Source organism: Camellia sinensis, chromosome 3 (assembly GCF_055761805.1).
Source record: "Camellia sinensis isolate YWXY chromosome 3, ASM5576180v1, whole genome shotgun sequence".
NCBI classification, from domain to species: domain Eukaryota; kingdom Viridiplantae; phylum Streptophyta; class Magnoliopsida; order Ericales; family Theaceae; genus Camellia; species Camellia sinensis.
The window spans coordinates 51,216,392-51,288,480 of NC_138963.1; the positions used below are offsets into that span (position 1 = coordinate 51,216,392).

Genomic DNA, 72,089 nt, shown 5'->3' on the forward strand with positions numbered 1-72,089 from the left:
GGTTGGCTGATAAGCATAGTTAGTTTAACCATTAAAACCGGAATGGCAGTTGGAACAATAGAAGACATTACAAGTGCAAGCACACATCAAAACCGGAATAAGAGCCAAACAAAATTTTCATTCATTAAAAAGCAAGTACAGAGGGGCATAGCCCGGTTACAAAGAAAAGGTAACAACAAAGAGAAAAAATCAAGAAAAAAGATCTTCAATTTCGGCGTCAAAGGCAGCATCGGCATCAACTTGAAGACCTGTTTCTGGCGGAAGCTCGTTTTCGGTCGCAAGAGTGGTTTCGGTCGGAACCACGGTTTCACTTGGTTGTTCAATAGATAGATCTTCCACCATGGGCTCCGACCGAACTACCTGATCTACATTAACAATCGGAGTATCCTCAGAGGCTGAGTCTTCATCGGTGTCTGAGCCTTCAAGAAACTCCTGTTGCATGGCATTAGCATACTCCATAAGGGAGTTCGGTATGAAGTAGGCTGGAGGGTTGAAAACCTCGGTCTGTGGATCATGACCGAGCTTCTCAACGGCTCCCCTCCAGCCGCACTTGAAGAATAGCTCCTTGGTAGCTTCGCACTGCTTGACATAGGCGTCCTCTGCCTTCTTGTAGCCTCGTTTTTCAGCTCCTTTGGTGCTCTCTTTCAGCTGGTTTATCTCAGTGTCTTTCTTCTTTTCAAGCGTTACCAGCTCACGCAAGTATTTGTCCTTCAGAGCAATGGCAGCCTTCTGCTTTTCGGCTTCGGCCGAACTAACCAGCCCGGTCAGTCTGCCGATCTCACCTCGTAGCTCGGCCATTTGCTTTCTGGCCTCCTCCAACTCGGTCGCTTTTGCCTCAGCTTCTACCGCGGCTTGCCTTGTTATTTTCCTAAGCTCCAGCACTTTCCTATGAGTGACTTGGTTTTTCTGAATGGCCTGACAAAGCAAAGATTTCACTTAGCCGAAGTAGAAGTTGAAAAAAGAAAGTAGCTAACGGCCGAAGTTGCTTACCAGAATCATGGATTTAGTCGTAGACCGGATAGCCTTCAGTTCGGTGTTTAACTGTTTTTGGTGGTGCTCCATGTCTTTGGGGAGACACACACTCTTGGCCAGATTGAAGGCCAACTGGTGGTCTTTCTCAGCAACAACCGAGTCTGTATCTTGGATATCTCGGTCATTGAAAGTAAGTTTTGGGGCCCAGCTACCGGTAGTTCGGTCAGAAGGTTCCGGTTGGGGGCTCGGTGGCAAGCTCGGTGGAAGAGCAGGTTCTTCATCAACCAAAATTTGTTCGGTTTCGGCAGTCCGGGTGCTCTTGGTTCGGCGGGAAGAGAACGGCTGTTGAGAAGGGAGGGCCACAACAGCAGGCTGCGATTGGCTGGGTGGCGTTACTTCGGGCCTGGTTGTCTCGGTTAAAAGAACCCTGACTCTGTTCTTTTTTGCCATCTCTTCTTCAGCTGTCAGTGGGATCAGTCTAATCTCGGGCAAGGATGGGTCCGGTTCTGGGGCGTCTTCAAGAAGAAAGTCAGTTACTCTGGCTTTCCGGCGACCACTGTATCGATAGGTCGGCTCGAATTGCAGCAATTTGGCCCAACTACGTTCAGGATATCGTAGTGCGGCTCGCAAAGTTGCAAGGTTTGGATAACTGTATAAAGAGTGAAGGTCGGCAAAATCTGCGAGAAAAGACAACTGTTAGTCCGGCTGAAACATAAAAAAGCCGAAGTAAAAAAAATGCAAGGAAGAAAACCGAAGTTAAAATTACCAGGCTCTCATTTTTTCCAATTTATAGGTCGGCCAGGAATTTGGGCTTGAAAATCCTCAAAGTTCCCAGAGACCCAGAAAAAATCGTCGTCATTTAGGTCTTTGTCCGGTGTATATTTTATTATCTTCTCTCGGCGGCGACGTATTCTAAGGTAATAAACCCATCCATCCTCTTTTGAGCCAATGGAATATTGATGGAAGATTTTGGCCAGGCCAAGGTTTAGTCCGGCTTGACGGTTCAGTTCGGCTATACCCACAATGATGCGGTAGGAGTTAGTAGATAGTTGGGTTGGGCATAGTCTGGTTTGCCTAAGGAATTCGCAAATCAATGGCTGAACTGGAAACCGTAGTCCGGTTTCTATGATGGATAAAAGGGTGAAGGGAACGAAGCCTTCATTGTCCCAGGGAATGACGTCTTTTTCGGCCAAAACCAGCTGGACGTCGTCAGGTATTTGGTAGTCTTTCCTGAATTCGGCTAGGCCGCCCAGAGTATTTACTAGGTATTTATACTTCCCCATCTATCGTATAATTTAAGAATAAGTTATATCGGTGCAAAAATTGTGCTTAGTAGTTCGGTTGAGCGCACGGAGTGACTGGGCAACCTAAGTCTGCAAAGTAGAAAACAAAGGGGTTAAGCACAGATCATTGGACCGTGCTACAAATTAAAAGCATGGTAAAAGAGCCCTACTTCGGCTTTATAGACAGGTTCTATCTCGGTTCAGCAAAAATGATTGGAAGCTCGATTTGAGCAAAGTTCTTATTGATCAAATCTTGGAAGGCATCTCGGCATACTGGTTTTGGAAACAATTTTGTTAGACCGGTTCATCGTCTGGGGGCAGCTTTCTGAGTTCGGTCTAAAAAAACTAAGAAAGCCGGTTCAGCCCCAAGGGCCTAAATCGGTTGAGCTAGGAGTTTTGTTATTTCGGTTGAGCCTCTAGGGGCAGCTTTCTGAGTTTGGTTCAGAAACTAGGAAAGCTGGCTTAGCCCCAAAGGCTTAGCTCGGTTTAAAACCGAGGTTCCTCAATCAATAAAGTCAAACCTCGTTCGGTGGGCTTATCTCGGCTAGAGTTGTTCAGGAGTTGATAACCTACTGGAACTACTGATTTCTGGAGTTCTAGTTCGGTTATTGTCCAAAGTGATCTGCCTATGTAGGACAAACAGTGTCCTAGTTCGGTTGCTACATGATTATGGATCTAAGACTAGTTTTCTACAGAATAATCCATACACATGCGTTCTACTGTTAAAGTTCTTTTCATGAAAGAACAGAAGCGAAGCAGAAATTGAGGAAAATGTTTTGCGAAAATACAGTAAACAAGATGCATAAAGCAAATATGAAAGCAAAAACATGAAGGGAAAGTAGATTTGCTTACCAGATTAAAGAAAAGGGGACTGGAGATGAAAACTGTTGCAGCAAAAGAAGAACACGAACTCAGGATTAGAAGAGCAGAAGCACGAAGAAAGGAAAGGGTAAAATGTGTGGGTGAATGATTCAAGACTGGAGGAGTTATTTTGTGAAAAGGGAGAGAGAAAAAGCGGGAAACTGTTCAAAATTTTTGTAGTACGAGGGCGGCGTGACAGCTGCCCACCACCTATCAGAGCTTGCCACGTGTCATTGGAAAGTGAAGTGTTACAGTCACAATGATTAAAGAGACATTTTGACCGAACGTGTAGAGCCGGAGTAAAATAAGCTCGGCTGGAGAGGCTAAAACGATTTTTTAGTTCGGCTGGAAAAGCTTAAAAACGTTAGCTCGGCTGGTCACTTGGTAATCCCAATCATGCTGTGCAGATGGAATTAATGGGCAATTGAGAGGGTAATTTTTTGTGAAAATTGGGCCGAGCTATGAGATGGACTTTATGGCCCAAAGTATGACGGACTGGGTAAAAAGGGCCGAGAAGTTACTCCGGCCCGAGAGAGATAAATTACTTCGGTCAAAAGATATGAAGTTACTTCGGCTCAGGAATTGTAAAGCTACTTCGGTTTGGACAACTTGGAGTTAGTCCGGTCTCCGAGTTAGTCCGGTCATGGCGTATTATGGATAGATCGGTCAAGACCTTGCTACTCTGTAGCTCGGTGGCAACATATCATGGTTCATACATGGAAGAACCGAGATAAGGAGTAAAAGGAAGGGCCGAACTAAGGATAGTTCGGCCTACCTTGTGGCTCATCTTAGCCAGTTTACTTCGGTCAAATGGTAGTTCAGCCATGGTGAAAACCATCCCACTTGGTTTTAAGCAGTAGGGGGGGTGTAAAAGGATAAGCATTATCCTTTAGGAGTATGAATCCTAGGAGGACTCTGCATGGAGAAATAAAAGTCCTACTAGGATTGTGCCACTCGAAACCTATAAAAGCTCACAAGCATCACCTCGGAGGAGGTAACATAACTCAACATACAATTTTGCTTCCTGAATACATTGAGCTTTGTCTATTTGTCAAGTTTTCTGACTTAGGCATCGGAGAGGTTTCCGGCACACACCCGCCGGCTAGCTCACGTTTGTGTTTTCAGGTGACAAAGCGACGTCGTACGGAGGAGCGTGGACTTAGTCAACAAGATTATATGAGGAAAATTATTTCTTCCCCGTACAGGTGGTATCAGAACAATGGTTAGAAATAATAAATAAAATAAACTAAGAAATAAATATTTATCTGCGACGTTAGTCCTTTGTTGTAAAATCTCACGTTCATTCTGGTGATGTAGGAATGTCCAAAATTAACCTTGATGAGGCATTTTGTGAGGAGCTCAAGGCTATTAATTTGGAGGATATTTTAGCAGAGCACCCTACCCCCGCCTCATCGGAAGGATAGGAAGACTTAGAGGATATAGTTACAAGACTACATCCAGGCCTTGCCTAATTGATGGATCAACTAATATATATACAGACCAATCCTATTGACATACCATACTTATTGTGGAGACAAAGTCGTGCCTACACGCACGGACGCTTTCTCGGACCCACCCGTGTCTTCGGCCTTGCCCCAAGATATGACCGCCCGTACTACATCATTGGCCCTTTGCTCCCAGATTTTATTGCCAGAAGAGGAAATGTGTACCCCGAGGACTACATCTTCACCAATGTCCCTAACTCGTTGGAAATTATTAATATTCAAATTGTTAATTTTAATAATGACCTATCGTACATTGAGCAATCGGGATGGATCGTCGATCGAGAATTTTGGGGCTACATACAGTTCGTCCCCGTTTACACCGTCCAGGCCACATGGGTTTGTTTTGGTGTGGTACAGTTAGAATGAGAATTTGAGCTTTTTATGAAACACTACTTCCCGTTGTTGTTTGACCCACCACTCTAGATTTTGGAGACAAAAATTCTTTTGTATGCTAACCATGATACATTCTGATCCCCTTTTGTTGTTTTTGTTGTACCACAAGGAAGAGACACTAACATATTTTGACTTTTGGACAGGGATGCAATATTAATTGTAAAAATAGTAAAGTTGGTATTTTATATATATTGCGTTGTATATGCTTATATATTTGTTGCGTTGTGGATATAATGCCTCGTTTATTACTTTGTAGAATGGCCAATAATGATAACAGAAGTGAATCATCAGTTAGTGGCACTGAATCGATGGAAAGAATCATGGAAAGAGTGGTTACTAGCTTTTTGCAAGCCTTGCAGACCAACATAAACAATGAGATGCCAAAACGGCGAGAAGAGCCGGTTACCATAAAATAATTCCAAGATCTGAAACCCACTACATTTACCAGCGGTCCAGACCCAATGGTAGCAGATGCTTAGGTTAAAGAAAAGATTTTTCACGCCCTGCCCTATATCGAAAGACAGAAGGTTACGTTTGCCATTTTTACTTTCAAAGATAATGCGCAAGAATGATGGCTTCTTACCTTGGGAAAAGAAGAAATCGTGACTTTGGCAAGATTCACTACGGGAACAAAAAGCGTTGGAATTCATGCATCTAAAGCAAGAAACCATGACGGTGGCCGAATACGAGAGCAAGTTCACACAACTCGCTCAATTTGCGTCATATGTCATCCCCACCGAAACTTAAAAAGAAAAAAATTCGAAGCAGGATTGGATGCTGAAATCAAAGATAGGCTTGAGGTTTTGAAACTACCAACCTATGCCGAAGTGGTAGACCGAGCATACATTACAGAAAAAGGAATTAAACCCTCCCGTTCCGGAGAACCAAACCAAAAAAAGTGATTCTGGAAAAGAGACAATAGAAGATCCAATGTTGCGCTTCCCAAGAGGGTGAATACGAGCACAACCAGCTCAGGCAATCAAGGTCCTACTATCCCCGAGGTGGCACTATTCCAACTTGTCCTACTTGTGGGAAAGATCATTGGAGACAATGCCATCGGGACATAGGAGCATCCTTTAAATGTGGTCAAGTTGGCCATTTACTGCGGGATTGTCTAAAGCTTACCACTCCTATAGCCGACCTCTCTGAACCAATCAGAAAACCCGCAGGACCTGGAGGAGTGAGGAAAGACCAAAAAGGTCAAGGAAAGGCATTTGTTTTGGTACCTAGAAAATCATAAGTTACCGAAAATATTGTGTCAGGTACAGTTTCTATCTGTGGTCATTTAGCTCATGTTCTCATTGACTCCGGTTTGACTCATTCTTTTGTTGCACCACACTTTGCTGCCAAGTTGGCATTAACACCCAAACCCTTAGGATATATATTGTCTGTGTCTTTTCCTTTTGGTAAATTCCGCCCTTAATATTGATGTGTACAAATCTTGTGCTATATCCCTAAAAAGTCTTGTGCCATATCCCTAAAAAGGCAAAACCTTATACGTAGACTTGATTCCCCTCCGCATTGGTCACTTTGATATCATCCTCGAAATGGATTGGTTGATTGCTAACCATGCCTCTATTGATTGCAAAGCCAAAAAGGTCTCCCACCGGTTACCAAACTAACCCGAACTTGTCTTTGATAAGATTGGAATTTCTAACCCTCCCTGTCTTATATCCTCCATGATAGCCCAACGACTTCTAAGAAAGGGTTGTTATAGTTATATTTGTTATGTGATCGATACACAAAAAGAGATCCCCATCGTTGATGCAATTCCCGTGGTTCAAGAATTCTCGGATGTCTTTCCTGAAGATCTACCCGATACCCCGGTTGACCAGGAAATCAAATTCACTATTGAAACTCAACCTGGTACCCAACCAATGACAGAATTGAAAGAATTAAAAGAACTGAAGACTCAACTCCAAGAACTATTGGACAAAGGCTTCATTCAACCTAGTACCTCACCTTGGGAAGCTCCAGTATTGTTCGTGAAGAAAAAGGATGCCACGATGAGGTTATGCATCGATTACTGGGAGTTGAACAAGGTCACTATCAAGAATCGGTTCCCTTTGCCACCAATCGATGACTTATTCGATCAACTTCAAGGCGCCCAAGTGTTCTAAAAAATTGACTTGTGTTATGGCTACCATCAACTAAAAGTCAAAACAAAAAGCAACGAAAAAGTTGCCTTCAGAACCTGGTATGGGCATTATGAGTTTCTCGTCATGCCATTTGGCGTCACTAATGCTCCAGCGGCCTTCATGGATCTCATGAACCGAGTGTCCAAATCCTATCTTGATGAGTTCGTTATTGTCTTCATTGATGACATTTTCATATACTCCAAGTCACCGAAAGACCGTGAGCAGCACTTGTGAATGGTTTTACAAACACTACACGATCACAAACTTTATGCTAAGTTAAAGAAATGCTTATTTTGGATCACTAGTATACACTTCCTCGGTCACGTCATTAATAAGGATGGCATCTCGGTTGACCCCCAAAAAATTACAGCAATTGTGGATTGGCCACGACCTACTAATGTGTCAGAAATACGAAGTTTTGTAGGTCTAGCTGGCTATTATCGACGCTTTGTGCAAGATTTCTCAAAGATAGCATCACCCTTGACCTAGCTAATTTAGAAAAACACACTTTGAATGGACTGACAAGCAAAAACATTGCTTTCAAGAGTTAAAAAGCAGACTTGTGTCACGCGAGAACAGATGGGTTCATCATTTATAGTGATGCCTCATATAATGGTTTGGGTTGCGTTCTTATGCAAAACGGAAAAGTCATTGCTTATGCTTCGCGACAACTAAAGATTCACGAGAAGAACTACCCAACTTATAATCTAGAGTTGGTTGCGGTGATTTTTGCCCTCAAGATCTGGCGCCATTATCTTTAAAGTGCAACCTGTGAGATTTATACTGATCACAAAAGTCTTAAATATCTGTTTACACAGAAGGAATTGAATATGAGGCAATGGCGGTGGCTAGAATTTATGAAAGACTATAATGTAGAGATCCATCACCATCCAGGCAAAGCTAACGTGGTGGCAGACACACTAAGTCAAAAGATGACCAGAAGTTTGGCATGTACTCTCGTTTCCCGCAAGATCAATGGATTGTTTGCCAATATAACCGTGGAACCACTTTGAAGAAATTAAAGCACACCAATATATAGATAAACTTTTAAAAAAAAGTACGATGAGCAAATGAGTACGCCTAATCCTGACTTCACTATAAGCAATGGGTTACTAAAATTTCAGAATCGAATCTGCGTACCCAACATTCCAGAACTCAAGAAGAACATATTGGTAGAAGCTTATAGCTCGAGGTTTACGGTCCACCCTGGTAATACAAAGATGTACCATGATCTGAAAGAATACTACTGGTGGACAGGAATGAAAATAGACATAGCATGCCACATCACCAAATGCTTACATTGTCAGCGTGTTAAAGTAGAACATCAGAAACCTGCAAGATTGCTGTAACCTATACCTGAGTGGAAATGGGAACACATCACTATGGACTTCGTGGTCGAGCTGCCACAGTCAATCTCAAAAAATGATGCAATATGGGTCATAGTAAACCGATTGACGAAGTCGGCGCATTTTCTGCCAATCAAAATCACATACGCCCTTAATAAGTTTGCCACTTTATACATCAAGGAAATCATTCAGTTGCATGGTACCCGAGTTTCAATTGTGTCTGACCGAGACCCCCGCTTCGTGTCTCACTTCTAGAACACATTACAAGAAGCCTTGGGAACCACACTAAAATTTAGCATTGTTTATCACTCGCAAACTGATGGCAATCAAAAAGGACAATCAGACTTGGGAGGATATGTTACGTATGTGTGTGTTGGACCTCAAAGGTAATTGGGATGAGCATCTACCTTTAGTGGAATTCGCCTATAACAACTGTTACCAAGCAAGCATTGGAATGGCCCTGTACAAAACACTGTATGGAAAGAAGTGCCGATCACTTCTGTGTTGGGAAGAAGTCAGAGATAGGAGGTTATTAGGCCCTCAAATCGTACAAATAATGAGTGATAAAATCCAATTCATCCAACAGTGAATCCGCACTGCCTAACCCCGCCAAAAAAACTATGCAGATACACGGAGACGAGACTTGGAATTTCAAGTAAGAGATCATGTTTTCCTAAAGATCTCACTAACAAAAGCGGTTATTTGATTTGGAAAGCAAGGAAAGTTAAAACCACGTTACATCGGGCCATTCAAAATACTAGAAAGGATTGGTCCTGTTGGATATCGCTTTGCACTACCACTTGAATTGTCCAATGTCCACAATGTGTTTCACGTTTCGATGCTTCAGCAATACCTTCAAGATACAGAACATGTTATCGATTATGGGAACTTGAAAGTTCAGGAGGATTTCTCTTATGAAGAACAACCAGTGCAGATTCTCGATCGTCGTGATCAAGTTCTTCAAAACAAGACTATACCTCTTGTAAAAGTTTTATGGAGAAATCATTGAATTGAAGAAGCAACGTGAGAAACTAAAAGTCAAATACGAGTCAAATACCCACACCTCTTCGAAAATCAAGGTACGTGAAGTTTGAAGACAAACTTCTACTTAGGAGAGGAGAATTATGACACCCCAAATGTTTAATTACATATTCCGCAAAAGTAAAATAAAGTGTTGAATGTTATGATTGTATGTGATAAAATGAAATTTAATTAGGAATTATATATATTATCAAAAAAAAAGGTATATAATTAGTTTAAGAATTGAGCCAAATTAGAATTAAATCAAAGTTTAATTAAAAAATAAATTAAATAAATAAATAAAATAAAAATAATAATAATAATAATAATAATAATAATAATAATAATAATAATAATAATAATAATAATTACAATGGTCTGTCACCACCCTAGCATATAGGGTGGTGACAATGCACATATAGCATAGGTGAGTCATGGGGGAATAGGAAAATAGGGCCATTTGTGAGGACAGGCGGCCAAATTATAAATTGCCCCATATCAATAAGAAAGAAGCCATGCGTCCTTCTCCTCTGTAAATAGTTCGCACCTGTGGCTGACCTCGGATAAGAAGAAAATATACTTGCGGGTAACAACGAGGCCGTTATAAAAAAGTAAAGACTAAGGGTCAATATTAAGGTGAGTTGTATTATACCTTGAGTCGCCATAATATATTTTATGTATGTTTTGAGTTACCATAAATTATTTTACGCAATCTATGTTTTATAAATTATATTAATATTTGGATTACGTTATTATTTTTTGAACTCTATTTGCTTAAATTGAAACCCATGGATATGTTTGTTTAACTTTTAGAAATTATTTGACAATGGTTTTATAAATAATTATGTTTTGTAAGTACCACCACGAGAGTCCTATGTCTTGAGGGACTTAAATAACCATTGATCTCTGTTTGACCACTTTATGGTTCTCTATTTGTCATAGATCCATTGACCTCTGTTCTGACTGTCATTTATGTGACCTCTATTCTGTTCTGTACCGTGGTTATGGTTATTTATTTACATAATTCATGTATTTCAGTTTTTGCCACTTTAAATAATTTGTTTATTCAAATTAAGTTATGTAAATATTTTAGCTTAACTAACTATCCATGGTTATTTTGTGTTCCCTATACTCTTAGCATAATATTTCTCACTCTGCTGTGTGCTTGTGACGCCCTCAAAATAACAACATTAAACCCATCAATATAGACATGAATTGATATATAAAAGTTCCACATTCTTCCACTTATCAGAGTTTCATTACAAAAAGTATTACATGTTAACGACAAAAGCAAATGCCCTAAAGGCTTACAGCTTTCCAAGTTAACACTTGGTTATAACAAAAGAGTACTAACTCAGTTACACATTAAGCCCTTGGCTTGAATTTACATGTAATACATCAAAAATAAAATGACAAAAGTGTGTCCGCCTCTAGCCTCCCAAGCTATGACCTTGGAGGTGGCATGCTACCTGTACCTGAAAATGATGTTCCCATATAGGGTGAGCCACAGCCCAGTAGAAATATACTAAACCAACTATGAACAATGACTAAAAGATTAGCAGTTGATAGATGGTTAACACTGATACTTTTCCTTATCACACTTTACAGTTTCATGACATACGAGTCCATATTACAATTCATTTTCTAATTCCTTTCAAATTCTCAATTTATAACCATGGCTCAGAACCTGGCCAAACAACCCATATGAGGCAGTAACTCATATCAAGCACTTTCCTTTTTCATAATAGATAAGCATACTAGCTATATCACACATCAACAGATAAGCATACAAGCTGTATCATCACTTCCACAGATATACATATGAGCACTATCACACTTCCACAGATATGCATATGAGCACTATCACACTTCCAATGACAAGCATATGAGCTCTGCCAACACATTAATAGATAAGCATATGAGCTCTATCTATGGAGTCCATCCCCTATCTCCTCCCAACACATCCGGTTTAAAGGTCCATCCCCTATCTTCCCCTAAACCGTGGAGTACATCCCCTATCTCCTCCAACACAACACAATGCATATAAACAATAATTATACACATCATCACACAATACATAAATTTAATGTATTCATTCAACCGTCATACTCAATGATACATTCCAGCGATTAGTTTCAGTTTGCCTAATCATCATGCATTGTCTACAACAATCACGACTATCCTCCACCGATAGCCCAAAGCAGTTATTTCTAAACAGAAAATAAATTCACAAATGGATATTCAATCAACATTTCATTCCGGTGAGTGATAAATAATTCAACTACACCCTTTAACCCCATACATTCCCAATCTCAACATTCCTATTTCATAATCTCGTTTCTCACGATTAATTAACCCAATTAATCAAACAATGTAATTAGGGCATTTTCCATAATTAACATTACAACCTTTAGGGTCCCATTTTCATCAATGATTCAACATTTATTCCATTTCTCTATGCCAAACATGCATCTAGGTTTATTATAAATAAAACCCCAACTTTTGTAAAATTTACACAAAAGCCCCAAACTCTCACAAAATTACCAAACCAACCCCAACATCTCAAAATACTAAAATTTAAAGACAAAATCCATAGAGAGGAGTAGGATATCCCTACCTCAAATCCGGAGCCCCAAGGGAGAAGATGACAAAACCCAACGTGCACCAAATCCGGAAATTTTCAGATTAAAACGTAACCCTCGACGATCAACAACTTTTTTGTAAAGGCCCAAGATGAGCAAATCACTCCTACTAGATCAAAACCTAGAGAGAAGGTAGAGTTCTAGAGTGAGAGGCTCAACAATGGTGTTTTTAGAAAAGTAGGAGAGAGAAGAGAAAGTGAAAAAGTGATTTGAAAAGTCAAAACTCGGAACTTAAACCCAGTCGCCCCGCTCGAGTGTCAAATGCCCCGCTCGAGCATCAGTCACAGACTCCCGCTCGAGTGTCAACCATCCCGCTCGAGCGGCGGATGCACACTCCTAGAACTTTTTACAGAACTAGGTCTCCGTTCGAACGTCAACTCTCCCACTCGAGCGTCACACACAGAACCCCGCTCAAGCGGCCAATCCCACGCTCGAGCTTCCAACACTGCACAGGAAGTACTGGATGGGTGCAATTCCCGCTCGAGCGCCAAAACCCCCGCTCAAGCGGACAGGTCAAAATCTGGGCAACTAGTTTTGGTTTCTAAACTCAACCAACCTGTAACAAACCTGCCCAACCCATCCTGTAACTCAAATACGAAGTAAAAAGGATGTAAACAAGATAATAATCAACTACCAATATCCACGGACACATGTCCGGATCACTGTGCGACAAGGGTAAAATCCGGGATCGCTATAACTTATAGCTGTTAGCCTTTCAGGTGATGAGATGTAAGGAAGACCCGTAACCTCGTGTAGTGGAACCCGTACAAGAATTTGATGCTGATCCATTTTTTTTTTCCTTTTCTTCCTTTTGTTTTGTTTTTACTGAGGGTCGGTCACTAAATAAAATAAATAAATACAAGCCCTATAGATATACTTTATTTTATCAAAATAGTCGAATGAAGTAAATTTTTTATTTCATTATTTTCTTACTTCCATTTTGCCTCTGCCTGCGTCATTTAAATTGTTACGAATATAATTATTTAGTAAGTTGTGATTCCAGCCCTAAGCCCCTGGGGTTGGGTCGTGACAGACATCACTCCGACGTCACTATCGCTGGCTCAACACTGCGAAGCACGATCGTATCATCGACTTGGCAGTCCTCCGCCGCCGACGATGATTCAGAGTTTGTTCTTGATGTTGATCTGGCACTCAATGTGTTGCCAGGGACGGTGTCCGATGCCCATCGCCACTCACGGTGGTAGCGACAGTCACGGAGAGTGAGAGAAGAGTAGAGAGAGAAAATGAAACCCGAGAGAGTGAGAGAGAGAGAGAGAGATAGATCTGTGACAGGGTAGAGAGTCGATCCAAAAAAAACCTTAGTGCTTGTTTGGCTTGTGTTAAAATAACACATGCTATTTTAGCACATCATCCTATTTTGGTCACAATCATCTTATTTGGGTCGCATCACTTCTCTGCTATATCACTTCAAGCCTAACCCATATTTTACGTTTTTTCGTAAAAAGTCAAAAAGTATACTAATCTAGCACTTTCCAAACAATCCCTTAGAGAGGAGAAAAGAGAGGTGTACACGTGTATATAAATATGGGTAGTTTGGTCATTTCAACGAAGCTTGTCCTTAGGACATGGTAAATTAGTCCGTAGACTTTTAGACTTAAGAAACTCAAAATTGGATTTATGGACCCAAAGCCCATTTAAAAATAAAAAATAAAATGTAAAATATGAATAAAATATAGTTATAATTTATTTAGGAAGTGAAAGAGATATGTAAATTTGTGTAAGTTGTCACAAGAATACGTAAATTATCTTATAAAATCATGTAACTTAAACACAAATTCGTGTAAATTAACTTATAAAAATTTGAGAAATCACAAATTAACGTAAGTTTTCACAAACATAGTTAAGTCATCTCACAAAATTATGCAACTTAAATATAAATTCATATAAGTTAACCCATAAAAATTTAAGAAATCATAATTTGGCATATTTTTCACAAATTTACGTAAATCACCCTATAAAATTGCATAACTTAACACAAATTTGTGTAAGTTAACCCATAAAGTGTGTCATAAGTTCTCACAAAAATGTGTAACGTAAGTCACAAAAATACATAAGTAAATGGCATACTATATGCTTTGCACACTCAAGAGTTATCCTATTTATATATATATATATATATATAATTTTAGGGGAATTACTTGATAGTGATACAAACAAAAAAATTACAAAAACATAGGAGTGCAAGTGAATCTGTAGTTGGGTGCAAGTGAAATATTTGTGTATTTTCTTTTTCTCTATCTAACTATTGAGTAATTTTCTCTATTTTTTTTTTAAAAAATCTTTATTCAAATTCATGATCCAAACACAATATTAATTTACAATTATTCATTTTTTACCAAAAAATAATGAGGTTTAGATCGTAAATTTGGATAGAGTTTTAAAAACAAGAGAAAAATAAAAATAATTTATATTTCATTCATTTTTTTTTTCCTTTTTCTTTTTAAATTTTCTTTTAAATTCATGATTTAAATATAACTTAAACAAATTGATTAGTTGTGTAGTTTTATAATACTGAAATTATCTATTAAAATACAAAAAAGGTAAAAGAATTTTCACTCATATGTTAATATCAAGTACTTTTTTTTATCCAAATATAATTGTGACAAAGCATATTTTAAAAAAATTTCACCTAAATAAAATATTATAATCATTTTTATTTTAATTTTCTTATCCTGTATCCGGCAATCCAAACAAGGTGTAAGTGTGTCTCACTGTTTTGTTTCACTTGTTGATATCTGAAGTCTTCAATTGTAAAATGTATTAGGGTTGTGTCTGGTTTGGGAGATTTGGGAATGATTAGAAAAGAAAAAAAAAATGTGTGAAATTAGATGAAATGTAAATAAATTTTATTCACATTTTATCTATTGTTTTCTTTTTCTTTTTAAATTTCTTCTAAAATCTTTCAACCAAACACAACTTAGATGATATCCTTTGTGATAACTTGGAATATTTGTGACTTCGTTGTTATAACTTATGTTTAGATCTTAATTATCTTTTTTAATAGCTTTTTTTATTTTTTATTTTTTTTATAAGTAATGTTATATAAATAAAATTTTGAGACATTTACACATAAGTCCAAATTTATGAACTTATACTCTATTAAGTCATAATTAAGATTTTTTAGACTTTCAAGTCCCATTAAATTTGTAATAGTCGGAATTGGCTGTCAAACAATGATTGTTCATCATTTATGATTATTTATAAAAGAACATGATAATTTGACATTTATTTTGATTTTTAAAACTTAAAATATTAACTTTCAAATTGAAAAAACTAAAAAAAAATTATGTGAAAAAAAAAAAACTAATTTTTTTAAAAAAATTTGAAAAAACAGAATTAATTTTTTGTGTGAAACCGAAAATTTTGTATCTATAAAGGAGCATGATGATGGAACATTGATGTGAAAAAAAAATTAAAAATGAAAAAACTAGTAATGTTCTCAGTTTTGAAAGTGGAAAAAACTGATCATGTTCTCGGTTTTATTGGATAGTTAAATCCAACCAATAAGTACAAGGGCAAAAACGTTTAACCTTATGCTCTGTTTTTTTTTCATTAATTAGTCAAAAAATTATCTGAAACATTATTATGCAAAATTGATAATATTTTTAGTTTTAAAAATTGAGAAAAACTAATAATATTTTCAGTTTTACTAAATAGGATTTATTTGTTCAAAAAATCTTAAATAGAACTTGGGTTATTATAACACTTATAAATAGGACTTTTAAGTAATTAATTCTAAAATTTTTGTTTAAATTTTTTTATAAGAAATGGATTCTTCCTCGTGCAAATCTAATTTCTATAAGAAATGAATTCTCTCCATTACAAATAAAGACGGTACGTATGGGTAATTCTATTTCCACACACCAAAATATCTCACTCCACATTCTCTCTCAATACACACTAATTAATTTTGAATTTTGTAATTTTACTCAATGCATAACTCTTTTTACCAAAAATATCCCTCTTGAAACCCTAGTGGATGTGGGCGGTTAGTAACAATCCTTTTGTAGGAAGTAGGTTCATGAAGTTCTTTTCGATTAGTTTTATGTGGGGTCTCTTCCAGTGGTTCTTTTCTGGTGGTGAACAATGTGGATTCTCCAACTTCCCCACATTTGGATTGAAAGCTTGGAAACAATCGTGCGTACTTGATGTTTGTTCTTGTGCACTTTCTAGTTTTATTTTTGATCTAAGATTATTCAACAGTTGTTAATACATGCAACTAAATTTTTTGTAGATTTTACTTTGATTTTAGCATGACTTACATTGGAGCAGAAATGATTTTACCAGGACTTAAAGAAATTAGAGTTTTGATGGAGAAGATAAGGACACTTTAGTAATTTTATTTTAGGAAAAAACTGTAATAAAAAAATAAATCATTAAATATGTACACAGATGTAAGTATGTGTGTAGAAATTGAATTTCCCGAGAGGTATTGTCCAATTTAGTGGGGGGCATCATTATGAGCGCTACTTTGACCATCTAATCTATTTGTTTCGTAGGCCCTTACATATATTACTTGAAAGAAGAAAAAAGACAATCTAGTTTTAAATTATTTTATTGTTCATTTTTTTTAAAAAAAAATCAAATAAATAAAATCATAAAGGTCGTTGAAATAATTTGATCTATCTAATTTATTTTTTTTTATTTTCTTAAGAATGATCTATTCGTATAGATTAAAAAAAATGATTTGAATTATCAAAATATGATTCGTAATAAATTCTACGAGCTTTAGGAAGCACCTTCTAATCTCATCCCATTTCTATACATAATGAAGTGACTTTTTATGTTCTATTCATTTTTAATCAAAAAAATTATCATCATAATTTAAAAAATGCCATTGAAATATCATTTTAAATCTTTTCTTTGTATAATTTTTTTAAGACTATTATTAATCACATTTCTTTTCCACCATACATATATGATAAGATATTATTAACAACAAGATTAGATACACAAAATTTACATAGAAAAATAAATATGTGATTCAAATTTATTATTTTTAAGCATAAACTCCATTGTATAAGAGTAAACCTCAACCACTTAATCTAATTATGTTTAAATTTTTGTGTTCACATCTTGTGTCTCTATAGTAAATCTCAACACAATCTATTTATGTTTAGAAAAATGCTTAATAACTCGAATTTGTGTGGCCCGAATGGTTGAAATGTATCAAAACAACGTCATTTTACTCTCAAAATGATATCGTTTTGAGACATTCGAGCTGTTCGGGCCATAAAAATTCAAGCTACCAATCATTGTTGTTATGTTAAAATTCCTGTATACACTTTTTGTGTCTCTAGCTTTATGCTATTATCTTGATTCAAGAAAATGAGGAATTTTTAGATGTCAATAAGGTAAATGTTACGTGGTGTCTTGTTTTAGGCTAAATTACACTGACACTTCTGAGATTTCTATTTAATACAGATTTCTTTACATTTGAAAAATTACATTTTCCGTCCTGAAGTTGTAATCTCATTACAAATTACTCTCTGAATTGCTGATGTCATACTTTAAGATTTTCTAAATGACTATCTTGCCTTTTTTTTTCTTTCAATTTTTTCTTTCTATTATCATGACTACATTCTACAATTTTTCATCATTAAATTCTACCTGAACATATTCTTATCGGGTGATGGTATACAAATATAAATTTTATATAGAATTTTCAAACACAATAATATAACTTAGGGTTCGTTCGGAAAGTGTGTTGGCTTTTTGACTTTTTGGCTATTTTAATCTGGGGCTAAAAAGCCTCGTTTGAGAAGAGTTTTTTTGACTTTTAGTAAGAGAAATAATGTAATGATTATGGGTTGAATGTGATATTTTGTCTTATTGAGCTAAAAAACTTATTTTGTCTTTTTATGGCTAAAATAGCCCCAAACCCAACTCATCTTCCCAAACAGAGGTTTAATGGTGACCTTTTACTTTAAAACAAAACACCTATAAATGTAACGCCCTCAAAATAATAACATTAAACCCATCAAATAAAACATTCATTGACATATGAAATATCCACAATCTTCTATTCATCAGAGTTTCATTACAAAAGTATTACATGTTAACAACAAAAGCAAAATGCCCTACAGGCTTACAGCTTTCCAAGTTAACACTTGGTTACAACAAAAGAGTACTAACTCATCTACACATTAAGCCCTTGGCTTGAATATACATGTAATACATCAAGAAATAAAACAACAAAAGTCTGCCTGCCTCTAGCCTCCCAAGCTACGTCCTTGGAGGTGGCATGCTACCTGTACCTGAAAATGATATTCCCATATAGAGTGAGCCACAGCCCAGTAGAAATACACTAAACCAAATATGGACAATGACTAAAAAATTAGCAGTTGATAGATGGCCAACACTGATACTTTCTCTTATCACACTTTACAGTTTCATGACATACAAGTCCATGTTACAATTCATTTTCCAGTTCCTTTCAATTCTCAATTTACAACCATGGCTCAGAACCTGGCCATCAACTCATATGAGACAGTAACTCATATCAAACACTTCCCATTTCATAATAGATAAGCATACTAGCTATATCACACAACAACAGATAAGCATACAAGCTATATCATCACTTCCACAGATATGCATATGAGCACTATCACACTTCCAATGACAAGCGTATGAGCTCTGCCAACACATTAATAGATAAGCATATGATCTCTATCTATGGAGTCCATCCCCTATCTCCTCCCAACAACATCCGGCTTAGAGGTCCATCCCCTATCTTTCCCTAAACCGTGGAGTACATCCCATATCTCCTCCAACACAACACAATGCATATAAACAATAATTATACACATCATCACGCAACACATAAATTTAACGTGTTCTTTCAATCAATCATAATCAATGACTCATTCCAGTGATTAGTTTCCGTTTGCCTAATCATCATGCATTGTCTACAACAATCACGACTATCCTCCACCGATAGCCCAAAGCAGTTATTTCTGTACGGTAAATAAATGCAACAAATGGATATAAAATCGACATTTTCAACTAGGTGAGTGGCATGAGATCCAACTACACCTTTTAATCCCATGTATTCCCAATCTCAACATTTCTATTTCATAACCTCATTTCCCACGATTAATTAACCCAATTAATCAAACAATGTAATTAGGGCATTCTCCATAATTAACATTACAACCCTTAAGGTCCCATTTTCATCAATGATTCAACGTTTATTCCATTTCTCTATGCCAAACATGCATCTAGGTTTATTATAAATAAAACCCTAACTTTTGTAAAAATCACACAAAGCCCCAAACTTTCACAAAACTACCAAACCAACCCCAACATCTCAAAATACTAAAATCTAAAGACAAAATCCATAGAGAGGAGTAGGATATCCCTACCTCAAATCCGGAGCCCCAAGGGAGAAGATGACAAAACCCAACGTGCTCCAAATCCCGAAATTTTCAGATTAAAATGTAGCCCTCGACGATCAACAACCTTTTTGTAAAGGCCAAAGATGAGCAAATCACTCCTACTAGATCAAAACCTAGAGAGAAGGTAAAGTTCTAGAGTGAGAGGCTCAACAATGGTGTTTTTGGAAAAGTAGGAGAGAGAAGAGAAAGTGAAAGAGTGATTTGAAAAGTCAAAACACGGAGCTTTAACCCAGTCGCCCCGTTCGAGCGTCCAACGCCCCGCTCGAGCGTCACTCACAGACTCCCGCTCGAGCGGCCAATTCCCCGCTCGAGCTCCGGATACACACTCCCAGAACTTTTGCAGACAGGTCTCCCGCTCGAGCTTCCAACTCCCCGCTCGAGCGTCACTCACACAAACCCGCTCGAGCGGCCAATCCCACGCTCGAGCGTCGAACACTGCACAGGAAAAACTGGATGGGTGAAACTCCCGCTCGAGCGCCAAAACCCCCGCTCGAGCGGATAGGTCAAAATCTGGGCAACTAGTTTTGGTTTCTAATCTCAACCAACCTGTAACAAATCTGCCCAACACATCCTATAACTCCAATACAAAGAAAGAAAGGATGCATACCAGGTAATAATCAACTACTATCATCCACGGACACATGTCCGGATCACTGTACAACAAGGGTAAACCCAGGATCGCTATAATAAACATGATTTATATTTACAACAATATCACTATTACAACATTTTTATGATATTTTTTATATAAATTTTTATATATGAAAATAATTTTTTATTTTTATTTCCACCATTATATCTAGATTAGATCAATTTAATCTAGATGTATTTAAAAAGTATAAAATTTGTACAAAAAAAAAAAACTTTTAAAAATCCGTTAAATACAACAAAATAAGATAATGTATTGAATTTTTATATTTTTTATTTTTTTATTTGGTGAATTTAAAAAAAAATCACAAAATATTATGCTTCTTGAGTATATCTAGATTAAGGCCTCGTTTGGTGTAACTATTAAAACAGCTTATAGATTATAGCTTAACAGATTATAGATTATGGCTTTATTCAGAAGTTGTTAATCTGTTTGGTGTAGCTGTTGGATTATAGATTTAAGTTGCTGAGTAATGTTTGTTAAATAAGCTGTTGTAACGCCCTCAAAATAACAACATTAAACCCATTAATATAGACATGCATTGATATACAAAGCTTCACATTCTTCTATTCATCAGAGTACTTCATTACAAAAGTATTACATGTTAACAACAAAAGCAAATGCCCTACGGGCTTACAGCTTTCCAAGTTAACACTTGGTTACAAAAGAGAGTACTAACTCAATTACATATTAAGCCCTTGGCTTGAATTTACATGTAATACATCAAAAGAAATAAGACAACAAAAGTGTGTCCGCCTCTAGCCTCCCAAGCTAAGTCCTTGGAGGTGGCATGCTATCTGCACCTGAAAATGATATTCCTATATAGAGTGAGCCACAGCCCAGCAGAAATACACTAAACCAAATATGAAAAATGACTAAAAGATTAGCAGTTGATAGATGGCCAACACTGATACTTTCCCTTATCACACTTTACGGTTTCATGACATACAAGTCCATATTACAATTCATTTTCCAATTCCTTTAAATTCTCAACTTACAACCATGGCTCAGAATCTGGCCAAACAACTCACATGAGGCAATAACTCATATCAAGCACTTTCCCATTTCGAAATAGATAAGCATACTAGCTATATCACACATCAACAGATAAGCATGCAAGCTATATCATCACTTCCATAGATATGCATAAGAGCACTATCACACTTCCAATGGCAAGCATATGAGCTCTGTCAACACATTACTAGATAAGCATATGAGCTCTATCTATGGAGTCCATCCCCTATCTCCTCCCAACAACATCCGGTTTAGAGGTCCATCCCCTATCTTTCCCTAAACCGTGGAGTACATCCCCTATCTCCTCCAATACAACACAATGCATATAAACAATAATCATACACATCATCACACAATACATAAATTTAATGTATTCTTTCAACCGTCATGCTCAATGACCTATTCCAGTGATTAGTTTCAGTTTGCCTAATCATCATGCATTGTCTACAACAATCAAGACTATCCTCCACCGATATCCCAAAGCAGTTATTTCTATACAGAAAATAAATGCAACAATGGATATATAATCAACATTTCAACTAGGTGAGCGATAAATAATCCAACTACACCCTTTCATCCCATATCTTTCCAAGTCAATTCCTCATTTCTTACAATTAATTGTACAAATTAATCAATCAATGTAATTAGGGCATTTTTCATAATTAACATTACAACCCTTAGGTTCCATTTTCATTAATGTTTCAACATTAATTTCACTTTTCCATGCCAAACGTGCATTTTGGTTTTATATAAATAAAAACCCCAACTTTTGTAAAATTACACAAAGGCCCAAACTCTCTCGATATTACCCAACAACCCCCAACATATCAAAATGCAAAAATTTAAAGACAAAGCTCATAGTAAGGAGTAGGTTATCCCTACCTCAAAGTTAGAGCTCGGATGGAGAAGAGACCAAAACCAAAGTGCTCCAAAGACCAAGATTCTCGGATCAAAACGACGCCCTCGACGATCAACACAACTTTTACAAAGGCCGAAGGGAAGGAGGACACTCTAACTAGATCAAACCCTAGAGAGAAGGGAGTTTCTAGAGAGAGAGGCTCTCAAAAATGGGTTTTAGAAAAAGTAGGAGAGAGAAAGAAAAGCAAAAAGTGATTTAAAATCACCCAGCGGATAACTCATATACGTATGACCCGCTCGAGCGGATAACACAACGCTCGAGCGCCAAGGACAAAAATCTGGACACGCTCGAGCGCAATAAGGCCCGCTCGAGCGCCAAGACACAAGAATAAAGCACTTCCGCTCGAGCGTGAAAACCAGTCCGCTCGAGTGTATATTTCCCCCTCCCAGAACTTATATCCAGAAAGTACTACCCGCTCGAGCGCCACCGCTCGAGCGTAAACAAACCCGCTCGAGCGTAAAAATCACATCTGCAGAAGTTTTGCAGGAACACGAAATACTGGAGGTGTGCAATCCCCGCTCGAGCGCAAGAAGACCCGCTCGAGCGGATCGCCTAAAAACTGGACAACAAGGAATTGAAACCAAGGCCTAACCAACCTGTAGCAACCCTGCTCCAAACATCCTAAAACTCAATCAAGTGGAATTAAAGGACGGCAACAAGATAGATACCACTGCCAACTTCACGGAACCGAGTCCGGAACACAATAGAACAGTAAAGGGACAACCGGGATCACTATAGCTGTGAAATAGCTTTTTCAATTAATTTTTATTTTTTGTTTGTCTACATTTCTCATAAAAAATAATAATAATAATTTATAGTCCATTTGAGTCTTTTTCTATTTTTAAAAAAATAAAAAATAAAAAAATTTAAGAGTATAACCATAAATTAACATGTCCACAGCAGAAGCTGATAATCAGAAGCAAAGGGTGAGCAGCTTTTCAGAATCAGCTTTTTTGAGTTAAAATAAGCTGTTAGAATCAGAAGCTGTTTGAAATAAGTTTAACCAAATAGTCCAAAATAACTTTTTCAAAACTAAAAGCCATAAGTTAGCTCTAAAAAGCTGAAACAAACACCCCCTAAGTGTATCTAAAAAAAAATTTACTTAAAATATTAAAAAATTTAGTACAAATAAAAAAACACTAAAAATAAAGAAATGTAATTTTTTGTGTGAGTTAAACCAAAGAAGATGATTGTTATTTATCTTGAAATGACATGAACAAAATATATGTATTATTTTATTATTTATATGTATAAAAGTTAAGGAACAAATATGTCATTTTAATCTGACAGGAGGTATGTGTAATTTTTCAAATGTGATAGGGGAATTTGTATTATACAGAAATTTCAGGAGGTGTCAGTGTAATTTATCCCCCCCCCCCTCCCCCTTTTGTTTTTATTGTGATTGAATTTGATAGTAGAGTATATTATATTTATGTTAGATATCTGAGAGACAATTGGGAATATATGCATTTCTGATTGGTGGAAAGTACCACTTGACACTGCCATGTGGTACCCTCCCAACATACAAAAATTTCTCTAAGAAAACCAATATGAGATGCGATATCAAAAGATTACAAAAATAATATGTAATTAAAATCTCTCAAGTTGGCCATCTAATTTGAGAAAATATTTGGGCTTCATGAACTGCTTTTGGAACCAAAAATTTGAGAGAGTGCTTAGGCTTGGTGAACTCATTTTGGAACCGACTTTGGTGATACAAATCATTCACTTTTTAGAACGTATTGGGTAGAATATTTATGCAAAAATATTAGATATCAGTAGTTATATGTTGAAATCACATTTATAAAAAATTAATCAATAATTATAATTTTTAAAATAATTATTCGTTTTTATAATACAAATGTGATTTAAACATATATCTATTAATATTCGATCATTTTAAATTTTTACATAAATATTTTAATTAACGATTAAAAATAAACTATTCGAATTAACGGAATCGGTCCCAAAATAGTCCATTCAAATAAGTTGTTGAAATAACAACCTTGACGAAATCCAAACCCAAATAATATATATACCATTTCTCTAAATTTATTTTTTGCAAATCGCTTTTTCCCTGTTTCTCTTTTCCTTATCCCCTTGTAATTCCATGATAGAAACATAACCTGTATGAAATTAAGAAAGAACCGAAGACATTGAGAGAAACCATGCAGGCCCGCCCCTGAGATTTCCGAAACCCAAAGCTGACAATCAACTGATAAATTTTTAGGGCCCTTTACATTTAAAAAAGATAATTAAAGGTAAAGGACAAAAAAATTATGACAAAATCACAAAAAATACTTAGCATTACATTAGAACAACAAATAAATATATTTTGATTCTCACTCTTCTTGCATTTTTATAAGCAAATAAATCAATCATACTTGCATAATCTAATTTTTTTGCAAAATCATTTTCAATGGATAACAATACTAATTATTTTAAATGACCTTTCAATTTTTTAAATTTATTTTAAATTAGTTCGGGCCTTCCTTAATTTTTTTTGGACTTAAAAAATAACTAATATATTACATTAAACTATAATAAGAGGGAGCCTTTTTTTTTGGGTCTATTGTCAATGGATAACAAGGATAATTTTTTTGAATGGACCTTTCAATTTTTAAATGGGTCAATTTATTTAAAATTAGTTTGGACCTTCTTCAAATTTTTTTTAGATTTAAAACATACATAATATATTACAATAAATTATAATAGGAGAAATCCTTTTTTAAATTTATTTTGAGAGGCCCTAGGTCATCGCCTGGTGGGCCTATGCCAGGGCCGACCCTGAAACCATGGCGACCTAATTGCACATTACAATTTCATTATTATCAGAGAAAATGCAGTATCTGCTAGTGCTTGCCAAGGGAAGATTTTTTATCTTTCCTGGATTCAGAAACAGCTTGCGTGTTGCCATCAACGAACTCAAATTGATTTTGAGCTTCCTCGAAGTCGAAGCAAAGAATAATACCAGTAGTGGCAATTCGTTACAGGCTCGTATTCTTCCTACTGTTTACTTTGCAGAACACATCACCAATGTTTTCCTCCTAAATGCAAACATAACAAGAAGAAGATCAGATGGGGTCAGTGCAGCATGTCAAATTATTCTTCAAAAGCCATTAATGGTGTTTCCACCGCGGAACCAAGTTCAATTCACCACCAAAATGAAGAAAATCATAAATCATTTCAGAGCTTTGTACGGTGAATTCACAGATCAGTTAGAAACATGTCACACTCAAGATCTCACTGTTGTTCCAACCCACATGCATAAAAAACGTGGGAAGGCAACCAACCAAGTCAAGCTTGGCAGCCACCAACCCACATGCATGAAAAACGTGGGAAGGCAACCAACCAAGTCAAGCTTGGCAGCCACCAACCATAGCAAGGGTCAAGAATGGAGGCTACCCAAGTCAAGAATGAAGGCTCTCCCACCTACTCCTTCTATGTATAAATAGAGATGGGAGGGAGAGGAGGTTTCATATCAGAAATTGGAGAGTGAGAGCTGTGAGTTGAGTGAGTTTCATCTCCTCCTCTGTATTTGTATTTTGCTCCATTTTAGTGAAACTTCTCATTTCTGTCCGTGGATGTAGGCATTGGGCCGAACCACGTAAATATTGTGTTCTCTGTGTGTGTGAGATAATTTTTTCTGGGTGTGTTTGATCCTAACAAGTGGTATCAGAGCTGGTTGAGTCTCTTTCGGAAAAACAGAGTGCATTTTTCGAAAATGCCCAGAAATCAAAGTGGTCAAAATCCACTTTTGATCACACCATCTTAAAGCCCTCGACAAGACGATCACAGAGGCGAAAACCACGTCGAAAACGGAGATCGGACGGCCACACACGCGCCACACGCGCTTTGTGACGCCGTTCCCACGCGCCCCCACCCTCACACGTCCCTCACGCGCTTCCAAAAGAAGAAGAAGCGTGATTTCACGCGCATACATGCGCTGCACGCGCGAGCGCCAGCCGACGTCATCAGCTAAGCCGAGCCGAATCTGAGCCGTTGACCAAGCCTTCTAGCCGCTGACCAAGCCGATCGAAGCCGAGCTGTTAAGCCGAGCCGGGACGAAGCCAAAGCCGCTGACCGAGCCGTTGACTGAGCCGCTGACGTCAGCCCGACGCCAACCGAACCGGAGAAATAATCTGGTGCTTCTCAGCCGTACCAGATTCATCCGATCTGAGCCATTCAATCTGTTTTGGCTCGATCTAAGCCATTTGAGGTCCGATTTGGGTGATCCAAAAGTGCTTTCCAACTATTTAGAATATTCCGGACACATCTGTACGGTCATATTTTTCAAATCAACTTTCAAAAATTTGTCGTCTTTCTTTTCGCAATCCGAAGTGTTTTTCGGGCTAATTTGACCAGTCCGGACTCTACAGCAAAACCTGTTTTTTAGCCAGAGATCATTTTTTGTATGATGGAGGAATTAACATCGACTTCAGGTTCCATGATAAAGTTAAATGCTTCCAATTATGCCATTTGGAAGCCTAGAATGGAAGATGTCTTGTATTGCCAAGATTTGTTTGACCCCATTGAGCTTAATGGAGTTAAACCACCAACGGGAAAAAACGAAGACTGGAAGCGGAAGAACCGAAAGACCATTGGCCAGATCAGACAATGGATTGATCACAGTGTCTTCCACCATGTCACCCAGGAGACTGATGCCTATGCTCTCTGGACAAAGTTAGAAGGCATGTACCAGTCGAAGACTGCTCGGAACAAAGCCCTCCTGATGAGAAGACTTGTGAATTTGAAGTTCAAAGGCGGTATCTCTATTGCTGAACACACCAGTGAGTTTCAAAATTTGGTGAACCAACTAACAACTGTCAAAATGGAGTTAGATGATGAGATGCAGGCCCTATTGCTGCTCAGTTCTTTGCCAGACAGTTGGGAGACATTGGTGGTGTGCCTCAGCAACTCTGCCCCAGAAGGGAAACTGGCCATGAGCATGGTTACAGATGCTTTATTTAGTGAAGAGGCAAGAAAGAAAGAAATGGGTGGAGATCAATCCCATGCCCTCGTCACAGAAAATAAAAGCAGAGGTAGAGGCAGGGGCAGGAGAAGAAGCAAAAGTAGAGGACACAGCAGAGGAAGATCTCAAGACAGAGGGAAATCCAGAGAAGGTATGAGCCGGCCAAAGTTCAAACGTTACCATTGTGGCCAGGAGGGTCACATAAAGAAGTATTGCTATGCCTTGAAGGGAGAACAACAACAAGGCAATAGACAGCCAAAGACCAAAGATGGGACCACTGCAGTTACTGTCTCAGAGGATACTGCATTATTCTCTGTTGATGCATTATTCTCTGTTGAAGAAGAAGAATCCCTCCATATGTCAGACAACGACACCGAGTGGGTGGTAGACACAGCAGCTTCCTACCACGCTACATCCCAGAAGGAGTTCTTCAGTACGTACAAAGCTGGAGATTTTGGTACAGTGAAAATGGGTAACTCCAGTTTTTCAAAAATTGTGGGAATTGGTGATGTTCATATCCAAACCAAAGTTGGGTGCACGATGGTGTTGAAAGATGTTAGGCATGTTCCCGATTTACGCCTGAATCTTATTTCAGGGATAGCCTTAGATCGACAAGGCTATGAGAACTACTTTGGCAAAGGCATATGGAAGTTGAAAAAGGGATCTCTCGTGGTAGCCAAAGGACAGGCAATTGGCACACTATACAAGACTCATGTGGAGGTGAATTCAAATAGCCTCAACGCAGGAGAAGATGAGACGTCACCAAATTTGTGGCACAAAAGGCTGGGTCACATGAGTGAGAAAGGGTTACAGATTTTGGCAAATAAGTCACTTATTCCCTTTGCCAAAGATGCAAAATTAAATCCTTGTGACAACTGCTTGTTTGGGAAGCATCATAGAGTCGCTTTCCATTCATCATCCAGAAGACAATCAGAGTTGTTGAGCAGAGTATACTCTGATGTTTGCGGTCCCATTGAAGTGGAATCTTTGGGTGGTAGAAAATACTTTCTGACGTTCATTGATGATGCATCACGGAAGGTATGGGTTTATGTCTTAAAGACCAAAGCTGAGGTGTTCCAGCATTTTCAGACATTCCATGCTATGGTGGAAAGGGAGACTGGAAAGAAGCTGAAATGTCTCCGAACAGACAATGGAGGCGAGTACACGTCAAAGGAATTTGAAGCCTACTGTGCTACTCACGGCATCCAGCATGAGAAGACTATTCCTGGAACCCCACAACACAATGGTGTAGCCGAGAGAATGAACCGAACCATTGTGGAGAAGGTCAGATGTATGCTCAAAATGGCAAAGCTACCAAAGCCATTTTGGGGAGAAGCTGTTCGTGTTGCTTGCTATTTGATCAACAGGTCGCCATCAGTTCCACTGAATTTTCAGATTCCAGAAGAAGTATGGTCTGGAAGGGAGATCTCTTACTCTCACTTGAGAGTGTTTGGGTGCAAAGCATTTGCACATGTATCCAAGGAGCACAGACAGAAGCTGGATGACAAAGCCACTCCATGCATCTTTATTGGCTATGGAGATGAAGAATTTGGATACAGATTGTGGGATCCGAAACACAAAAAGGTCATTCGAAGCCGAGATGTGGTGTTTCAAGAAGGCCAGACCTTTGAAGACTTTGGGCAACCAGCCAAACCCAAAGTTGATGATGTTTCAGAAATTATTCCAAACCCTGCACCATCACAGCATGCCACTGATGAAGAAGAGTTACCGCAACATGCAGTCAATGATGTAGAGTTGCAGGATGGATTTCTAGAAGAAGAAGATCCAGAAGCAGAGGGTGTTGAGCAGGGGGAGCCACAACCCCCTCTACCAGAGATTGTTGGTCCACAGTTACGAAGATCAACAAGAGAATTTAAGCCGTCAACCAAATACCCTACTTCTGAGTATATTTTGCTTACCGATGAGGAGGAGCCAGAAATTTTTCAAGAAGCTCAAAATCATAAGGAGAAGAGTAGCTGGCAGCAAGCTATGCAAGAAAAGATGCAATCCTTGCAGAAGAATCAGACTTATGATTTGGTGAAACTTCCCCAGGGTCGAAAAGCATTGCAGAACAAATGGGTGTTCAAGTTGAAGAAAGATGGCAGCGGAAAGCTAGTCAAGTATAAGGCTCGATTGGTTGTCAAAGGTTTTGGGCAGAAGAAATGTATTGATTTTGATGAAATCTTCTCGCCAGTTGTGAAAATGACATCCATTCGAGTAGTTTTGGGACTAGCAGCTAGTTTGAATTTGGAACTTGAACAAATGGACGTGAAGACAGCATTTCTCCATGGTGATCTGAGGGAAGAAATTTACATGGAGCAGCCAGAAGGTTTTGAAGTCAAAGGGAAAGAAAACTTAGTCTGCAGATTGAAGAAGAGTCTCTACGGCCTCAAACAAGCGCCGAGACAGTGGTACAAGAAGTTTGACTCATTCATGGTAGGTCATGAGTACAAGAGAACTGCTGCAGACCAGTGTGTTTATGTCAGGACATTTCCCGGTGGAAACTTTATCATACTTCTGCTCTATGTTGATGACATGTTGATCGTTGGACAAGATGCCACAACAATCAGATCACTGAAGAAGGAGTTGTTAGAGTCCTTTGACATGAAGGACCTAGGCCCTGCACAACAAATTTTGGGCATGAATATTGTGCGTGACAGGAAAGCCAAGAAGTTGTGGCTGTCACAGGAGAAGTACGTTGAACGAGTGATTGAGAAGTTCAACATGAAAGATGCCAAGCCAGTCAGTACTCCGCTGGCTAATCATTTCAAGCTGAGCAAGAATTCTTGTCCCTCCTCTACGAAGGAAAGACAAGAGATGGAGGCGATTCCCTACTCATCCGCTGTAGGGAGTTTGATGTATGCAATGGTGTCCACCCGACCAGATATTGCTCATGCGGTTGGAGTTGTAAGCAGATTCCTTTCCAATCCAGGAAAAGAGCATTGGGAAGCAGTCAAGTGGATTATGAGGTACCTCAAGGGTACAACAAAAATGTGTTTGTGCTTTAGAGATGCTGGAAGGCTATACTGATTCAGATATGGCAGGCGATCTTGATGGTAGGAAATCTACATCAGGATTTCTGTTCACCTTCGCAGGGGGAGCTGTGTCTTGGCAGTCCAAGCTGCAGAAGTGTGTTGCTTTATCCACAACTGAGGCAGAGTATATTGCCGCAGCGGAAGTCGGGAAAGAAATGTTGTGGTTGAAACGGTTTCTCCAAGAGTTGGGATTAAAGCAAGAAAAGTTTACGGTACATTGTGATAGTCAGAGTGCCATAGACCTGAGCAAGAATTCGATGTACCATTCTCGCACAAAGCACATTGATGTTCGGTATCATTGGATACGCGAAGTGATGGACAAGCAATTATTGGAACTGATCAAGATCCACACATATAAGAATCCAGCTGACATGCTTACAAAGGTGGTCTCGAGAGACAAACTCGAAATTTGCAGACACATTGCCGGGATGGACTTCAAGTTAGAAGTCAGTCATGCATATGGGTATGGAGGGGGAGAATTGTTGTTCCAACCCACATGCATGAAAAACGTGGGAAGGCAACCAACCAAGTCAAGCTTGGCAGCCACCAACCCACATGCATGAAAAACGTGGGAAGGCAACCAACCAAGTCAAGCTTGGCAGCCACCAACCCACATGCATGAAAAACGTGGGAAGGCAACCAACCAAGTCAAGCTTGGCAGCCACCAACCATAGCAAGGGTCAAGAATGGAGGCTACCCAAGTCAAGAATGAAGGCTCTCCCACCTACTCCTTCTATGTATAAATAGAGACGGGAGGAAGAGGAGGTTTCATATCAGAAATTGGAGAGTGAGAGCTGTGAGTTGAGTGAGTTTCATCTCCTCCTCTGTATTTGTATTTTGCTCCATTTTAGTGAAACTTCTCATTTCTGTCCGTGGATGTAGGCATTGGGCCGAACCACGTAAATATTATGTTCTCTGTGTGTGTGAGATAATTTTTTCTGGGTGTGTTTGATCCTAACACTCACAACCAATACTACAATTGAATTTGACAATCACACATTTAGTCGAGCAATTGCAAGGTACCGACCTGACAATGACGTATTTGTTGGACGCAAAGATGCTGAACAAGAGATCGTAGCATGATCGATCAACGACAATGAGAAAAGCCTCCGCGTGATTTCACTAGTCGACGAAGAAGCAATTGGAAAGACAACTCTGGCAAGAAAATTTTACAACAGACTAGACATTCGGCAGCATTTCCAGTGCCGCGCGTGGCTCCATGTTCCGAAAGAATTTTCATACAAAGATGTATTGCTTGTCATACTGACAGACTCCAAATTTATTGAAAGACATAGAGCTAATGAAGGAGAACGAACTCTCAATTTTCCTTTTCAAGATATTAATGGAGCTCAGGTTTCTAATAGTCTTGGATGATATCTGCACCAATGATGACTGGCTCAAATTTGTGCGCCCCTTTGCAGACGCCGTGAATGGTAGCAGAGTCATAATCACTACTCGTGACTCTAAGGTCGCGTCGGAGGTAGATCCGTGGAGTCATCCTCTGAATCTGATGCAGTTAACAGAAGAGGATACTTGGGCATTGTTCTTGAACAAAGCGGTACCAGAAAATAGTTCAGAGAATAATTTAAACAATGCCAAGGCTGAAATTCTGAGTTTATGTCACGGTTTGCCTATGGCAATTGTCTTGTTGGGAGGCTTGTTGTTGACTGTGGAATTAAGCGAGTGGTCAACAGTCATTGATCATTTCCTTGCTTGAGATCATCATTTCTTAAAATGTATTGTTGATTTGAGCTATGAAAAATTACCATCTAGATTGAAGCTTTGTTTTCTTTATTTGGTTATGTTTCCTAAATCGTATGAAATTTCAACGCGGAGGTTATTGCAATTGTGGGTTGCTGAGGGGTTTGTTCAAACATCGAATGAACCAAGCATTGACTCTCAAGATATGGCCATGACATGTTTGAAAGAACTAGAGCAAAGAAACATGATTGAAATTGCGGAAAGGAAATCAGATGGAAGCCCCAAGACATGTCGTATGCCGTGTTTCCTCTACAATATCTTCTTACCAAAAGCCGAGGACATAGGATTTCTTCACGTCCACCGTCTCAATTCATATTGCACACTAGCAGATTCACATATTATTCGGAGGATTGCAGGTCAGTTTTTTTGGGTTAAGTCTACTTCGGAATCTCATACTCAAAATCTATGTTCTTATGTTTCTTTCGAAGCCCAAAACAAGTTACATCCAACACAAAAATTGGTAATTTGCTTAATTCACTAGTCAAAAAGGGGAAAAGCTTTGTTCCTTTGAAGGTGTTTGATCTAGAGGGTGTCTACAAACCTTCGCTACCCGAGAAACTCGGCCAGTATTTGAAGAACCTAAGGTACATAGGCTTGCGATGGACCGGCCTACACACGTTTCCAGAGTCTATTGGGGATTTGCAATGCCTAGAGACTTTAGATTTGAAGTATACTAATATAACCACTTTGCCAAGTTCAATTTGGAAGGCAAAGAGCCTTCAGCATCTCTATATGACCGGGGTGTCCATTCAAAAGCCATCATTGAAAGAGTCTTCGACTTCAACATCCAAACTTGAGACCTTAACGGGGCTCGTGATTGGTTCTGAAGAGGAATCTGATGAAGAAAATGACAACTATCGCTTGGACCGGTTCACAGGCCTAAGGAAATTAGGACTCACTTGCCATTCTAAATCGGTATTTCGCGACTCAACAAACTTGAAACTTTGAAACTGAGATCAAGAGACCTTCCGTTCGGTCAACCTTCGGACCTCGTGTTGAGTCCTTTAAAAGACCGTCAGACTCAGTCAAAATTGCATTTGTTTGGACTGATAAAAGATGGGATACAGAATCTTCCTATCAATCTCGAAATCCTAACATTGTCGATGTCGGAACTAAGAAAAGGTCCGATGCGTGTGCTAGGGAAGCTGCCTCAGCTAAACATCCTCAACCATTTAGCACGCGCCTATGTTGGGGAGGAAATAAGATGTCGCTCTAGGGAATTTCGCGAACTCCGCGTGTTGAAATTGTGGATGCTGGAAAATCTAACGCAATGGACAGTGAGGAAAGGTGCTCTGCCCCAACTTGTAGAATTAGAAATTAGAGGCTGTGATTATCTGGAAAACATGGAGGGATTAAAGGAGCTGCCTGAATTGAAAGAATTGATGTTGACAAACATGCCACAAGAGTTTGTATCAGATTTGAGAGAAAAGTTGGACAGAGACATAGTAGTCACCAATGACTGGAAGTCTTTCTCTCTTGCCTGTAAGTTCAATTTCTTCACTACCATTAAAAAAATAATAATAATATAAATAAATAAATAAATAAATTTAAATACATGCATGTTCGGATTTAGATCTTTTTCATTACAATTTACATGTAGTTCTGTAATCAACAATAATACATTGAATTGCTAGGCTTTCTATTTAAAAATAAAATAAAATAAAAAATTATTTATGTTTAAACATGAACAAGACCATGGTTTTTGAGAACAACAATGCTAGGTATCATGAAAAATCTTTCATAAAAATAATCATAAAAGTTTTGTGACCTTTGGATTATACTTAGAATAAAGCACCACACACTAATCAAGGTAATCCAAATATCATAACTCTTTCATGATCGTTTTCATGAAAAAGATTTAATGATCCCTAACTTTTCTCTTTTGAGAATTGCTGCAATTGGATCATATGTCCAATTCTTACTCTCTCTTTTTTCCATCTAATTTGAGTGAAAATTTGGCTAAAAGGTTTGATATGAGATTGAGCACTCCAAACCTCGGTTTTTTTTTTTTTTGTTTTTTTTCATTAAATCTTTTTTGAAAAAGTCCAAACTTATATTCAGACCAGTTTTAATAATTTTTTATGAAAGAAAATCTACTCTAATCCTTAATCTTTTTAAAATTTCATCAAATTTGAACAAAAATATGACAATGATTAGAAATTATGTGTGTCTAAAAAGTTTAGACATGCTGAAATAATAAAAAAAAATAATCTAGCACAATCATAATATTTTTTAATAAAAATCATAATATGTCATAATTTAAAAAAAAAATATACATATTTGTGACATATATTTACGTTTTTAATGTAGGATTAGTGCTCACGGAGGCTAGAGGTGAATCTAAATTGCAGGTTCTTGATAAACCGCTTGGAAGTAAAGACAATCAACCATATTTTTAGAGAAGAAAATACTTGTGCCGACAACCTTACAAATCAAAAAATTCTCTCTAATGAAGAAATTCATATTTTTCAACATGCCCCTGCTCCTTGTATTTGTAATCAAATGTTTGATGATGCTAGGATGGTCTACTATCCTAGAACCTTGTAACCATTTGCTTTTTTATCCATAATATTACTGCTCTACTATTACCTAAGAAGAAAAAAAATGCCCATTTCGCGGCTTGCTGTATTACTACTCTTCACATCAAATGTAAAATAAAGTTGCAACTCTGTTTCAATTTGTGTTTGGCTTGATTAAATAAATGAAAATATTATATATAAAGGGGAGAATAAATTAGTTTATTGATTTATTTCAATCAGATCAACTCTATATTTTTTATATATTTTTATCATAATAAATCAAAAAAATTAACTTGTAAGTTACTTATCAAAATAACAAAAAAAATATTATACTAATCAAATAGTTGAATATTGACCCATAATAATAGCATGGAGAAGGGAGTGCATAATTTTGTTATGTTATTGTACTTTATCTATTTCAATGATATATATACAACTGCCTCAGAGTTTTCCCTGGCAAATATATATATATATATATATATATACATACTAGTTTAAAAAGATCAGTACAAAGTACGAGTTATTATTACAGTATATTTAAGTTTTATATTTTGATATTTTTTTAAATTAAAATATTATTCAATGAAATTGAATAGAATAAATTATTAAATATATGATAGAATTATGTGGTATGATATATATCATTTTTTATTTTCTTATACATCCAATGATGTATACTCCAATTCTATTATCATATCATTTTGGGTGAATTTATGAGTCTTGAACATTTTTCCGAATTAAAAAAAAAATATGGTGTGCATTTTTTCTCAACAGATAAATATAAAACAAATACTAAGATAATTCTTACATTTAGAAAAAAACTACTAAGATAATTTACTGAACTAATAAAGAAGTAGAAGAAAACACATAAATGTACAAATGACTAATTTTATTAATACATAAATCATACTCGCATAACAAATGACCAATTTTATTAATAAGTAAATCATTAAGTAAATCAACAATTTGTAATGATATGAAAAATATTTTTCAGTTAACCATTTTGTTAATAAATAAATCATTAAATCAGTGTGAGAAATGTTTTTAATAAATAATTTTTATAATTTATCATTGCATAGGAGAATAGTTTTTCCCCCTAAGTATTGTGTTGAATTAAAATATATAACAAACTATAGTTATAATTTCTAATATTATACGACTGATTCATATTTTAAACAAATCTTATGGGTGTATTTGTATTTTATTAAAAAATAAAGATTTATGTTTCATAATTGACCAAAAATGTTTGCGTAATTACGGAAAAACATGTTTCATAATTAACAAAAAATGTTTATGTAATTACAGAAAGGAAAATGCTAGAGGTCCCAAATTTTCTACCAAATAAATGACCAAATGTCTCACATGGGTGTAGGGCCCACAAAATTGCGGACCCCACACCCATGTGAGACATTTGGTCATTTGTTTGGTAGAAAATTTGGTGTCCCTAGCATTACCCTTACAGAAAAACCTGTTGCATAATTGACCAAGAAAAGTTTCGTAATTACAAAAAAACCTCTCAACATATGGCCACCTTTAGTAAATTATTTAAACTAAAAGGGCAAAATCGGAAGAAAAAAAAATCGAATCTGAACCAGTTAACCGATTCTTATATCTATACTAGTTTAAGAAGGCCCGTGCAAGGCACGACCTACTATTACAGTATATTTAAGTTTTGTATTTTGATAATTTTCTTAAAATTAAAATATTGTTATAAGAAATTGAATAGAATAAATCATTAGATTTATAATATAATTATGTGGTATGATATGTATAATTTTGTGATTTGTTATACAACTAATGATGTACACTCCAATTCTATTACCATATCATTTTTGGGAATTTATGAGTCTTTTAACATTTCTTCCGAATTTATTATAAAAAAAAAAATTACAGTGTGTAGTTTTTCTCAACAGATAAAAATAAAACAAATACTAAGATAATTTTTCCATCTAAAAAATAGGAGGATTTGGTGATAGACCCATCACTGTCTAATTTATCTTTCAAAAGGACAAGAATTATATAGGTACTTTCAAAACCCCTTAATATTTTAAAATTTGTTTCTTTTACTATATTACCCTCATATCTATCAACTCTCTTATTAAGCCATCTTCACAGTGTATTTCAGAGTAAAATTTTACTTTGAATCATAGTAAAATAAATTGATACTGGTACTGATTTAAATTGTATTCAAGAAGGATTAATTCCTACCAAATATTATCATAAGTCTACTGAACAATTAAGTTCTACTAATAGAAGTCAAATGCATATCAAATATAAATTACGAAAGGGATATATTTGTCAAAATAATGTTTGTTTCAAACATCTTATCCATAAATTTAAATTAATTTATGTGTTGCTACTTCTGTCTCTTTGGTATCAGAGCCAAGTAGTTGATGTGTTGCGTTATTGTTGAGTTATTCTTTCTGTTTAATTTTCTCATTTCATCTCTATTTAATTAAACTCCAGTCTCTTCATTCTTACTTAACTTATCTTTGTATTCCACTTTGTCAGTAGCCATCTACCTTTTGTCCCAATCTAGTGTAAATCCTTAGGTTTAGGCAGTTGAAGGATATAGGGGTTCCTGGAAAGAGTATGCGTGAACACACAGTATGTGAAAACATGATAAGTTATAAACGAATTTCGAAAAATTTGATTTAATTTTATAGAATTAAAATGAGTTTATTATTCACAAGTAACTCTTCAGTTAGCTCTAGATCTACAACTCCAGCTCCTATCCCTAGTACGGATGTACTAATTAATGAAGAAGAACATGAATATCAAGATGTTGAAATTGATTCAAGTTGGAATATTCCTAAAGTCAAAACTAAAGAAATTTACAAAACTAGTTTTTTACAATCCACCTTTAATGTTGATTTATAAGCCAAAATTGTTGAACAAGTTTATGCTTTAAACAAAATTAGGGAAACTTGTCAGTTATTATCTAAAGAGTCAATCAGAAAACATCTCAAAGTTGGTCATAATTTTATCTATTTAGGATTAATCCAAGTGGGAATCAACCTATTAACCCAACAAGGTACAAATACTTCTGTCCTTTTATGTTTACATGATGCTCGTTTTATTAATTACAATGCTAGTGTTATGGGAATGATGGAATTTGGCCTGCATAAAGGTCCAGTACATTTTAATTGTTTTCCAGATTTTACTTTAAGTTTACGTGATCCCCATATATTAAAAACTTTAACACTAAATATTCAATTATCTAGTGAATATACTAATATGTTAGAAAGTACTCATAACATTGCTTTAATCTATCGAATTTGTTACAAGTGTATTAAAACTAATTTGAACGTTCAAGCTTTAACTAAAAGTCACAAAGATAAAACCCTATTTATCCAAGGAAGCACTACTGAAACTAATATTTGTGTTCCAAAAATGATTTGCTGGAAATATATTAATCTTCCCGATGAATGGGTTACAGTAAATGAAAATTACTCCCAAAATCAACAATCTTCTACCAATCATGATATTCAAAATATTCAATAATTTAATGATGGTTCTGTTCATATTAGATTTAATGGACCCTATAGTCAATCCTTTTGTCATAGTACCTCTAGTTTACCTACTGAAACTGATAAAGATGAAATCTTCAATACCCCTTTGTTTACTAGAAGAGATATAAAACTACACCTTTGTGAGCCTTCTTCACAAACCCAACATACACATAGTAAATTAAAAGGAATTGATAATTCCTCTACTTCTCAAATTAGTAAACCAATTTACTCTACTCACACACATCTTCAAGAAGAAGATACTATATCTCAAGATTCACCTACTCAAACTAAATTTGAAGTTGTTCCTCATGTAAACCCACAATTGTTAACTTTAAGTAAACCTTTTACTCCAGACCTTAATAAACTTCATGCTGAATTCAAATCTATGGCAAATAAGTCGAAAAGACACACATATAGGAATACTTATGATACAAAACAACAATCTAAAATTACCACAAAATGGTATAAATTTATGACAAGAATCAATACTGAAATTAATTTCTTTGATTATTTAGAAAATTATTATAAAAAAGTAAACGTTATTACAAAAACTAAATGGAAAACTTCTCCTTCCACTTCTGTTTTATCTAGTCACCCTCCTTTAGAAACCATTCTAATTGAACATAAAGGGAAAATTGTTCATGCTTCTCCTTTTAAACTCCTTGGTGAAGAATCTAAAATTAAAAAAGTCATTGAACAAAATAATTATACCAATCGATGTTGTGGAGAAATGGTTTGGAAATACTCTTCAGATCCTAGAGGGCACTTGTGATCTTCAGCTAGTCACCTGAAAAAGAATGAACACTCCAGTCGGGGGTGCCGGAATTAGCACTCCGATGGATAAGTCAGTATCCACTCTTTTGGTTACTTATGTCTTAAGGTACACTTACTTGTTCTCACATACCTCATGTTAGAAGACACTCTCCTTATTTATAGTTGTCCTTGATGTTGACGGTTGGGCCCACTTTTCTTCCAATGAATAATCCATCATTTGGCTAACTGTTCGTACTTGACTATTCGGCTGATTTGGTTATTCGACCTTTATCCCTCCGGGATAGAGCCGTGTAATTCACTTGGTTTCTCTCTTCAATCTATTCGGCCTTCGAGCGTAATAGAATTTATTAGGCCCCCACAATTGCCCCCCAAACATCCCATTAACGTTAGCTAATTGGCATGTTTGGTCCTTGGACCTAAAGGGTCAGAAAATACGACAGTATCCCTTACTTCAATGCAAGCGTCAGGGCGCTTACTACTTTTGAGCATCATTATAGTTTCCCACCCCTTCGTACATTTTACTCATTTAATACGATTTGAAACCGTGTTGTCTTTTTGTCTGTATGTTCTTTCTTGTGTGCTCAAGATTTCTTGTTGCCTGTTAGTTCAACTTCCTCGCTTCTCGCCTTCTGTAACTTTTTTTCGCTCTTTATTGTCTTCCTCATTTTTTGTAAGTTTCTCTTTCTTCCACCTCGACTCCTTTTTCTTTGTTTGCTTGCTGTGTAGAGTGTCCGTTTTTCATGCTGTGATGGCCAAACATCTGAGAGCCCTTCTTTCTGCGGAGCGAGTCTCTAGTTTCTGTCACCACTTTTCTATTCCTGACGATGTTCATCTGTCACTTTTGGTAGAGAACGTGATTGACACGGAAAGGACTGACGAGAGTACAATCGTCTTTCCTCTCCTGTCAATCACGGAGGGCGGAGTCCGTTTCCCTCTTCATCCACTTTTAAGGGCTGTCCTTCGTTATTGGGGTTTAATCCCTTCTCAGCCAAATGTAAACTTTTTCCAAATAATAGTGGGTATTATAGAACTAAACCGGCGCCTTAGGCTTAACCTAGGAATCCCTGCCATTCGGTACTGTTATGTCTTGGCCAAATCCTCTGGACGGCAAGGGCACTACTTTTTCAAGGCCAAGGACACCGACCATCACTTGGTCACTATGCTTGCCGGCTCTGGCAAGCGAGTTGACGATGTTATGGTTGTGGTTCGTGGAAACTGGGAATTCGGCGAGGGTGAAGATCGCCAAGATCCAGTGCCCAGGCGAAGGGGCGAACCAGGTGGCCATTTAACCCCCCCACGAATTTTTATTAAACTTCTGGTTCAAATTCCAAGTGTTTACCGTTTTATTTGTGCAGGAAACAATTTGAAGAAAATTCTAGTTTCAGCGGACGACGCCGTACTTGCGCAGATCAAAACAGTGCTCCAGTTCTTTGGCCGTCCGAATTTCCAGAAACAAGGGAGGGTGACCTATATTCTTCTTAGATATGAGCCAGCCTACACTACTTTCTTGGCCGCAGAAAATATTCCGATTCCAAGGGGTGAACAGTACCTTACGGTGCTTATTTTTCCCAGCTTCAAAAATCTTAGGCAGGTCGGTTTTAAGGCTTCAGACTCAGAACCGGCAGACAAACAAGCAGCACGAGTCGCTGAGCAGCTGAATCAACCACCTTTGGACGGATTCGACGGACTAGAGGGGGGAGGTTGACGCGGCACTAAATTTGGCTTTTGAGGAAACCGGCCTCAGTCAACCATCTACTTCCCATTTTTCTTCTTTACAACCACAGTATTCGACAACCATGTTGGATAGGTGACCTCCCGGATTGTCCCGGCATCAAGCAACCGGTCAACTTCTTCAACGACGGCAACAGTGTGTTCTGCTGCTGATCGCCGATTTTTTTGAATAATCAGCTTGCATTTGGGGTCAACATTTAAATGGCGCTGAGAAACAAATGAATCCACCCCCGGCATATCATACAGCAACCATGCAAATACGTCAAGGTTGCTGAGTAAGAAGGTAATTAGCTGCTGTCTGTCGACTTCATTCAAGGAGGCGCCAACCATGAAGAACCTATCAGGATTCCCATCAATTTCAACTCGATCCAGGGCTTCCGTGGCTTTTTCATTTGGGAGCCGCCCAACATCGTCGAGGCTCTCTCGATCCGGCACCTCAATAGAATTCACTTCCAGCTCTCTTGTTGTCTTTGCGACAAGGAGATAGCAAGCTTGTGCCGATTTCTGAGAACCACAGATTTGTTCAATACCACGTTTAGTCGACAAGCGAAGCAATTGATGATAGGTGCTGGGCACGGCCTGCATGGTATGCAACCAAGTTCGTTCCATGATGAGATTATACAGCGAAGGAAGCTTGACAACCAAAAACTCGATGATCAGGGTGTCTACAAACCTTCGTTACCCGAGAAACTCGGCCAGTACTTGAAGAACCTAAGGTACATAGGCTTGCGATGGACCGGCCTACACACGTTTCCAGAGTCTATTGGGGATTTGCAATGCCTAGAGACTTTAGATTTGAAGTATACTAATATAACCTCTTTGCCGAGTTCAATTTGGAAGGCAAAGAGCCTTCGGCATCTCTATATGACCGGGGTGTCCATTCAAAAGCCATCATCGAAAGAGTCTTTGACTTCAACATCAAAACTTGAGACCTTAAGGGGGCTCGTGATTGGTTCTGAAGAGGAATCTGATGAAAATGACAACTATCGGTTGGACCGGTTCATAGCCCTACGGAAATTAGGACTCACTTGCCATTCTAAATCGGTAGAGAAAACAGTTGAGTGCATTTCGCTACTCGACAAACTTGAAACCTTGAAATTGAGATCAAGAGGCCTTCCATTTGGTCAACCTTCAGACCTCGTGTTAAGTTCTTTAAAAGACCATCAGACTCTGTCAAAATTGCATTTGTTTGGACTGATAAAAGATGAGATACACAATCTTTCTCTCAATCTCAAAATCCTTACATTGTCGATGTCGGAACTAACAGAAGATCCGATGCGTGTGCTACGGAAGCTGCGTCGGCTAAACATCCTCAACCTCTTAGCACGCGCCTATGTTGGGACGGAAATAAGATGTCTTTCTAGGGAATTTTGCGAACTCCGCGTCTTGAAATTGTGGATGCTGGAAAATCTAACGCAATGGACAGTGAGGAAAGGTGCTCTGCCCCAACTTGTAGAAATAGAAATTAGAGGCTGTGATTATCTGGAAAACGTGGAAGGGTTAAAGGAGCTTCCTGAATTGAAAGAATTGATTTTGACAAACATGCCACAAGTGTTTGTAGTAGATTTGAGAGAAAAGTTGGACAGAGACATAGTAGTCACCAATGAGTGGAAGTCTTTCTCTCTTGCCTGTAAGTTCAATTTCTTCACTACCATGAAAGTTTTTTTTTAAATTAAATACATGCATGTTCGGATTTAGATATTTTTCATTACAATTTACATGTAGTTCTGTAATCAACAATAATACATTAAATTACTATACCAGGCTTTCTATTTTAAATTACATGAACAAGACAATGGTTTTTGAGAATTGCTACTATTGGATCATATGCCCAATTTTTACTATCTTTTTTCCATCTAATTTGAGTGAAAATTTGGCTAAAAGGTTTGATATGAGATTGAGCACTCCAACCCTTGGTTTTTTGTTTTTTTCTTTTCATCAAATCTTTTTTGAAAAATTCCAAACTTATTAAGGCCTGTTTTAATAATTTTTTATGAAAGAAAATCAACTCTAATTCTTAATCTTTTTGAAATTTCATCAAATTTGAACAAAAATATGACAATGATTAGAAATTATGTGTGTGTCTACAGAGTTTAGACACACCAGTTTGTTTGCTGAAATAATAAAAAATAAATCTAGCACAATCATAATATTTTCTAATAAAAATCACAATATGTTGTAATTTTTTCAAAAAAAATAAATATTTGTGACATATATTTACGTTTTTAATGCAGGATTAGTGCTCACGGAGGCTGGAGGCAAATCTAAATCGCAGGTCCCTAATAAACCGCTTGGAAGTGAAGACAATTAATCACATTTATAGAGAAGAAAATACTTGTGTCGGCAACATAGCAAATCAAGAAATTCCTGCTAATGAAGAAATTCATATTTTTCAACATCCCCCTCGTATTTGTAATTAAATGTTTGATGAAGCTAGGATGGTCTACTATCCTGTAACCATTTACTTTTTTATCCATAATATTACTGCTCTACCGTTACCAAAAAAGAAAAAGAATGTCCATTTCTCAGTTTGCCCATTTACTTTTTTATCCATAATATTACTGCTCTACCGTTACCAAAAAAGAAAAAGAATGTCCATTTCTCAGTTTGCTGTATTACTACTCTTCACATCACTGTGCTTTTCTATGTAAAGTAAAGTTGCAACTCTGTTTCAATTTGAGTTTGGCTTGATTAAATAAATGAAAATATTATATATAAAGGGGAGAATAAGCTAGCTTATTGATTTATTAATTTATTTAGATTTGATCAACTCTCTATTTTTTATATATTTTTTTATAATAAGCCAAAAAACCAGCTTATAAGTTACTTCTCAAAATAACCCAAACAAAATATTCTACTAAATCAAATAGTTCAACATAGACCCATAATAATAGCATAGAGAAGGGAGTGCATTATACTAACTTTATTACTGTACTTTATCTATTACAATGATATATGTGCAACTGCCTCAGGGCTTTCCTGGCATATATATATATTAGTTTAAAAAGGCTGGTGCAAAGTACAGATTATTATTACAGTGTGTTTAAATTTTATATTTTGATAATTTTTTAAAAATTGAAATTTTGTTCAATGAAATTGAATAGAATTAAGAGTGTTCGCAGTTCAATTGCGGCCTAAAGGAACCTCTAATTCACCATCCGTCCGAAACTAGGTGGATTGGAGAAAATCAATCCGCAATCGTTTGCCGAATTGGTGGATGCGAATTAAATGGATTGACGGATAGATGTGGATCGGTTTGACAATTTATATTTTTACAAATTTTTAACATAATCAAACCCATCCACATAAATTATAATTATTTTTTTTTATATAACAACCAAATCTGTATTTTACATATATAATAACAATTCAATCTGTCTAGCTTCAGGAAAATCGTGGCCTTAATACACTAATCCAGCATATAATTTTAAAGTCCACCCTTGAAAAGCTAGCGGCCCTGCAAGTGTAGGCCATGAAACATGCACCAAAATTCTAAATAGGCTGATTTAATCACAAGCCCACTAAAAAAAAAGGGGTCCAACCCCTTCACTGAGACTAAGTTTAATAAACAAACACTTACACTCATTAATAATTAAACACTTACACATGTGCACTATCAGAACCCATTAAATTTAATAAACAAACACTTACACCTATTAATAAACAAACACTTACACATGCAAGAGATTTGATACACTATCAGAACCCACTAAATTTAATAAACAAACAAACACTTACATCCATTAATAAGCAAACATTTACACATGCAAGAGATTTGATGCACTATCAAAACCCACGTGCTACCCGCTAACAATTCAAACACACCCATGTGATGGCAATAACCAGCAGCTATTCTAATGCTAGACAGAAACACCGAAACCAAGAACTATAAATCATTAGATATTAAGGGTGGGCAGCGGATCATTAGATAAATCATTAGATAGTTCTTGGTTTTGGTGTTTCTGTCCAGCATTGGAATAACTGCTGGTTGTTGCCATCACATGGGTGTGTGTTTGAATTGTTAGCTAGTAGCACGTGGGTTTTGATTTCTGTCCAACATTGGAATAGCTGCTGGTTGTTGCCATCACATGGGTGTGTTTGAATTGTTAGCTAGTAGCACGTGGGTTTTGTGCATCAAATCTCTTGCATGTGCAAGTGTTTGTTTATTAATGGGTGTAAGTGTTTGTTTATTAAATTTAGTGGGTTCTGACAGTGCATCAAATCTCTTGCATGTGTAAGTGTTTGTTTATTAATGGGTGTAAGTGTTTGTTTATTAAACTTAGTGGGTTTAGGGTCATGCCATCTGGTCGAGGTGCTGCCAAGGAGTTGACCGAGGTGCATATGGATGAGCCAGATTGTCAATATGATTGTGGTATTGCCGAGATCTTGTGTGGTGATATCGAAATCCGAGATATTTGAATAGAGGACAAGAGTACTAGATTAGTGATGTGCTTAGTTTGGATAAAGATGAGGTTGTTAAGTGGTTCATCCATATCTAACTAAGAGTCTGAGATAAGCATTATGCTTGAGTTCTATGAAGTGAGAGACAAGGGCACTATTAGCTATAAAAGTAAAGGACCCCCGTGGGTCTAAAGTATGTTTTTACTTGTGTATTGAGTACTTGTTTGATATCTTTGAGAGATAAGTTGACTAACTTGATCGTCGGAGTGCCCCCGAGTGGACAAGCCATCGCGATATTCTTGTTGGCAGGTGTTTGGTTTGATCTATACTGTCGCGTGCTCTCCAACTAAGTTCCTGTTTGGTTGTGAGGTTGGAAATCAACACCCATAATTTGATGCTGTTTGTAAGAACTTAGAAGAATATATGGCTAACGCCGGACAAGAGATGAGAATCGAGGACGGCATGCACAGTGAGGAAAAAGAATATGTAGACCCCAATGATAGGGTAGGAAATGGTGATGAAGAAGTGCATGAAGTGAATCCTGATGTCCACAACACTGCAAGGGGTCGTAATGGTAACACTGCAAGGGGTCGTAATGGTCCGAGAAGAGGCAATTAGGAAGAATACTACAACAAAAGCGACTGCCATGTATGGAAAAAAGACGTCTGATGAGAGACAACGAGCTGAAGGAATTAGCAAACAAGTTGACAGATTTGCAGACCGTGGTAAACTTTATGATGTAGAGTAAGGTGATGTAGTTGGCATAACCTTTACCGGAAACACCGACTCCGGCAGGAAACGCTGACACTCAGAAAGAGGGACAGGCTACAGTACCAACAGTCCCCCTGCATGAGAAGAGACCAGGAAATTCACATTGGCGATCCCAAAACGCCAGACGGACAAAATCCTAGCAGGAGGAGTCTCAAAGAACTTCAAGGACTAAGGGGACCCAAATCTGGGGATCTCGACAGGTCAATAGGAAGGGCCTTTGCTTTGATGATGTAGCAGACAGAGAGAAGTCTAAAAGAACGCATCCCAACATAAGGAGCGACTTGTCGAAGAGGCTGAAGTCAACCGATAGCTGAGCTCGTAGATGGGCAAAGGAAGACTTGCGAAATTACCTGCAGAAGAAAAGGCAAGACGTCGAGATCACGTCCATTGCCCAACCGAAGACTCCATTTTCGGTGGAACTGGATGCATTCGAGGCACCGAAGTGATTCAATATTTCAAGATTCCAGATCTATGATGGTAAGTCAGACCCAAACTTTCATGTTGGTTTATATTTGAATGCAATGGCTTTGTGGAGTGGGAATGAACAGTTGCTATGTAAGATGTTCCTATCAACATTTGGGGAAATAGAATTAGATTGGTTCCACAAATTACCAAAAGGGTGTGTAAAGAGCTAGGAAGGCCTAGCCGAGATGTTTGTGGTCAGGTTCATTACAAACAGGCTACAACATTTAAGGTTAGATTCCATGTTGGCTTTGAAGATAAAGGCAAAGGCCTTAGGGCTTACGCCAAGAGGTACTACAAAGTTTACAACCAGATCCCGACTTGTAACCAGGAACTAGCGGTCGTATCTTTTAAGAACTGCTTGGAAGATGATTGCCCGCTTCGGCAATCCCTTGTGAAAACCCTCCCAAAAAATATAAAGGATCTTATGGCAAGGATTGATAAGTACGCAAGGGCGGAGGAAAATAGGAAAGCAAAGAAGATGGGCGTAGCAAAGTAGGAGAAAAAAATGGCTCGCCAAAGTGTAGCCGAGGAAATAACGGTGCCGGCAAGTCGGAACCTGGATTGAAGGCTATGTAGGCCGCGAGCATAGTTTTCAAGATCCCTATCTGCAGGGTCTTGGAAAGGATTAGGAACCAGACCTACTTTAGGACACCACAGAAGATCCCTAGGAAATATATGGGCAGGAACCCCGGGAAGAGTTGCGCCTATCACGGTGAGAATGGGCACATGACTCAAGGGTGTAAGGCCCTAAAACAACACTTGGATGACGCAAGGACACGAGAAAAGTAGGCAAAACTGGCCCAGGCACCTGGAGCAACACCTCTACTCCTACATCTACAAGTGGATAGACCATGAGTTATCAACGTGATCCACACAAAGGTCAACGAGAACGAGATCCGAGGCGAGGCACAGAGGGTAAGAAATCTACAGCATGTCTACCAAGTCCAGCAGAAGAAGCCCCGCATAGAAGGACACCAGGGACTGATGATTTCATTCACTGAAGAAGACCTAGACCTAGTACAGTAGCCGCACAACGATGCTCTTGTAATGACTCTAAAGGTTATAGAATGCTAGGTAAGGCACATACTGGTGGATCAACGCAGCTCCTATGACATCATATATGTTAGATGCTACAAGGAGCTTGGCCTCCATAACGACAATTTGGAACAATCCGACAGCCCCATTGTTAGATTTAATAGAACCCCTACATGGCCACTACGAACCACGAACGTGGAGGTTCAAGTAGAAACCAAGACGGTAACCACAGAGTTTACTATGATAGACATCTCTTTCCCATACAACATTATTTTGGAAAGACCTTGGATGCACGCTATGAGAGTTGTTTCCTCCACACTGAACCAACTACTGCGGTTCTGAACAGAGTTTGGGATTGAAAAGGTGAGAGGAGACCAAGTGTAGGCAAAGAATTACTCCATAACAACATTGAAATGCACCTGTACTATTACAGAAGCAAAGACGGTAGAGGTAGAAGATGAAGACCAAAAGGTCTTGGACGATGTCGGCAAAAAGCCCTCTGGCAAGAGTCAAGAACCCTTAAAAAAGGTTCTAGTACAGGAAAGGGACGAAGAACGATTCTTCATTCTCGGCTTAGGCTTGGCTGAAGAAAAAGAAAGAAAATTGGAAGCTTTTTTTATGAGAAAACATAAAGGTGTTCTCCTGGACACCCTATGAGATGCCGAAGATTAGCCCTGAGGTCACCTGCCACAAGCTCAATGTGGACAGGACAACGAAACCTGTGGTCTAGAGAGCCAGGTGAACAACTTTGGTCCATGTGCAAACAGTTGAAGAAGAAGTAGAAAAGCTGCTGGAAGCCCAAACAATCTGAGAAGTAAATTACCCAACATGGTTGTCCAACACTGTGGTAGTAAAGAAGAAGAATGACAAGTGGAGGGTTTGCATAGAGTTCATAAGCCTGAACAAGGCTTGCCGAAGGATTACTTCCTTTTGCCAAAAATAAACCAACTTGTAGATGCCACATCTGGCCATGGAAGGATGAACTTCCTTGATACATATCGAGGCTATCTCCGGACGAAGAGACAATATCATTCATCACTTCAAAAGGACTCTACTGTTATAAAGTGATGCCGTTTGGACTAAAAAATACAGGGGCACCATACCAGAGACTAGTAACAAAGATGTTCAAACATCTGATCGGAAAGACCGTGGAGGTCTATATTGACAACATGGTCGTGAAAAGCAAAGACCCTTCAGATCATCTAGTTGATCTAAAGGACATTTTTAATATCCTCAAGGCATATCGGCTTCGTTTGAATGCCTCAAAATGTGCCTTCGAAGTGGGATCTGAAAAATTCCTAGGATATCTGGTGACCAAGAGAGGAATCAAAGCAAACCCCGATCAGATTAAGGCCATCATTGATCTGAAGAGTCTGACGATAACAAAAGAAGTACAAGTTTTGACCGGCAAGACAACTGCACTAAACAGGTTCATCAACTGGAGTTCTGACAAATACAAGCCATTCTTCTAGCTGTTGAAGAAGGCCACAAACTTTTTGTGGAAAGATAAATGCGAAGTCGCCCTAGCCGACTGGAGGAAATACTTAACGACCCTACCGATATTATCAAATCCGGTTCTGGGAGAAGATTTGTTTCTGTATTTGGCAGTTTTGGACCACGCTATCAGCGTCGTGGTCATCCGAGAAGAAGAAAGAGAGCAGATGGTAGTATATTATGTGAGCAAAACCTTGGTAAGCGCAGAAACAAGGTACCTTTCTCTAGAAAAACTTACACGTGCCCTGGTAATGTCATCAAAGAAACTAAACCATTATTTTCAAGCACACAAGATAGTTGTGACAACCTCACCTCTGATTACTGCTAAACTGTGACTGATTATGATAAGTAACTGATTAGGAGGAAATCCTAAACTGATTGCATGAGTGTATTGTCTGTAAATGCATTTCCATCTGTCTGACTACTAAATGATCTGTTTGTGTTTTAATTTCGAATTGCGAATTGAAGGCCTTATCGGCGGCCGAATCTGAAATCGATTGGTGTTTTATGCTAATTAGGATTTATGTGATTTTATGGTAGCTTTAATTTAAATTTGATTTGGGATGATTAAAGTAGAGTATTTAAGTTAAAGTACATTAGTTGGACTTAATTACATTTTTGCCATACTAGTGGGCCACTTTGTCAAAAATATTGTTTAGAGCTTAGTTGCATCATTCTTCATCCTTTTCTAGAGGAAAACCATGAGAGAGAGGGAGAGTAGAGAAAAATTGGTTTCATCAAGAGTTTTGCTTGGAAACTTTGAAGATTTGAAGAGGAATTGCATAATTAAGCTTCCATCCTTGAAATTGAAGACCTAAGGTAGAGATTTCATCCTCTCATTTGTGAATTTGAGTTATATCTTGCATGGTCCATGGTAAATTAGTGTTTAGATTCAAGAATTGGTTTAAAGAGTTGAATTTGAGAGTAAATTCATGCGTGCATGTCTATACCATAGCATTTTGAGGTTGTTCTTCATGAATTTCCACATGCATGTCCACATTTTTGTTGTAGTCCATGAATTCATCATGTTCTTGAGCTAAAACTTGCATTTGGTCATGTGTTAGTAGCTTTGAATTCAATTGAACACATGCATGTTAAATGTACATCTTGTTCTTGAAGTTTATTTGAAATTGGTGTTCAATTGGTTTACCTTTGGGCTTGATTTTACAAAATTGATCTTTGAAACATGTTGTATTATGGGTTTTTAAGTGTTTTCCAGAAAATTAGCCCAAAAGGATTGAATTTGAGGCTTAAATGCTTTGAGTTTTGTGCTTGGGGATGAATCTGGAAATTCTAGATTTTGGACCCACGCTCGAGCGTAGGACTTCACGCTCGAGCGTACCCTCTGAATTGTGCACTTTCGCTCGAGCATGGAAAGTTGCGCTCGAGCGTGAAATGCATGTACCCAGAAGCTCTTGTGTTCTATAGTCCGCTCGAGCGAGGACCTGAGTCTCACGCTCGAGCAGAGGTCGAGCATCCATCGAGCGTGAATTGTATGCATCCAGTACTTTTCATGAAGTTTACAGTCCGCTCGAGCGAAGGAAGTCACACTCGAGCGGAGATCTTTTATCTGCATGTCCGCTTGAGCATAGAAAGCCACGCTCGAACGAGACCCCTGTTTTCTGAAAATTTTAAAAAGTGTTTTAAAGTGTATCTTTGCATCCTCTTTCCATCCTAGGCATTCCTAGGTCATGTTTAAGGCATCTTAATGAGGATATTGATGTAGAACCACACCGAGTCAAGATAGGGACTAAGTTATTGATTCCCAAGTGTGTAACTTAGTGTGTGTTCGTTCTGTAACTGTGTAGGATTGTCATTCAAGGACGCTCATTAGCTACTTATAGCCCAGTGCTCTGTAAGTAACAATGTTGTAAAAATATGTTCAATTATGAATATTTTCTGAATGATCCACTGTTCTGTTTACTGAAATGTTATTGTTTAATGAACGAATGTTTGTCCTATTTGTAAACTATATTCGTGGCATCCTTAGCAACTTACTGTTACTGTACTGTTACTGTTACTGTCACAGAGATCTCTGTCCGTTCCCAAATTTGGAACCACTACTGTTACTGTTATGATGGCCATCAACTGACTGTTCGGTCTGTTAAGACCTACTGTACTGTTTTGCTATGGGATGTACCACATTTGACTGCTATGGCTTCTAAATAACTAACATGACTGTTTAATTACTAAAAGGACATTCATTCTTAACTTCTTTACATAACTGTTATTCAATGGGCTTTAGCTCACTGTTTATATATATATGTAGGTGTCCAGGCACCGGACCGATGCTAGGAGCGTCTGGCTAAGCTCCCGTTTTGTCAAAGCCAACCATTGTGCCTCACTTCGAGGTTCCGAGTGCGTCAAAGCCAAGCCAGGTTTGGGGTGTTTTAGATTTCCCCTTTTGCCTCTGTTCTGTAATAAATGTTGAGACTTGCACTGTACTGTTATGTTAGGGATTTGGTCCCTAACCTGAATGTCTGTATATGATGTATGTATATACTGTTTTGGTTTTGAATGTGAATATGTTCAGGAAAGTCTTTTTGCATTTAGAATGTCGCAGCTCATTAGACACCTTTTATTTACTGCTTTGGCTTCCGCTACGGATTACTGGCCGGTTACGGTGCTCAACCCATAGGGGCGGGTTTGGGTAGCGAAAGAGTGATATCAGAGCGATACTAAAGCACAAGTTATATCGCACACACGTGTCCAAATGAGCTATAGGATGTCCTAGAAAAGCGATTAGGGCATTGTATGAGCATTGAAAAAGTGTGTGTGGCCATGACATGAACATATGTGCTAATGTGTTTAAGTAAGCAATTCCTATGTTTATTATTACTGTATTGCATATAGTGAAATGAACAATGTAAGGAATGCTGATGAAACAGAATCATCTGATGCCCGAATGGCAAGATTACAAAGAACAGTTGAACTGTTGATTGAGGCCTTGAGGCTACAACAGAACCAACAACCCCCACCTCCTCTAGTACAACCTGAACAGAATGTTAATGAGGAAATAATTGCTCTGACACAGAAGTTCAGCAAAATGAAACCACCATCCTTTCAAGGTGGCCTTGAACCACTAAAGGCCAAAGCATGGGTGCTAGAAACGGAGAAGTTGTTTGAAGTGTTTCCGTGTTCTGAGGCACACAAAGTGTTACTGGCTACCTTCACTTTACAAGAAGAGGCCAGACGGTGGTGGATGCTTATCTGTGACACCGACAATGTTATGACTTGGGCTCAGTTTAAGGAAGCCTTCTTTGAGAAATATTTTCCTCAGTGTGTCAGGGATCGTAAAGTAACTGAATTTGAACAGTTAAAGCAGGGTACCATGTCAGTAGCAGAGTATGAATCAAAGTTTACCGAACTCGCCAGATATGCACCACACATGGTGGACACTGATTACAAAAAGGCCAGGAAGTTTGAAGGCGGCCTTAATGTAGAGATACTTGACAGAATCAATGTGCTGAAATTATTAAAATATGTAGATGTTCTTGACCGAGCAATAATGGCCGAGTCAAATATCGAAGCATTGAAACAGACTGAAACACCAGCAACGGAATGGCATAGTAAAAGATGGGGTTTTAAGTTTAAGAAAGGCCGAAATAACTCACTGAACAAAAAGCAAAATATAGGGTCAACGACCAATTCTAGTCAGGGAAGTGGTTCCGTACCTCCCTGCTCCGAATGTTAGAAAAGACATAAAGGGGTTTGTTATAAAATTTTTGGTGCTTGTTACAGGTGTGGCAAGGTAGGCCACATGGTTAAAGATTGCCCCTCCACAGCTCAAGGCAATAGTAAAGTTGCAGCTAGCGCCGCAGCATCAATTGCTCCACCGAACCCAACCCCAAAGCTACCGGAAAAGAGCCTCTAAGGCAAGGCCGAGTGTTCGAACTTGTACCGGGAGATGTGCAAAATACCGAGACCGTTGTGTCAGGTATACTCTCAATTTTTGCTCAAAATGCTTATGTTCTGATTGATTCGGGGTCTACGCATTCATATGTCTCGCATGCTTTTTCACGAAAATTGAATAGACCGTTGGAACCCATGAATTATTTGTTAGCTGTATCTTCACCTGTTGGGGGATCCATGACATGTGCTTATATGTACCCTGCATGTGAAATTATTGTTGGGTATGTGCATTTGTATATTGATTTACTACCTTTGAATATCGATCATTTCGATGTGATATTGGGAATGGACTGGTTAACAAAATATCATGCTACCATAGACTGTGTAACAAAACAAGTTATTTTCTGTCCACCTGGTTTACCTGAATTTGTGTTTAGCGGAGTTGGAGTAGTACCTCTCCCATATCTAATTTCGTCTATGAAAGCTTTTAAACTGATTAAGAATAGATGTAAGGGGTATCTATGTTGTATATTGACTGTACCTACTAATACTGTAATAACCCGACCCTCATATCTGTTTCTAGTATATTTTCGACCTGTTATTCTGTGTATTTACTTGCTTTCTGTGAAAAGTGATTTATATCTGTGGCATTTTTATTAGTGTATTTGGAACCTCCCTATTTTATTTTGGGGTATTGATTGTGGTGGTAATATGATGGTGAGGTAAGATTGGACCAAAAACTTTAATTCGACCAAATCGCCCACGATCAACTGTTACTCTTTTTCCCTTTTCTTTTTCCACATTTAGAATTTGGATGTGAGGTTAGAACCATTGGAAAGCTTATTTTCGGGGCTACAATTTGGACACAAGAATGACCTTAAACGGAGTCCGGATGAGAGAGTTACGCCTGTTTGAAGTTTTCATATCTGTACTGGAAGCAGGACCGCACGTGCGGGAAATGCGGCGCACGTGCGGCGATGTGCGGGGCAGCAGCTCAAAAACGTGATTTTTGAGTCATTTCTTAGATTTTCTTTTCCTCTCTTCTTCTTCCCTCTTCCATGTCCGAAACCCTAGCTCCCAAAACCTTGATTTCCTTCACTTTTCTCAACAAATCAACCATGGATCTTGCATCAATGATGGAGAATAAGAGGAGATCACCACTTTCTACCGAATGGAATTTCGAAATTTTTGAGGTATGTTGGGATTCTATTATGGGGTTTAGAGTATGGTTTATGGGTTATGGACCTAGGGTGCCTAATAAATGGGAAGATTTGAAATAAAAAGTAATGGGTTAAGAAGATTTAAAATTTTATTTGAAATTTGTAGATTTCTTAGAAACCCTAGGTTGATTTTTGATGATAATCCATGATTTGGCCCAAATTGATAGTTGAATTATGAAAGTGGTAGGTTGAATTAGATGTGTTCAAATTTAATTGGAATTTGGTTATGTTTGAAAATTATGTTTAAACTTTGCGATTGAGAATGCATTGTGAATTATGTTTTAATAAAGGGAAAATTTGGGGGAAAAGATTTATTGATAATGTGGATGATAAATTCGATTATGGAATGTTGAAATGGAATTTAAGAATTCCTTTTGAGATATGTTGAATTGTGATGATTATGTGGGATGGTATTGACTATGTTGATATTAATTTTTGTGACCTAAAATGTGAAGTTTTCAAGAATGGGTTTAATCTCAAATCATTTTACTAAATATTTGTGGGCTTGCTTAATTATTAAATCAAGAGAATGATTTAATAGGATTTCTTATGGGGATGGGGAAATGTTTGTTTTTAGTGGAAACACTAGAAATTTAAGGAGTTTTGGGGAACATGGAAATGTTCATAAAAATCCTTTCATTCTTTGAATAGAAGAGGAATGGGTACAAATTCCATAATGTATTTTGTAAGACTAGTAATCTTTTATATATATATATTGAGTTGGAGAAGTAGGTTTGAAACTTCATGCTGCAAAATATTGTTTGCTCTGTTCTACGTGCTTAACCCTCTAGTATTTCTGGAATTTGTGTTTGATGCCCTTAATGTATAAGTTGTTTACATGTGTAGGGCATAACCTGCGAAGGACAAGCACTCCGTTATAGCACTGTGAGTAGTAGTACCGTTATCTGCTTCATATATATAGCTAATGATTGTCATTAACACCTTGTTTATACACGATATGTAATTACGTTATGTTTTGATGTGTGTATATAAAGAAAGGAGGAAAAATGAAGTGTTTTCATTCTTTAAGATTATGGGCCTTTGGCCATACGATGGAAGTAATTACGTTATGAAACAAAGTGCTACACGGGACTAAGTGCTACATTGTGAGTCACCGCTAGAACCTGTGTGAGACACCTCTTGAGTTCATACAAGAATTTACAAGGGCATTCTTAATGCCAATTTACAAGGGCTTAACGCCAATTTACAAGGGCATTCTTAATGCCAATTTGCAAGGGCTTTATGCCACCTTCCAAGGGCTTTATGCCAATGTTTAAGGGCTTTATGCCAATTTGCAAGGGCTTTATGCCACCTTCCAAGGGCTTTATGCCAATGTTTAAGGGCTTTATGCCACCTTTCAAGGGCTGTATGCCACCTTCCAAGGGCTTTATGCCAATGTTTAAGGGCTTATGCCACACCATTCAAGGGCTTTAAGCCAACCATTATGTTCAAGCTGAAATGTTTCAAGAAAGGGCCTATAAAGTGAAACAGACTCAGACAAATCGTGTGGACTATGCATTGTATGCTTAAGTATATGTTTTAAAGTTTGATAAGCATATGTTTTAAGGATTGATAAGTATATGTTTTAAAGTTGGTAAGCATATGTTTAAAGATTGATAGGTATATGTTCTGAAGCTTAGTAAGTATGTGTTTTGAAGCTTAGTAAGTATATGTTTTGAAACTTGGTAAGTATCTAAGGGCCTTGCGCCACTATGTTAATGGGCTTCGTGCCACCATGATTAAGGGTTTGTGCCACAGTATACAAGGATATTAATCCAAACCATTATATTCAAGCCAATATGTTTCATGATAAGATCTAAGTCTATAATGAATAAGAACAGATTCAGACTCGCATTGTGAATGCTGCATTAGTATACGAAAGTACATGTTTGAAGCTTTGAATACCAGGTTGGAACTTTACTTGGCATTGTAGAATTTCAGAAATTGCATGGTCCGCTCGAGCGGAGACCCATTTTCAGGAACATTTGAAAAGTTGCATTTAGTTCGTATGTCTATCCCCACTCATTTCCAAAGCATATTAGACACAATTTATGGTTCAATAAATATTGAGATGTTACGAATCCATGTGTATTTCTATTATACAATGTTTCAAGTTAAGCAGTATTTTATTTATGTATTACTATTCACTGAGCTTGGCTCACCCTCCGTATGTCTGTTCCTGTAGGTAACCAACCAGGACGTTCGTCCCCTTTTGTCAACCTTTACGAGTCCAGGCACTAAGCGAGATCACTCAGTTTTGTGAAGCTTTGTTAAGACATTGTCTTGTTTTTTTGATTACTCATTTAAGGTTAAATGTACATGACTTCAATGTTTTTGCATATACCCAATCTTAGGGTTGGGGCTGTATATGTATATCTATATGACTGATGCTCACAGTATAATTTTGAGTGTGACTGGTTATTATAATGTATATGATGCATGTGATCCTGGCATATTAGAGGTAGCTCAATGGAGTTTGTTATTATGTTAAATTTTAGTGCTTCCGCCAAGGCCCCATATATTACGTATAGCAGGTTAAGTGTCCATTTCTGTATGGGTCATGCCCGAACTTTTAGGGGCGAGTTTGGAGCGTGACAAATACTAAAGCTAATGTGGACAGTATTCTTATAGTCAGAGAATTCCCAGATATTTTTCTAGATGATTTGCTAGGGGATTTGATTGACAGGGACATTGAGTTCACCATTGATGTGATTCCGGGTACACAGCTAGTTTCCAAAGCTCCGTACAGAATGGCACCTACCGAATTGAAAGAACTGAAAGTTCAGCTATAGGAACTATTAGATAAGAAGTTCACCAGGCCCAGTACTTCACCGTGGGGTGCTCCAATTTTGTTTGTGAAAAAAAAAAGACGGCTCCTTGAGACTCTGTATTGACTACCGTGAGCTGAACAAGGTAACAGTGAAAAACAAATATCCATTGCCTCGAATTGATGATTTGTTTGACCAGTTACAGGGTGCCCAAGTGTTCTCTAAAATTGACCTTAGATTTGGATACCACAAGTTATAAGTCAAACCAGAGGACATTGAAAAGACTACCTTTCGAACGAGGTATGGACATTACGAATTCCTTGTTATGCCTTTCGGAGTTACTAATGCACCTGTCACATTTATGGACCTTATGAACAGAATTTTTAAACCGTTCCTCGATGAATTTGTAGTTGTGTTCATAGATGACATTTTGATTTATTCCAAAAGCATGGAAAAACATGAACATCATTTGAACATTGCCTTACAGACCTTAAGAGAACAGAAACTGTATGCAAAACTAACGAAGTGTGAATTTTGGCAAGACAATGTAATGTTTTTGGGACACATGATCAGTAAGGATGGCATTACAGTTGACCCACAGAAAATTAAAGCAGTGGTGAATTGGCCTAGACCGACTAATGTTACTGAAGTTCGAAGTTTCCTAGGCTTAGCCGGGTACTACAGAAGGTTTGTAAAAGATTTCTCCAAAATTACCCTACCATTGACTCAGTTGACTCAAAAGGGAAAACCATTTGACTGGACCGATCAGAGGGAATCAACTTTCCAAGAACTGAAGACACGACTGGTGACTGCACCGATTCTCACCCTACCCTCAGGTACGGATGGATTTACTGTTTTTAGTAATGCTTCTTATAAGGGTTTGGGATGTGTCTTAATGCAGAATGGTAAAGCTATTGCATATGCTTCCCGATAACTGAGACTGCATGAGAAAAATTATCCGACCCACGACTTAGAACTTGCTGCAGTAGTGTTTGCATTGAAAATCTGGCGTCACTACCTATATGGGGTAACATGTGAGGTGTACACAAACCACAAGAGTTTGAAGTACTTCTTTACACAAAAAGAACTGAACATGAGATAGCGGAGATGGTTAGAACTGATAAAAGACTACGATCTGCAAATTCTGTACCACCCAGGGAAAGCTAACACCGTTGCTGATGCACTCACCCGGAAGTCAATTGGGAATTTAGCCTGTTTACTCACCGGACAGAACTGCTATGTGACCTTGAAAATTTTGAAGTTGAGGTTGTTTTGCGTGAACAGGGTGGAACATTAGCTGCTATCTTTGCCGAACCAGCACTTATTGAAGAGATCAAAGAGAAACAACATCAAGATGATTTTCTAAAAAAGATCATTAATGAACGAGAATCCAAACCGAGGTCGGACTTTAAGGTTGAGAACAATGTGTTGAAATTCCAGGGAAGATTATGTGTATCGAATGATTCTGAACTGAAAAGACAAATTCTGCAAGAGGGCCACAATTCAAAACTGTCTATCCATCTAGGAAATACGAAAATGTACCAAGACTTGAAACTGAATTTCTGGTGGACGGGAATGAAGAAAGAGATTGCTGACTTTGTATCGAGATGTCTTCATTACCAATAAGTTAAAGTTGAACATCAACAACCCGCAGGCTTACTGCAGCCCTTACCAATACCGGAGTGAAAATGGGAACATATTACTATGGATTTCATTGTTGATTTACCTCGCTCCAGTAAAGGGACTCGAAGTTTACCTCGAGATTTTGGCAAAGTCTGCAAACTGCATTGGGTACTGAACTGAGACTGAGTAGTGCATATCATCCTCAGACAGATGGCCAATCAGAAAGAGCCATTCAGACTCTGGAAGACTTACTGTGGATGTGCGTTCTTGATTTCCAGGGAAATTGGGAAAGTCATCTACCTTTAGCTAAATTTGCCTACAATAACAGCTGTCACTCGAGTATTGGTATGGCGCCTTTCGAGGCTTTGTATGACAGAAAATTTCGATCTCCTATCTGCTGGGCAGAAGTTGGAGATGGGCCTTTGCTTAGGCCCGAGATTGTACAGGAAACCACCGAAAAAGTGAAACTGATTCAACAGAGATTGAAAACCGTACAAAGCCGATAGAAAAGTTATGCGGATGTTCGAAGGTGAGACAGGGTATACGAAGTAGGTGATCATGTTTTTTTTAAAGTGACACTGATGAAAGGGCAGACTCATTTTGGAGTCAAGGGTAAGCTAGCGCGGAGATATGTCAGACCGTATGAAATCATTGAGAAGATTAATCCGGTGGCGTATCAAGTAGCGATTCCTCCTGAAATGCAGCATATGCATAATGTCTTCCATATTTCAATGTTGAGGGATTATCTTCGGGATCCCTTCCATGTGATTGAGCCCACCCGTGTAGTGCTAAGTGATGACTACACTTATGAAGAATGGCCTATTCAGGTTGTAAATCAACGAATCAAGAAGTTGAGGAATAAAGAAATTCCGTTAGTGAAAGTGGACAAGCAAAACCATGGTGGCGTGTATGCCACTTGGGAAAGAGAAGACAATGTGTTGAAGAAATATCCTGAACTGTTCCCTCTGGATCTAGTATTCTTCCAAAATGAAGGTAATTCAAGTTTGGAGGACCAAACTCTTTGTAAGGAGGGAAGACTGTGACAACCCTCACCTTTGATTACTACTAAACTGTGACCGATTATGATAAGTAACTGATTAGGAGGAAATCCTAAACTGATTGCACGAGTGTATTGTTTGTAAATGCATTTCAATCTGTTCGACTACTAAATGATATGTTCGACTACTGAATGATCTGTTCGTATTTTAATTTCGAATTACGAATTGAAGACCTTATCGGCGGCCGAATCTGAAATCGATTAGTGTTTTATGCTAATTAGGATTTATGTGATTTTATGTTAGCTTTAATTTAAATTTGATTTGGGATGATTAAATTAGAGTATTTAAGTTAAAGTACATTAGTTGGACTTAATTACATTTTTGCCATACTAGTGGGCCACTTTGTCAAAAATATTGTTTAGAGCTTAGTTGTATCATTCTTCATCCTTTTCTAGAGGAAAATTGTGAAAGAGAGGGAGAATAGAGGAAAATTGGTTTCATCAAGAGTTTTTCTTGGAAACTTTGAAGATTTGAAGAGGAATTGCATAATTAAGCTTCCATACTTGAAATTGAAGACCTAAGGTAGAGATTTCATCCTCTCATTTGTGAATTTGAGTTGTATCTTGCATGGTCCATGGTAAATTAATGTTTAGATTCAAGAATTGGTTTAAAGAGTTGAATTTGAGAGTAAATTCATGCATGCATGTCTATACCATAGCATTTTGAGGCTGTTCTTCATGAATTTCCACATGCATGTCCACATTTTTGTTATAGTCCATGAATTCATCATGTTCTTGAGCTAAAACTTGCATTTGGTCATGTGTTAGTAGCTTTGAATTCAATTGAACACATGCATGTTAAATGTACATCTTGTTCTTGAAGTTTATTTGAAATTGGTGTTCAATTGGTTTACCTTTGGGCTTGATTTTACAAAATTGATCTTTGAAACATGTTGTATTATGGGTTTTTAAGTGTTTTCCAGAAAATTAGCCCAAAAGGATCGAATTTGAGGCTTAAATGCTTGAGTTTTGTGCTTGGGGATGAATCTGGAAATTCCAGATTTTGGATCCACGCTCAAGCGTAAGACTTCACGCTCGAGCGTACCCTCTAAATTGTGCACTTCCACTCGAGCGTGGAAAGTTGCGCTCGAGTGTGAAATGCATGTACCGAGAAGTTCTTGTGTTTTACAGTCCGCTCGAGCTAGAGAGTTCAGCTCGAGCGAGGACTTGAGTCTCACACTCGAGCAGAGGTCGAGCGTCCGTTGAGCGTGAATTGCATGCATCTAGTACTTTTCATGAGGTTTACACTCCGCTCGAGCGAAGGAAGTCACGCTCAAGCGGAGATCCTTCATCTTCATGTCTGCTCGAGCATAGAAAGCCACGCTCGAGCGAGACCCCTATTTTCTGAAAATTTTGAAAAGTGTTTTAAAGTACATCTTTGCATCCTCTTTCCATCCTAGGCATTCCTAGGCCATGTTTAAGGCATCTTAATGAGGATATTGATGTAGAACCACACCGGGTCAAGATAGGGACTAAGCTGTTGATTCCCAAGTGTGTAACTTAGTGTGTGTTCGTTCTGCAACTGTGTAGGGTTGGCATCCGAGGACGCTCATTAGCTGCTTTTAGCTCAGTGCTCTGTGAGTAACAATGTTGTAAAGATATGTTCAATTATGAATATTTTCTGAAAGTTCAACTGTTCTGTTTACTGAAACGTTATTGTTTAATGAATGAATGTTTGTCCTATTTGTAAACTGTATTCGTGGCATCCTTAGCAACTTACTGTTACTGTACTGCTACTGTTACTGTACTGCTACTGCTACTGTCACAGAGATCTCTGTCGGTTCCCAAGTTTGGAACCACTACTGTTACTGTTATGATGGTCATCAACTGACTGTTCGGTTTGTTAAGACCTACTGTACTGTTTTGCTATGGGATCTACCACATTTGACTGCTATGGTTTCTAAACGGCTGATATGACTGTTTAATTACTGAAAGGACATTCATTCTTAACCTCTTTACATAATTGTTATTCACCGGGCTTTAGCTCACTGTTTATATATATATATATGTAGGTGTCCAAGCACCGGACCGATGCTAGGAGCGTCAGGCTAAGCTCCCGTTTTGTCAAAGCCAACCATTGTGCCTCACTTCGAGGTTCCGAGTGCGTCAAAGCCAAGGCTAGTTTGGGGTGTTTCAGATTTCCCCTTTTGCCTCTGTTCTGTAATAAATGTTGAGACTTGCACTGTACTGTTATGTTAGGGATTTGGTCCCTAACCTGAATGTCTGTATATGATGTATGTATATACTGTTTTGATTTTGAATGTGAATATGTTCATGAATGTCTTTTTGTATTCAGAATGTCACAGCTCATTGGACACCTTTTATTTACTATTTTGGCTTCTACCAGCCCCTTACTATGTATTATTGTCTTTACTGTTAAGCAGGCCTTTGGTAATCATGGATTACTGGCCGGTTATGGTGCTAAACCCATAGGAGCGGGTTTGGGTCGTGACAATAGTGGTGCTCACAAAGCTTCCGCTGAAGTCCCTGCTACAATATGAGGACTTCATAAGCAGAGTAGCACGATGGGCTGTTGTTCTAGGTCAATACGACATAGAATACAAACCAAGGATAGCAATCAAGGATCAGGTTTTGACCGACTTTCTTGCTGAGTTCACAACGAGCTTAGGTTCGAGGCCCAGACCAGCAAACCTCGACCTAGGATGCGCTGAAAAACCAGAAGAAGTATAGCTAGCACCACAAAGCTTCACACCAACAAGACAAAAGAAAGAATATGAGAAATTAAAGCCTTGCGACATCTACTTAGGCAATTTCTTCCACCTCTTTATTGATAGTAGTTCAAACTAACAAGTAGCGGGGGCAGGCGTAGTGCTGGTTTCACCAAACGGATAGATGATTAGGGTTCAAGACCTCAAACAATGAAACAGAGTACGAGACACTAATTGTCGGATTAAAACTAGCAGCAACAGTTGAAGCCGAGAAGGTGGTGGTCTATTGCGACTCCCAACTCATCGTGAATTAGGTGACGGGGGAATACGCAGACTGAGACAAGAGAATGGTGGCCTACGTCAGAGAGGTCATCAAGTTATAAGCATAATTTAAGAGTACTCGGTTGTAGCAGGTCTATCGAGAAGACAACAGCTATACTGATGCCCTGGCTAACCTTGCCAGTGCTATAAAGTTGGGTATGCCGAGAACAATAATGGTAGATTATCTATCAGGACCAAGTGTGGAACCCTTAATAATAGAATATGAGGTAATGTGCATGGAGATGGGCCCAAGCTGGATGAATGTCCTAGTCAAATTCATCAAAGATAGCCAGCTACCAGTGGACAAGAAAGAGGCACACAAGATGAGACTAAAGTCGGCCAAATTTTGCTTATGAACAGAAGACCATTTGTACAGAAGGTCCTTCATAGGACCCTGCTACGATGTGTGCATCCTTCCTAAGTAGAAGACTTCCTATATGAAATCCACGAAGGAGTTTATGGAAGCCACGTTGGAGGCAGATCCTTTGCCCACAGAGCCATATCACAAGGGTATTAGTGGCTCCACATGTAAAAAGATGCCAAAACTTTTGTTAGGAAATACGAGAAGTGTTAACAGTTTGCACCCTTGATACATCAGCCAACTGGGGATCTCAACCCTGTGTCTAGCCCTTGGTCGTTTGCCCAATGGGGCATGGATCTGATTGGGCAATTACCCAAGGTAACTGGGCAAAAAACGTTCTTATTGGTAATCACGGACTACTTTACGAAGTGGGTAGAGGCTGAGCCTCTGGCCAAAATCCGAGACGTGGATGTTAGGTATTTCATCTAGAAGAACATTACTACCAGATTCGGAATCCCAATAGTTCCCAGTTTGATAGCATGTTGATCAAGAAGTTCTGCACAAAGTAAAAGATCAAAAACTATTACTCAACCCCTAGCTTCCCTTAGAATAACGACCAAGTTGAGGCCTTCAACAAAACCATCCTGGATGGAATAAAAAAGAGGTTGGAAGTAGCCAAGGGCAATTGGGTAGAAGAATTGCTTAATGTTTTATGGGCATATCGCACTATGCTGAAAAGATCTACTGGCAAATCTCCTTTTGCCATGGCTTACGGAACTGAGGCAGTCATACCTCTAGAGATCGACATTCCTAGAATTAGAACTCAAGGAGTAGAGAATGGTATGAACGAGGCATTCCTTACCCGAGATCTTGACCTAATTGAAGAAAGAAGAGAAAGATCAGCAATTCGACTGCGGGCATACATAGAGAGACTTGCAAGGACATATAACAAGAAGGTGAATCCCAGAGAATTCTAAATTGAGGACCTCATCCAAAGAAAAGTTTTCGGTAACAGAAAAGATCCCAGTGAGGGTAAGCTTGGCCCAAATTGGTAAGGACTGTATAGAATCATTTCGTTTGCCGACGACGGAGCTTACAGGCTAAAAGACAGCAATGGCAAGGAACTGCCAAGACCATGGAATACTAGTAATTTGAAATTTTTTTATCATTAAGTTTTCAAGTTTTTGATATATAATGATTTAGCCGAAGTATTAATAAAATACTAGTACAATTTCGTCCATTATAAAATGTTGTTAAAATTTATAGCTGTTAGATAAGACTGAAAAGTCTTAAGCCGATGTTCCCAGGGTGAACAAGACAATTAACTTAAACTTGTAATGATTAAGTTGAAGAAGATGTTTCAATAAGAAACAAGACGAAACGAGCCATGATTTGGCTAGTTTGTACGAAAAACTGCGTTAAGATAGTACTCTCGGTACACTAAGGTTAAGCCTTAAGTGTTTTGTTTAGATGAGCTAAACAAGATGAGAGATAAGTTGACTGACTTGATTGCCGAAGTGCCCCCGAGTGGACGAGCCACCGTGGTATTCTTGTTTTCTTGTTGGCAACTGTTTGGTTTAATCTATTATGCCGTGTGCTCTCCAGCTAAGTTCGTTGTTTAGTTGTGAGGTCAAAAATCAACACTTACAGTTTTGATAGTACACATGTGTAAGTGTAAGTGTAAGTGTTTGTTTATTAATGGGTGTAAGTGTTTGTTTATTAAATTTAGTCTCAGTGGAGGTCGTGGACCCATTTTTTTTAGTGGGCTTGTGATTAAGGCCACGGTTTTTCGGTTTTCCTGAAGCTGGACAAATTGGATTGTTATCATGTTTGTAAAATATAAATTTGATTGTTATATATAAAAAATAATAAAATAATAAAAAATAAAATAAAATTATGTTGATTGGTTTTATTATGTTAAAATTTGAAAAAATATAAATCGTCAAACCGATTCGCATCCATTTGCCAATCCACACAATCTGCATCCGCCAATTCGGTAGACGGTTGCGGATTGATTTTCTCTAATCCACCTAGTTTCGGACGGATGACGGATTGGAGGTTTCGAGGCCACAACCGAACCGCAAACACTCCTATTAGATATATGATAGAATTATGTGGTATGCTATGTGCTAGACTTATTTATTTTGATAATTTATTTAATTATGTTTTAATTTATTTGGAAGAGAAAAATAGAATCAAAATTTATTTTGATGATTTATTTAATTATGTTTTAATTTATTTGGAAAAGAAAAATAGAATCAAAATTTATTTTGATGATTTATTTGAAAGCGAAAAATAGAATCAAAATTTATTTTGATGATTTATTTGAAAGAGAAAAAGAGAATCAACATTTATTTTGATAATTTTTTAATTATGTTTTAATTTATTTGAAAGAGAAAAATAGAATCAAAATTTATTTTGCCTCGTTATTTTTTACCTAAACCTTTATCGTAAATGTTGTTAAAATGTATTTAATATTTGATTAAATCAGGAGTTCAAACAGCCCAAAAACAGAGGTTCAAACAGCTCAACACAGCAGCAGTTCAAAAGGTTCACATGGAAGATATTCAAATTAGTAATGATGGAGTGAAAGATATTCAAATGAATACAATGGCTATAAATTTAAATAAATACAATGGCTATAAACGGCTATAAGATTCATTATATATACCAAAGCCTCTAATGTAAACAAGGTACAAAAAATCAGAAAATATTCTTTGATCTATAATCCCTTACATCTATTCTCTGAAAAATTCTCTGAGAAGTGTTTTTCAATTTTTGTTTACATCCTCTTTCAGAAATTATACACTGAGACGTATAGCTTTAAGCCCATCTTTCCTGTGTGAGGTTTATAGAAAAACTAAAGCTTCATTTTTATAGCTATCTTTGAGAGATAATTCTTGTAGCTTTCTGTGAAAGCAAAAACACATTCTTTTCAACCTTGTAAGAGTGTAGCACACTCAGTATTCTTAACTTAGAAAGTCTGTGTAAAATCCGTGGAGGATTGCTCCATTTGTAAAGAGGTTGCTAGCACCCCCGTGAAGCTAGAGCATAGTGAAAAATCTCAAGTGAAACTTGAGGAGTGAACGTAGGCTGAGTTGAAACCGAACCACTATAAATTTGTTTGGCTCTCTCTCTCTCTTATCTCTTTATTTTATTTAAATTGCCATAGCTATATTTCACATTTTCATTGTGGTAAAATCATTAACTGACATAGTTGTTAGAACACTTGTTTTAATTATTTTTATTTTATTAACTATATTTATCTATTGTGCTAGTCATAATTTTTATTAGGGTATTATTAATTTTTAATTGTAAAAACCTAATTCACCCCCCTCTTAGGTTGTCTTTTGGGTAACAATTGGTATCAGAGCCTAGACTCTCGTTTTACATTTAACCATCTGGGAGTTTCGATCCATGGCAACCTTAGCTGAAAGACAAGCCACAAATAGGCCACCATTGTTTGACGGAAACAACTATAGTCATTGGAAAGATAAGATGACCCTATACCTTCAAGCCACTGATTATGCCATGTGGATTATTGTCACCAAAGGTCCAAAAATTCTTACTAAATTAGTAGATAATAATAGTATACCTAAAACAAAAGATGAATGTGATGAGAGGGATCACAAATTATTGCAAGCCAATGCTAAAGCCAAACTCACTCTTATTTATGGATTAGACTCAAAGGAGTATAATAGAATTTCAAGTTGTGATTCGACAAAAGAAGTTTGGGACAAACTAGAGGTAACGTATGAAGGTACAAACCAAGTGAAGGAATCTCGTATTGACATGCTTGTTCGTAGTTATGAATTGTTTAAAATGAACTCTAATGAATCTATTTCAAGTATGTTTACTAGATTTACTGAAATTGTAAACTCTTTGAAATCTCTTGGCAAAATTTATACTAATAGTGAGTTGGTGAGAAAAATTCTTAGGTGTTTACCAAAGAATTGGAAAGCAAAGGTCATCGTCATTATAAAAGCCAAAGATCTCTCCACACTTAGATTGGGTGAGCTTATGGGTTCTCTTTTGACTCATGAGATCACCATGAAAGGTCATGAGGATGTTGAAAACAAAAAGAAAAGTGGAATTGCATTCAAAGCTTCATCAAATGAAGAAGAACATGAAAATTCCAGTGAGGATGGAAGCTATGCCATGTTTAGTAGAAATCTCAAAAAGCACTTCAAGAAAAACAATTATGGAGGAAGAAGACCCTTCAAGAAGAGTACAACAAAGATAACAGGAAAGAACCTATTATTTGCTATGAGTGCAAAAATCCTGGACATATGATGATGGATTGTCCAAAATTGAAAAATCATGGAAAAGATTACAAAAGAAACAAGAAGGCCATGGTAGCAACTTAGGGAAGTAAAGATGAAAGCTCGAGTGATGAAGTTAAAAATGAAGTATCCAACTTGTGTCTCATGGCTCTTGAAGATGAAGACTCTACTCAAGATGAGGTAACTATTCTTTATGAAGAACTTGAAAGTGCATTCCATGAACTACAAGATGAATTTAGAAAAGTTTGTGCCAAAAATAATGTGTTGAAGAAATCTGTTGCATCTTTATCTAGTAATGTAGAAGAATTAAAGAAAGAAAAAATTGTTTTGAAAAATGATTTTGACACCATCTCTAATGAGAAAACTGCTTTACAAAACAATTTTGATGATTTAACAAAAACACTTGAAAATTTTGTAAAAGGTAGAGATAATCTTAACATGCTTCTTGGAAATCAAAGATGTGTTTTCGATAAGGCGGGCATTGAATATGACCTTATTAAAAAACAAAAGAATCTTAATACAATTTTTGAAAAGGCACCTTTCATGACTCACCCTCACATTACTTGTCATTATTGTTGAAAGAAATGCCATTATATATCTTCCTGTCCATTCAAAAATAATATAAACATATGAATTAAAAAGATTTGGATTGTTAAGGGATCTAACAAAACTAACCAAGAAGGACCCAAGAAACTATGGGTACCAAAAACAACACTTGATTGTCATCTTGTAGGTTTGCTTTAAGTCTAAAGCTAAAGAAGGAAAGTGGTACCTTGATAGTTGATGTTTTAGACACATGACCAGAGATAAATCTTTCTTTACTAAATTATCATCCAAAGATGGAGGATTTGTTACTTTTGGAGACAATAAAAAAGGAAAAATCATCGGCATTGGTAGCATCAGTATTTCTCCTAAACCTTCTATTGAAAATGTTGTACTTGTTGATGGACTTAAGCATAACCTACTTAGTATTAGTCAATTATGTGATAAAGGTGATCGAGTTATTTTTGATAAATCACATTGCACAATTGAAAGCACAAATGATCATAAAATTTTATTCGTTGGTAATCACTATGATATTGTTTATGTTTTTTTTATCTTAATGATCTCTATGCTAGTGATGTTAAATGTTTATATGTTAATAATGAAAATAGTTGGTTATGGCATAGAAGACTTGGTCATGCTCATATGGATTTAATTGCTAAACTTTTGAGAAAAGATTTGGTCATTGGACTTCCAAAAATTAAATTTGAAAAAGATCATCTTTGTAGTGTTTGTCAACAAGGAAAACAAACTAAAACATCGTTTAAATCAAAATCTCATATTTCCACAATTAGACCTTTACAACTATTCCATATGGATTTATTTGGTCCCTCTAGGACATCCAGTCTAGGTGGTAAACATTATTGTCTTGTTATTATTGATGATTATTCAAGATTTACATGGATTATGTTTTTAGCACACAAAGATAAAACATTTTCTTCTTTCACTAAACTCTGTCGTAGAATTCAAAATGAAAAAGGGCTTTCTTATTATTAATATTCGAACTGACCATGGTAGAGAACTTAAAAATGAGAAATTTGAATTATTTTCTGATGAGCATGATATTGGTCATAATTTTTCAGCACCTAGAACCCCGCAACAAAATGGTGTAGTAGAAAGGAACACTACTAGAAAAGGGGGCATTTGACACAGAACAATTTGCGACGGTTTAAGTGCTGTCGCAAAATCTTGCTTTTTGCGACAGTTTAAGTGCCGTCACGACATTTATAGTTTTTGCGACGGAAAAAATTAGCCTGTGGCAAAAAGTAAGGCTATATGCGACGGTAAGTTAAATGTGGCAAAATTTTTCTGGTTTTAAATTTTTTTTTTCCTTTTTTGTGACGCTCTTTTGGCAATCCATCGCAAAATTTTATTTTTTTCTCTTTCATTCGCGACAGGCCTTAATATCGTCGCAAATAGTAATTCCTAAATTCACGCCAAAACCCCCTCCCACTCTCCCTCTTTCCCGATACTCCCAAATTCTCTGTTATCTCTTGAGATCAAAAAAAAAAAACCTTAATCTCACTGCTCTCTCCCTCCCTCTCACCCAGTCGTCACTCTATCTCTCTGGCGGGGGCTGCGAGGACGAGAGGAGGCGGTTGTGAAATCTGGATGCCTGCGATGAGGTTTGATAAATTAGCCTCTAACCTTCTCTTTCCCCCTCTCTCCCTCCCTCCCCCTATATCCTTTGGATCCCACGTTTCTGAACCTGTGCTCCTCTTCGCGAACACCTTCTGCTTCATCCTCTGGATTTCTGAGGTACTTTCACATCTGTGTTTCTCTTAATTTTGTTTGGTTTACTTTCAATTTTTTAAATTGAAAGTAAAGAGAGGGTTCGAAGGGGAAGGGTTTCAAACGGTGATCTCTCTTCAACGGCGAGACTAGTTCGATGGTACAACAAGACTAGTTCGGTGGTGGCAACGATCGACGGTACACGCTCATTTCATCTATTCTCTTCTCTTCGATCTGAAATCAAAAGTTTTCATGGGTGCCTTTCTATGTTGCTCGAAGTTGTTCTGGGTGCCTTTTGAATGGAATAGGGGTTTTAGTAGTGTTGTTTTTAGGGAATGTGGGAATAAGGGTTTGGATGCTTTGACTAGTGAGAGAGTATATCGAGCTACAGAAGACTCAAGTGAGGCTGATTTTTGATTTTTGCTTTCAAGAAACCCCATTACTCTTCAACTTGGACAATGATTCTATCTTTAACGAAAGCAACTGATGGAACTAATTTTCAAATCTGGTTTTGCAGATTTCAAATCTAATTCTTCCTTATTGATTTTTTTTTTTTTTTTTTTTTTTGATGATGATGATGATGATGTCTGGGTTTTTAATTTGTTAATTCGTTGGTACTACTTTCAATTTTGGAATGGTGGAACTGTGATTTTGAGTTTTCTGGGTTATGGTTATTTATTTGTGTGAATTGCTAGTTGTTCAAGTAAAGTTCTTTGTCAAATACAAAGTTTTGTTTTTTGGGATTAATGGGAGAAATACACTTTTTTTTCCTTTTTTTGGTTGTTGGTGGAATTGTGATGAGTTTGAGTTTTCTGGGTTATTTATTTGTGTGAATTGCTGGTTGTTCAAGTTCTTTGTCAAATGCACGGTTTTGTTTTTTTGGGGATTAATGGGTGAAACACACTGTACTTATGAGAACCATTAATGTGAGTGGAGTGTGTAGCTGAAATGTCGTTGAGGTTCTATTCTGTCAAATTGATAGGTTATAATTTATCAATGTAAAAGGGGAAATGAAATATTTGAAGTTAATATGATGGAGTTTTTGCAGTTTCATATTTACTAGTTCAAGTAGCTGCAAATATTTTTTAATATCTCATATTTTTATTTTGTTTCCCTTTCTCATTTTTTAGTTTAAAGTTAGTTGTCCTTTTTGTTTTGTGGCTAGTACATTGTTTCTCTTCATCTCCATTGACTTCATGGTGTCTGATAAATCTATGTGTGTACATGGCTAGGACCATGTTTTGAACTATTTTATTTTCTTAAATTCTAGAGCTCTGTTTTTGTCAAGAAGGAATTCAATGACAGCCATGACTACTTAATCATTGTTTCTCAAACTAACTTAACAAAATGGGTCTTACAAATGCTTTTTTCCATAGTCCTGATTTAGGTAGGTAGTTTTTATTTTTATTGGGGTTAGGAAATTAGCTCAAAGGTTGAACTTTTAGCTTTGGATTTGTTAGGAAATCACATTATCATGCTGTTTTTCAAGCAAGACAGTTTTTCCTGTCTGTTAATGGGAACAAGGCCCCTGGACCCAATGGCTACCCGGCTAGTTTCTTTAAGAGTTCCTGGGAGGTTGTGGGTAAGGATATTGTTGAGGCTATTAAATTTTTTTTACTTCTGGTGAACTTCTTAAGGAGTTTAATAGCACCTTGATTGGTTCTAGTATACCTAAAGCTGGGCGGTGGTTGGTTCTAGTATGCCTACTGCTGCTACTGTTTTATTGGACTCTATGCACCTTCAGCTGAGCCTATTATTAAGGTATGTTGGAACTCCATACCTCTAGAGTCATTTCTTTTTTTTTTTTTTTTTTGTTTTCCTATAGTAAGCTTGATTTGCTCCATGATAGTCCTGCATTTTGTAATTTTTTTAAGTGTTACTTTTATGTTGGATAGGACAAGAACTTCAATAATATGCCAAAGTGTGAGCATTCTGTGAAAGCTGCACGAACCGAAACAACTAAGCAGTTACATTGTTACCATAACAAAAAAAAATATACCTGTTACATTGTTGTTCTCTTTACTATTGGCTACTCTACAGCGTGATGCCATGATGGTGTTATTTTGGAAAATGGAAGTGTACATTTTGCCAGCTTGAAATATGCATGTTGCTCCTTTAGGTTTCCTCTGGATTTATTTTAATTATGGGATTGCTCCGTGTTTATAAATGGCTTACAGTATTTCTGATTTATATCCTCGTGATATATTATTCTCCTTACCAAAGAAATATATTCCTTATGTAAGTTCCCTTCTATAGAGACTGGCAGGCAGGTGAATGGTTTACAGCCCGAGTCTCTGCTTGTGGACTATTTCATATTGCTTACCCTAGTGCCTCAGAGATGTTAAAGACAAAATTACGGTCAATATACATCCAATTGTGTCAGGATGACATGCCTATGGTGAGGAGGTCTGCTGCAACAAACTTGGGGAAGTTTGCTGCAACTGTTGAACCTGCTCATCTCAAGACTGACGTCATGTCAATATTTGAGGATCTTACACAGGATGGTAAGTGCTTTTTTATATGCTAGGCCACGACAGTCTTAATTTTCCACCTTGTGATCAGGTACATATTGTGGGATGCATGGATTGGTCCAACTGTGATAAACATTTGGCAAGCTTTAGTTAGCAGATTGCCAACCTCTAGCAGCAGAGGTGATTTTTTACCCATGCTTGGAACATTCAAAGCTGGAATATTTATTGGAACCATATGATAAGGGTGGATGTGATGAATTAGGACCACAATAACTGAATATGTAACTGTAGTAGGCAATCTAAATGTGGATGAGATGAAGAATGGGGAAGAGGGATGGATAGTTGTAGGTGTAGATGCCAGCTAGCTCAGATGGTGAAATCTTCACAAAGAAAAACCAGCAAATATCCCAAGATGCACAAAATAGATAAAATCGTACTAATAAGTATTTGGACTCAAGAAATGAAGGTTTATTAGTCTATGTCGAAGACCTGGGTTGCATTGTTAAAAGACAAACTGAAAATTGAAGCTTAACAGAAAGTAAAAGATTATCAATGGAAAATTGTTGCTTTTGGTAACATGTAAAATCAAGTGGGTAATACCAAAGCTTGTCGAGAAA

The 72,089-nt window shown here is 37.6% G+C and overlaps 2 protein-coding genes and 1 long non-coding RNA gene across 3 annotated transcripts; all 3 read left to right on the forward strand.

The window, feature by feature from the left end:
* Positions 1-32,250: 32,250 nt before the first annotated feature.
* On the forward strand, positions 32,251-34,608 carry LOC145820996 (uncharacterized). Its single transcript, XR_014363041.1, has 2 exons — positions 32,251-33,413; positions 34,242-34,608. It is a non-coding gene; the product is annotated as an uncharacterized LOC145820996 (long non-coding RNA).
* Positions 34,609-40,775: 6,167 nt separating this feature from the next.
* Positions 40,776-42,982, forward strand: LOC145820997 (putative disease resistance protein At1g59780). Its single transcript, XM_082917628.1, has 2 exons — positions 40,776-42,097; positions 42,702-42,982. Coding segments are annotated over exons 1-2 (1,074 nt in total). The 5' UTR covers positions 40,776-41,025; the 3' UTR covers positions 42,704-42,982.
* Positions 42,983-62,316: 19,334 nt separating this feature from the next.
* Positions 62,317-63,421, forward strand: LOC145821511 (uncharacterized). Its single transcript, XM_082918033.1, has 3 exons — positions 62,317-62,370; positions 62,742-62,822; positions 63,053-63,421. Exons 1-3 carry the CDS (start codon positions 62,317-62,319, stop codon positions 63,419-63,421), a joined length of 504 nt encoding a protein of 167 aa, XP_082774159.1.
* Positions 63,422-72,089: the final 8,668 nt, after the last annotated feature.

What these genes read in the sequence shown, in the direction of transcription:
- LOC145820997 (XM_082917628.1), top strand. Translation starts at nt 41,026, where the DNA reads ATGATAGGTGCTGGGCACGGCCTGCATGGTATGCAACCAAGTTCGTTC.
- LOC145821511 (XM_082918033.1), top strand. Translation starts at nt 62,317, where the DNA reads ATGGTAGATTATCTATCAGGACCAAGTGTGGAACCCTTAATAATAGAA. An exon ending in CCTTAATAATAGAATATGAG is followed by an intron (nt 62,371 to 62,741) that starts GTAATGTGCATG and finishes TTGATACATCAG; the next exon opens with CCAACTGGGGATCTCAACCC. An exon ending in TGATTGGGCAATTACCCAAG is followed by an intron (nt 62,823 to 63,052) that starts GTAACTGGGCAA and finishes AGCTTCCCTTAG; the next exon opens with AATAACGACCAAGTTGAGGC.